Source organism: Arachis hypogaea, chromosome 15, assembly GCF_003086295.3.
Source record: "Arachis hypogaea cultivar Tifrunner chromosome 15, arahy.Tifrunner.gnm2.J5K5, whole genome shotgun sequence".
Classification (NCBI taxonomy): Eukaryota; Viridiplantae; Streptophyta; class Magnoliopsida; order Fabales; family Fabaceae; genus Arachis; species Arachis hypogaea.
In genome coordinates, this window is record NC_092050.1 from 30,529,508 (window position 1) to 30,601,596 (window position 72,089).

The 72,089-nt window shown below is 34.1% G+C and overlaps 2 protein-coding genes and 1 long non-coding RNA gene across 3 annotated transcripts; 1 reads left to right on the forward strand and 2 right to left on the reverse strand.

Moving 5' to 3' along the window:
• Positions 1-17,547: 17,547 nt before the first annotated feature.
• LOC140179490 (uncharacterized) lies at positions 17,548-18,110 on the reverse strand. Its single transcript, XR_011872972.1, has 3 exons — positions 18,065-18,110; positions 17,897-17,976; positions 17,548-17,617 (listed from the first exon to the last, which is right to left on the reverse strand). It is a non-coding gene; the product is annotated as an uncharacterized lncRNA (long non-coding RNA).
• A 21,614-nt stretch (positions 18,111-39,724) lies between these two features.
• LOC112750106 (germin-like protein subfamily 1 member 1) lies at positions 39,725-41,176 on the forward strand. The gene has a single exon (XM_025798661.3). The coding sequence runs from the start codon at positions 39,898-39,900 to the stop codon at positions 40,570-40,572; it is 675 nt and encodes a 224-aa protein (XP_025654446.1). The 5' UTR covers positions 39,725-39,897; the 3' UTR covers positions 40,573-41,176.
• A 1,535-nt stretch (positions 41,177-42,711) lies between these two features.
• LOC112750107 (probable galacturonosyltransferase-like 8) lies at positions 42,712-44,968 on the reverse strand. The gene has a single exon (XM_025798662.3). The coding sequence runs from the start codon at positions 44,329-44,331 to the stop codon at positions 43,165-43,167; it is 1,167 nt and encodes a 388-aa protein (XP_025654447.1). The 5' UTR covers positions 44,332-44,968; the 3' UTR covers positions 42,712-43,164.
• Between the last annotated feature and the right edge of the window lie 27,121 nt (positions 44,969-72,089).

A 72,089-nucleotide genomic window follows, 5' to 3' on the forward strand; every position in this document is an offset into this window, starting at 1 on the left:
TTAATTATTCAAATTTTTGTCATTATAAGAAGAGAGTATTATTATCCAACTATGACCACCAAAAATTGTTATATTGTTTTATTCGAAATTTATTTTATTTTATTTTATTTTATATGTCGGAGATTTTATGTGTATATTGATTATTATGTTGAATTTGTATTTGAATTATGTTTTAATTTGATATATTTTAGTTGAACTGTATTGAATTTTATTATGATTGTGTTAATTTTTTAATTTTTTTAAAGTTTAATATCTATAAATACCCACAGGTTGTCGTCTTTCCTGCAGAGGAAAATAAATAGAGACCCGTATCGAAAATGGAACGAAAATAGGGATGTTTTACTAAACAGAGACGGGAGGTAGGGAAAGGTCCCTACTCCATGAAGCCCCATTGCCATTTTTAAATACGAGTGTCTTAATTCGAGTGATATATTTGAAAAAAATATTGTAAGGATCTATTATTCTTTTTACATGTTTCGAAATTAGAATCAATGAGGATTGAGATTGATGAATGTGATGATGAAAAAATTTCATACAAGAGAAAAGTTTTTAAAATACAAGTTCCTACTTTTAAAAGAAGAAATGATGTTAAAGCTTATTTGAAATAAAAAAAAAGGTATAGTTGATTTTTGCATATTTTAATTTTTTTTAAAGCAAAAAAATGTCATATTGACAGAGGCCAAATTTTCAAACGATGCACGTATTTAGTGGAATAAGTTAGATAGATTCAGAAGAAGGTATAGAAAAAGTTCAATTTGCACTTGAAAGAAGATGAAAAAAAAATCATGAGAAACTAGTTTCTCATATCACACAAGGAGTTTTTTGAAAATTTTTGTAAGTTGAAACAAATATCAAAATTTGTAAAGAAGTATCACAAGGAGTTATTAAATTTGATGAGTAAGGTTAATTGAAAAAAAGTTCTAAGAATTCTTATGGAGCAATTTTTGGTTGGATTAAACTAAGAAATTGTAACGAGGTTGAACTTTATCATTATGCAACAATGGAGGATCTAGTCAATTTGGCCATTAACATGAAAAAGTAGCAACAATTTATTACAATTTGACTCTCTTCAAACTCTAATTCTGTAAAAATTTTTAAAAGAATAAAAGTTTGAGAATAAGACAAAATTCAAAGTTTAAGATTTCAAAAAGAATCATATAGAACAATATAAAAAGAAGAGTTCTTATAATTTCATCTTTAATTCTCTTTCATAGCTATAGTAATAGAAGAATTTGTTGAGTATGTTATAAATAGAGATGTATACTTAAAAGAATTAAATGTGTAAAAATTCTTAAAGGAATCCTTGAGAAGCGAGCAATTTGAAAAATAAGAGAGAAAAAGAGAAGAATTTGAGAAGATAAAAAAAATAAGAAAAAGAGTGAGGGTTTAAGTGAAAAAATCAATATTTGAGTGAAAGAGAGAATTTAGAGAGAAAGAAAGAGAACATTGAGAAAAAAAATCAATGAGTAAAAAAGAAATTGAGAGTAATAAACACACTTGTAAAAGAGATCTAGAAATACAGTGCTAATTTTAGATAAAAGCCTTTAATTTCTCATATTAAAACTAACTATGAGCTACCTAATATTTTTATGACACTTTTTCAAGGCTTCGCATGTTTTGTGTTAATTTTTGAAGTCATTAATGTGGATGAAAAAAAAAAACAAAAAACAACCAATTCTATATTTTAATGAGTAGATACATGGATTAAATTTTAAGTACTCAACATATAATAAAGTGTTGTATATTTTTGCATTTAATAATTGAAGGGATCTTGAACAAGAGACATGCAGAGTGAATTGAATTACTTGATTATTCTCCATATATAATTTGAACAAGATAATAAGAATGCGGTTATTCGTGAGTTGCTCAAAAAGGTATGATTTAGTACTTGTTTAGGTGCCATTGAGTTGATAGAAAAAGGTATTTTTTATTGAAAATATTTTTTTTATATTTTTAGTATGTTTGATAAATTTTTAGTAGTAAAACTAAAAGCACTAAAAAATAAAAAAAAAAATATTTTTTTGAGAAGCTACAATTTACATCCTTTTTAAAAGATTTTTTTCTTAAAAAAAATATTTATCACATAATAAATAAACAATGCAAAAAAATACTTTTATATTATTATACCCAAACATAATTAATAGATAAAAAAATCTTTTTACATGAGATATCCAAACATAAAATTATTTTTACTTTTTTATAAGATCCTTTAAAAAAAGATAACTAAAAAAAATATTTTTTTAGAAACTCACCAAAACAAGTCGTTAATCACTACTCTTACTCCTAATTTATTAGTATTTTGTTATATGAAAAATTTTTATACAACTAATTCTTTTTTGTATATGTTACTTGTTAGAATATTGATTTAACCTTTTAAAGTGTCATAGTAGAGTAAAAAGAATTTTAAATTTGTTATTTATATATTTTTGTTGGTCTTATAAATGTAAGAGTATTGAATGAATTTATTCTGATTGCATTATATGTAAACAAGTTAAATATCAAGTTTTGTCAAATATATTGTGCTTTTTTTTTTTTGTATTCCTATCTATACATGGATTGATATTTTTATAAATTTTCTACTTAATTTGTTTAGTGTTAGAAAACGTAATTATAGTATTATTCTTGTCATGGACAAGATTAATATAATCGTATTTTTAATTATTGCATATCATAATATTAAGAATTTTGCACACATTGCTAAATTATTCTTCAAAGAGGTTGATTATGTGATTACTTATACTAGTTATTTGGATAATTATATCTTGCATGTTAAGAGTGTTTTGGATAATTATTTATAAGATATTGAATTTTCTTATAATTTTACAATTTATAATTCTATTAGTTGTTATTCTTGTGAATCTTTGAATGATTTTAAATAGTTAACTAATTTGGATTTAATGCTTTTATTTTTAAGTGATGTTATTTTAAATGGTAAAAATAAGACTGAAAAAAATAAATTTAAACATATGAAGGCTTATAACACAATTAACAAGAAGAACCTAACTACTATTTAGTAGGTAAAGAAGAGCTATCAAAATATGGTCTTTGAATTAAGAGATTAAATTTGAATTTATTAAAAAAAAAAGAAGCTTCTCATTTTTAGAAAAAAAATACTTGTTACTAGAGAAGATACTTCATTCCAGGTGTTGTTGGGGATTATCAAAATCAATTCCAATGAGAATAATTTTCTTAATAAGTATTATAGTCCACCTATATTTAGTGAATCTAATTTTTTTACATTTGATATATATGCAAAATCGAGGACAATTCTTTTTGAAGATTGGAAGATTTGTTCTCATAAGTAAGGGTCTAGCAATTAATTGGAGGCACTTAATAAATGATTTTACTAACTCATTTTGTGTGTGAACATGAGCTACTGGATATTCAACATTTATTCCATTAGCCATACAATAAGCATCAAAAGCTTGGGAAGTAAATTCATTTGGGCAAGTAAATTTCTGGTTTACAGTGGCATGTGATTCAATTACACTAATATTGGTATAATATAACCCAGATGAAAGTGAGGGCAACTTTTCTAATATAACCTTTTTATTTGAATCATGTGTTGTGATACATAAGTACTCATGACTTCCCTCATTCATAGCCTCAATATGATATCCATTTCGGCGAATATCTTTAAAGCTCAACAAGTTTTTTAGAGACTTGGTAGAAAATAGTGCATTATTTATTATGAATTTTGTTCCTCCGAGAAACAAATTTATAGCTCTTCTGGAGTCTTAAATCACATTGCCTGAGCCAATAATAGTATTAACATATTCTTCTTTTGGCACAAAATGGGTAAAATATATATCACTTTTGAGAATGGTGTGCGAACTTGCACTATCCGCAAGGCATACATCTTCATTATATATCTTTGCCATTTTCTTCAAAGACAAATAATAATAATAATAATAATAAAATGAGTAGTATGCACAGTTAAATTGAATACTTGATTGGAATTATTTTTCTAAGAAACACGGTATATAAAAATAATGTCATATACTAAATTTTTATTTTAAAACTTGACACATTTAATGATTTCAAAATTTATAAACATTAATATTTTATTATTTATATACATCATATTTGAAACTTAAATATATAGAAAATAAAACTTAATAATAAGTTCTTTACATTATTTATTTACATGGATACTTAACAATCCCATATATTAAACTATTCCATCATTGATCAAATGACCAATATTTTCTTTAGGATCCTCAATAAAATCAGATACATTATAATGAGTGGTGGAATTTTCAGCATCGTTTGAAACAAAATTTGTTTTCTTTCCTTTGTCGTCCTTTTTCAAAGATACTTGATAAAGATCGACTAGGTACCTTGGTGTACGACAGGTACACGACTAATGGCCCTTTCCACCACAACGGAAACACTTATCATCTGTTGATTTATTTTGCCAAATATTTCTTTCTTTATCCCACTTCTGGTGAGATCCTCTCTTTTGAACATAATTTCTTTTACTTCCATAATTTTTCTTGTTGCCAAAACCTTGTCATTTACCTCTTCTGGAGTAACGATTTGCCGCATTTACTTCAAGAAATGGGGCGGCGCTAGTTGGGCGCGCTTCGTTATTCTTTAAGAGCAACTCATTGTTGCGTTCAGTAACAAGAAGGCAAGAAATTAACTCAGAATATTTTTTAAATCCTTTTTCTCGATACTGCTGCTGCAGGAGCACATTCGAGACATGGAAAATCGAGAAAGTTTTCTCTAATATATCATTATAAGATATATTTTTCCCACGTAATTTCATTCGTGAGGTGATTCGAAATATTACCAAATTATATTCATTTATGGATTTAAAATCCTGTAGACGCAAGTGCGTCCATTCATATCGGGTTTGAGGAAGTATCACCGTCTTTTGATGATTATACCTTTCTTCAACGTCTTTCCAAAGATCTGCAGGATCTTTTAATGTGAGATATTCATTTTTTAATCTTTCGTCAAGATGACAACGAAGAAAAATCATGGCTTTGTCTTTATCCTTCTGCGATGCATTATTTTCAGTCTTAATGGTATCTTCAAGATCCATTGAATCAAAATAGATTTCAGCATCTAATATCCATGATAAATAATTATTTCCAGATATATCAAGAGCATTGAATTTAAGATGAGAGAGTTTCGACATAATGAAAATTTGTTATCTGAGTCTTCCTAAAAATTTGATCAGAGTCTCGTGCTGATAACGCGTTGTAAAATAAATAAATAAGGAAGATATAAATATAAGATAGAGAAATATAAAATCCTAGTGTTAATGTTCACCAATATATATATATATATATATATATATATATAAAAGTAGCATTGTATGTAAAGAGAGAGAATGTTGTTATTGATGTTATTGTTTATACCCTCTATTTATACATGAATAGGGTTCATATTTTCAATATTTATTAAATATAAATTCTTTTTTGGTAACATGAATATTCTTTTATGGAAAAACTGAGCCACTCATGATATTAATGGGCATCCACATCCTTCGTGCTTACCACAACATTATCTTTCATAGATACATCATTAGTTTAAGTTTTTTATAGTTAGTTTCATCAGTATCCAAATTTTTTATGGTCAAAAAATGATTATTTATTTTATCTTTTATTTAATTTTAGATTTTTTTATAGTTTTATTTTAAGAAAATTTGATTTATTTTTAAGCTGATTAATTAAAGGGTTTATTTAAACAAGTTTATAAAACGAGTTTTAATGAATATACGTTTTTTTTATGTATTTAATAAAAAAATAGGTTATTTGTTTTGTTTATTACATTAAAAAATAAAAAAAAACAGTCTAAGAAATTTTTTAGTATTAATTCTTTTTATTTTTATTCATTTAATTTAAGTTGTCAATAATAAATTTTAAAAGTCCAATAAAAAACTTTTTTAAAAGTCCAATAAAAAACTTTCTAATGATATAAATTATTAAGAATATTTTTTTTTAAGATCTAATAGAAACTACTATAATGGTATCATTAGAATAGGGATATTGAATTACAAAGGAAACTCAAATCTATGTAGAAAAAAAAATATTTTTTTTAGATAAGTGAGATTAGCTGGATCATATTATGAATCTTCAACTAGAAGATGTGCATTGCATGTAGATTACTTGCTCCGTTTCTAATTAATTCTTTTTTCAGGTGTATTTTTTAAATGAATTGTTATTTTGAATTCCAATAACTTATTAATTAATTTATAATTATTATATCCTTTAGACATTTATTAGAAAGAGAATATTTATAGTCATACAAAGACAAATGTGTAACACTGTAATGACTAATAAAAGTTATTTTTGCTTTTTTCCTTTAAATTTGTAGATTTTAAATAAAATTTAATTATTTATATTTTAACTTTTCATTTTAATAAAAATTAATTTTTAATAGAGAATTAATATTTAAAATAATTTCTAAAATATTATGTATTTGTCAATTTAGTAATCAAAATATCAAATATCTCAAAATAATTCTTAAAAAGTACAGTAATAAATCATATTGATTATTACTGATTAGATGAAGTTAAAATTTCAAGAAATGAATTAATTTAAAATTGAAATTTGTATTAAAGTTTGTAACGACCCAATTTTCAGTAAGTCATGATCATACCAGAAATCAAGTGTCACCAACTTGTTCACATGAAATCTTTACTATGTATTATTAAGCCTGTAATTGGGTTAGCGTACTATCGAGTTTTGAAAAAACTTTTATAAGAAAACTTGCAAGGACAACTAATTAAACATACACAAGCCGGCATTATATACAATCACAACACATAGCATAAGCCACGCATAAGCATACAGGTACTGTCGTGTGTGTGTATATATATATATATATATATATATATATATATATATATATATATATATATATATATATATATATATATATATATATAACCCTTCAGAAATACTATTATGTACAACTCAACACTCCGGGCCCTGGTCCATATAGAAAACCCCTAAACTGGCACTTGAACTAGCCTAGTCCACTATGTACACCCTATTCTCTTAGTGAGTCTGACCAAAAGTGAGAGATTAACACAAAGGCTAGACTAACACAAAAAAAACTATCAAAAGGCACAACCGCAGCTCCCAGGACTCAGCTGTCATCGTCAGAGGAGATCACAACCACATCAGAAAACTCCTCAGGATCCTCGTCCTCGTCATCAGAAATCTCTATAATCTCAGGAGGGACACTGGCACTCGTGCTACATGTCTGACCAGCACTCGCCGGTCCATTAATAGAGGCGGTGAGCGGCTCCTCAGAAGATGGCTTGGATGAAGATACTGAGATCTGCTCCACGGGAATGTCGTCCTCCGGTACAGGCTTTGGAAAAAGCTCCTCCATGGACTCAGGCTCAGGGTCTGCCTGATCCGCAGGCTGATCGGGATGCTGGTGAGGCACCGGCCCATCATGAAACGGGTGAATGGAGCATCCGGGTGGAGTCACTGCAGTGGGAACTCATAGAGCATGTCGGGGTTAAACTGTGGAGTGTCAATCGGGTGATGGAAAGGATGATCACGCAGAATGTACATACGAGTCCTAATCTCTGCAGCTACTACATAAAACCTATGCTGTACAATATTCTCGTATATATAGAGAGGGTCCATCTCGTAAAATATAACTCCGGTCTCCATCTGAAGGGGAGGAAGAGAATGGGTAAGAACTGGGGGTTCTTAGAAGGGTCGAAGGTGGTTAGTTTAGTCAGAATTTCCACAGTTCAAGTAATTCACAACGAAATATACAAGTGTCACAAAGAAATATCTAGTCACCACAATTTAGAATAACATTAAGGAATGTATAAACACAAGAAGACAATCACAAACAATTTCACAATGTCAAGTAAAATGCAAATGCGCAACAAGAATGATGCATGTCTATTCCTAACGCAGGCCATGAGCTCATGTGTCGGTTGCCTACCCGCTCCCGACATTACCCGGGCACGAGTCCCAGATATGATTTTCCAGATGCATCAGTGTGCTTATAAGTCGTACGGCTAGGCCGCATACAGTGTGACTTTTCAAATCAATAAGCGTACATCTGGAAAACAGTTCTCAGTGTGTGGGCGTCCCCACTTTACATTTGGCACTAAGGCCTAAACAAGGATACATCTGCTCTCCTGTGGCAGTAATTTTGAATAAAAACTCAAAATAGCATTTTCCTTTCAAAACTTAGTTTATAATAATAAACATAACCTTAGTCTTTTTATAAAAATATAATGCATCCTTTAAAATAAAATTTCCAAACTAATATCTTGTCCTTCAACGAGACCGAAAACCTGTTTTATTTTTTATCAAAATATTAACTTAAAAATTTATTCATTCTCGAGCTGACTAAAACCAACTTTATCAAAATATCAATATATCAACAAAATTCAACATGAAATGCAATCAAATTTCAATAACACTCAATCCAAATATCAATTTACTTATCAAATATCATTTAGTCGGTGAAAATTTATCAAAATCCTACCTTCATACGTAATCGAAATACTCGAAACTCTAGAGAAACTTTCTGACCGTGCTGCTGAAGGGAAAAACGTCCGGAATCCTCCGTGCCTCCTAGAACTCCAGTTGGCCAAGCTCAAGGGGTAGGGGAGCTACGTCACCGTCGATTTTCACCGGACAAAAGTAACGCCAACACGTAGAGGAGGAAGATACAAACACTTTTACCGGATTAAATTTTTTATTGGAATTACAGATCGCAAGAAATCGAGGCCGGAAGGTTAGAGGATTTTACGGTTCTCTCATAAAGCTTCGATCTCTCTCTCTGTTCTTTCTTTTTCCTTAGGCTTAGTGAATGAAAATGAAAAGTTAAGCAAGAAAAGTAATTGATGATGATTAAGGCTTAATGAGTTGTCAAGTTCTTATCTTACATTCCTATATTAAAGCCACGTTTCCCCTTTTCTTTGCCTTTCATTCCATGTACATATATATATAAAAGATTGAAATATGCTTATAAGCCGATATGCTTATAAGCCTAGCCTATATATATATATATATATATATATATATATATATATATATATATATATATATATATATATATATATATATATATATATATAAAAGAAACATTAATAAGAATTATATATATGTACATAGTTAAGCATGCAAGCCACGTTTTGGCTTTCTTTATCTTAATTCCTTTAAGGCTTCGGCCAAAGGGAAATAAATATATAAATATTATAAATATATAAATATGATAATATAGTAAAGATAATAATAATAGTAATAATAATAATAATAATAATTTTCTTTAAATAAAATAATAAATCACAAATAACTTATTATTTAATTTTTCAAAAATTTGGGGTCTTACATCCTACCCCATTTATAAAAATTTTCGTCCTCGAAAATTGCTATAAACGAAAATTTTCATCCTAAAAGAAAATTTTACCCTCAAAATTTTCTTTACCTGTAAGCAGGTGCGAGTAAACGGTTCTTATCTTACTTTCTAGTCCTCAGGTATGTTGTGTGTCCTCATCTCGTCTCAACTTACGTATAGCAGTTAAAGAAATACAAGAATGTGACGCACCAGAAACATAAAGTGCAGTTAAGGAGCGAGTCTTAACACAATACTGATCATGGGTCAGGGAGTCCGAGTACGAGCATCTTCAGTCATCATTGTAAATACTCTTCCTGGCTGCTGAGATTTAGTTGAATCTTGAGCAATCTTCTTCTCACAATTCCTCGCTATGTGTCCAGGCATACCACAAAAATAACAAACGCTCGAACCCAATCGACATGGATTCCTACCATGGTCCTTCCCACACTGATTACAAACAAGGTTTGTTAGTGCTGGCTGTGGTCGCTTTCCAGTATCTCGTCCTTGCCTATCGATATTGTCACGAGCAGGAAGATTACTAACTTGCTGATTCCATAAGAAAGTGTCCTATTCATTTTAAAGTTCCTTCCCTGAGGGGCTATATACCGATTAAAATTTTTCGGAGGTAATTCTTGACGACTCATCTTTGCTGCCGCCACCTTCTTGGTACAGTCTTCCACCAACTGACTCTTATTGACAAGCTCTGTAAAATTTTGTATTTGCAGTGGTACCAACGAGTGCATTAGTTCTTCGCGGAGTCCTCCTTCGTACTTTAAACATTTCCATTCCTCAAAATCATCTGGGTTTCCCTGACAGATCTTAGAGAATCGGCACAAATCCTCAAATTTTTGAGTATATTCTGCTACTGACATACTCTCCTGCGTCAACTGCATCAGTTCCATTTCTTTAGCATCACGAATAGTTCTAGGGAAGTACTTTTTGTAAAATTCCTCCTTAAAAGTATCCTAATCAATCTCTTCCACCACCTGCCTTAACAAGCGTTGCACTCCCTGCCACCAGTGTTCAGCTTCTCCCTCCAGCATATAGGTCGCAAATTCCACGTACTGTCTTTCTGGTACATGTTGCGCTCGCAATGACTTCTCGATACCACGGAACCAATTGTCAGCTTCAGTTGCAACAAGCGTCCCCTTAAACTTGGGCGGATTTACCTTTAGAAAGGTTGCCAGTGTCATAGGGTTATCGGGGTTTCCGGCACCTTCATTATCATTACCGTCTCCACCACGCTCACCATTGCGTCCTCCGTTACGATCTCCGTTTCTCTCCCCTAAACGGTCAATTGCTCGCGTAGTAGCAGTTGCCGTTTCACGCACAGCCTCAGCCATGGTGTTCATTGCAGCTATAAAAGCATCTGCACCCCTCGTCGGTTCTTCTGCATGGTTTGCACCACGCCTACCACGTCCTCGTCCCAGTGCAGCCATCAAGATTCTGTGCACACCCAACATGTAATATTAAGGTGATCAGTATTAACATTTCAGGCGAAGTGTGAATAGTCTCTAAAATGGAAACACAGTGACAATCATGCAATTCATATCACAACGATATCCTATATGCATGAGACACAACTCAGAGAATGCAATGAAGCATGATTCAGTCCATATCCCCAGGCTTTAATAGGAACGAACTGCTCTGATACCAAGTTGTAACGACCCAATTCCCAGTAAGTCATGATCATACCATAAATCAAGTGTCACCAACTTGTTCACATGAAACCTTTACTATGTATTATTAAGCCTGTAATCGGGTTAGCGTACTATCGAGTTTTGGAAAAACTTTTATAAGAAAACTTGAAAGGACAACTAATTAAACATACACAAGCCGGCATTATATACAATCACAGCACATAGCATAGGCCACGCATAAGCATACAGGTACTGTCGTACATATATATATATATCCTGAGTTAGCATACAACCCTTCAGAAATACTACTATGTACAACCCAACACTCCGGGCCCTGGTCCATATAGAAAATCCCTAAACTGGCACCCGAACTAGCCTAGTCCACTATGTACACCCTATTCTCTCAGTGAGTCTGACCAAAAGTGAGAGATTAACACAAAGGCTAGGCTAACACAAAAAAAACTATCAAAAGGCACAACTGCAGCTCCCAAGACTCAGCTGTCATCGTCAGAGGAGATCACAACCACATCAGAACACTCATCAGGATCCTCGTCCTCGTCATCAGAAATCTCTATAATCTCGGGAGGGGCACTAGCACTCGTGCTACTGGTCTGACCAGCACTCGCCGGTCCACTAATAGAGGCGGTGAGTGGCTCCTCAGAAGATGGCTCGGATGAAGATACTGAGATCTGCTCCACGGGGATGTCCTCCTCCGGTACAGGCTCTGGAAAATGCTCCTCCATGGCTCAGGCTCAGGGTCTGCCTGATCCGCAGGCTGATCGGGATGCTGGTGAGGCACCGGCCCATCATGAAATGGGTGAAATGGAGCATCCGGGTGGAGCCACTGCAGTGGGAACTCATAGGGCATGTCGGGGTTAAACTGTGGAGTGTCAATCGGGTGATGGAAAGGATGATCACGCAGAATGTACATACGAGTCCTAATCTCCGCAGCTACTACATAAAACCTATGCTGTACAATATCCTCGTATATATAGGGAGGGTCCATCTCGTAAAATATAACTCCGGTCTCCATCTGAAGGGGAAGAAGAGAAGGGGTAAGAACTGGGGGGTTCTTAGTAGGGTCGAGGGTGGTTAGTTTAGTCAGGATTTCCACAGTTCAAGTAATTCACAACGAAATATACAAGTGTCACAAAGAAATATCTAGTCCCCACAATTCAGAATAACATTAAGGAATGTATAAACACAAGAAGACAATCACAAACAATTTCACAATGTCAAGTAAAATACAAATGCGCAACAAGAATGATGCATGTCTATTCCTAACGCAGGCCATGAGCTCATGTGTCGGTTGCCTACCCGCTCCCGACATTACCCGGGCACGAGTCCCAGATATGGTTTTCCAGATGCATCAGTGTGCTTATAAGTTGTACGGCTAGGCCGCATACAGTGTGACTTTCCAAATCAATAAGCGTACATCTAGAAAACAGTTCTCAGTGTGTGGGCGTCCCCACTTTACATTTGGCACTAAGGCCCAAACAAGGTCACATCTGCTCTCCTGTGGCAGTAATTTTGAATAAAAACTCAAAATAGCATTTTCCTTTCAAAACTTAGTTTATAATAATAAACATAACCTCAATCTTTTTATAAAAATATAATGACATCCTTTAAAATAAAATTTCCAAACTAATATCTTATCCTTCAACGAGACCGAAAACCTGTTTTATTTTTTATCAAAATATTAACTTAAAAATTTATTCATTCTCGAGCTGACTAAAACCAACTTCATCAAAATATCAATATATCAACAAAATTCAACATGAAATGCAATCAAATTTCAATAACACTCAATCCAAACATCAATTTACTTATCAAATATCATTTAGTCGGTGAAAATTTATCAAAACCCTACCTTCGTACGTAATCGAAATACTCGAAACTCTAGAGAAACTTTCTGACCGTGCTGCTGAAGGAAAAAACGTCTGGAATCCTCCGTGCCTCCTAGAACTCCAGTTGGCCAAGCTCAAGGGGTAGGGGAGCTACGTCACCGTCGATTTCCACCGGACAAAAGTAACGCCAACACGTAGAAGAGAAAGATACGAACACTTTTACCAGATTAGATTTTTTATTGGAGTTACGGATCGCAAGAAATCGAGGACGGAAGGTTAAAGGGTTTTACGATTCTCTCATAAAGCTTTGATCTATCTCTGTTCTTTCTTTTTCCTTAGGCTTAGTGAATGAAAATGAAAAGTTAAGCAAGGAAAGTAATCGATGATGATTAAGGCTTAATGAGTTGTCAAGTTCTTATCTTACATTCCTATATTAAAGCCACGTTTCCCCTTTTCTTTGCCTTTCATTCCATATATATATATATATATATATATATATATATGAAATGCATACAAAAGATATATGTATAAAAGAAACATTAGTAATAATTATATATATGTACATAGTTAAGCATGCAAGCCACGTTTTGGCTTTCTTTATCTTAATTCCCTTAAGGCTTCGGCCAAAGGAAAATAAATATATAAATATTATAAATATATAAATATGATAATAATAATAATAATAATAATAATAATAATAATAATAATAATAATAATAATAATAATAATAATAATAATAATAATAATAATAATAATAATAATAATTTTTTTTAAATAAAATAATAAATCACAAATAACTCATTATTTAATTTTTCAAAAATTTGGGATCTTACAAAGATAATTGATGAAATGAAATTAATATTATATTAGAAATACAATATTATTTTAATAAAAAATCAATAAAATTTTGTCACTTATATAATTATATTGATAAAATAATTAAAAATAATATAAAATTTTAAATAAACTTAAGATTAAATATTGGAGAAGTAAATTTTATTTTTAATTTTAAATAATTATTTATGACATATAGTCTCATAAATATTTTTATAGAACCCAAAACGAAATTGAAATTAGAAGGGTTAAATACTTTTTTCATCCCTAAGATTTGAGGGAAAAATCAAAATCGTCCCCGTCTATTTTTGCTTATTAAAATCATTTCCAACATTACAAAATGTTATAAAATCGTCCATTTCTACTTCAATTATATTTTTTGAACAAGTTATCCTTAACTATTAATAAAAATAATATTAAAAAAAAAACAAAACTCCACCCCACCCCACCCACCCCACCCACCCCACTCCCCAGTATCTCTTCGTCTCTTCCCTTTTTGCCTCCTCCCCCCCCCCCCCCCAAAAAATTCCCTTCCTCCTACTCTCTGAGTCCACCCACCCACTCCAAATTCCATCCCACCATCATCATCAGTTCCAAAAACAAATTAAACCCCATCCCACTATCATCAGCAATTCCCAATAAACATCCCTCATTAACATCTTCTCATCTCTCTCACCCACGTAGCTGCGCTGTCGCCTCCCAATTGGTGGCGAAGAGTTTTCATCCGCGACAAGCCGCCACCTATCAACTCGCTGGCAACGACGACCACATCTACCATGAAGAGAGCCCCATCATTACCCCGCACAACCCCCACCCCTTGCCGTCTGTTCCCCCGACGAAGCGACTATCCGCGTCTCCTCACCACAAAAGACGACGTTAACAATTACGCGAAGGTAGCCTGTCTCTTCATGACGGTGGGTCATGAAGACTGTGGCTTTGATTTCGTTAGGTTGAAGACGGTAAGACTTTAGACTCATGGGGTTAAGGTTGTTATGGCTACTGATCTCTTGGCACCCACTGTGTTGAAGCCTCCTGGTGAGTTGGGGGCAGATATTGTTGTTGACTTGGCTAAAAAATTTGGTGTTTCGATGGGCTTTGTTCATTGTGTTCTTTTTTTTTTAACTATTAATTGAAATGAATAATAAATAAATTAATTATTGTGATTGTTGTTGTTAACAGAAAAAAATTGTTGTTGAATAAATTAATACTAAAAAAAGTTAAAAAATAATATTTAATTTAAAAAATATAACAATAAATAATTTTTAAAAAATAAAAAATTACTATAAAAGATAAGTTAGGTAAAATTTAGGCACTATAGAATTGGCCTTCACTTTTTATGCTAAAAGAGAAACAAGCAGTTAGAGAAAAGAGATCAAGCAGTTAGAGAAAAGAGATCGAGAGTCTCTACATGCATATCGAGAGAAGAGAGCTAAGAGAGTTCCTCTCCAGAAGAATTTTGAGTGGCCAATAATAATTTGTCACGTGATAAGTTAATTTTAAAATAAATAATTATATTAAATCATAATTAATTAAATAAAAATATAATAAAAAAATGAAAAAATTCTCAGAAATACTTAGTAAAATACTTTGAACATTGTTTATATTATTATATTAAATCATAATTAATTGAATTTATTTACATAAAAAAATAAATTTAATTTTTATAAATTATAAAATAATTTATTTTTTTATATTAAATAAATTTACAAACTAGTTTAATCTTAAATTATATATTATGTATTATTGTTATTTATGAAGTTATTAATTTTATTTTTTAATATTAATATTTTTTAATAATAAATTATTTTTAAATTTATAAATTTTAATAATATTATTATATATAAAAGATATTAACTACATTAATTTTAATTATTTTATTATTTAATTAAATAGAACCACAACTAGGACTAAACTTAGTTTTTTTAATAAAAAAGAGAGAAATATTTTAAATTTTTATTTAATGTTTATAACGCAAAAATTAATATAGAACATTTTTTTATAATAAGTGGATCATAAATAAAAATTAAGTAATTTTCTACCGAAGATAATCTTAGGCCATGTGAGCCATATATTGAATTGGTTCAACTAAAATACGCTATGTGATATGATTCATATATTTTCTATCCCAAATTTGTATCTTTTAAAATAAAAGAATTAATAAAATGAAGTATTAATTATCATTCACTACAAGAGAATCGGGAATTTGCGGCGGTTTATTTATGGATTTGTAGTGGTTTAAAACCGCCGCAAAATGACATACCAGTGCTTCGTCAAACATCGTGTATTAGGGGGTGGAGATTTGATTTTGCGACAATTCTAATGAACCGCTGGCACAACCGCCACAAATCAAGCTGACGATTTTGCGTCGGTTACAAAACCGCCGCTATTTTGGTCTGTGAATTTAAAAAAAAACCGCCGCAATTTCATACACAAGCTTAAAAGAAAAACTGACTAACTACAATAGTTTATACCATTTTTCTTTACTATAACCTATTTTCTTTACATTATATTTATTAAACTTGAGATATTAACATAAAAAAACACTAAATAAACAATATTAAACTCGTAAATAATTCCAAAATATTAACAAATATCATATGGTGCTCAATGCTGGCCCACTATTACCAGCACTGCTAACAAATATCAGACGATGCTTGTTTACAACCTAGACGTAAATGATTCAGAATATTCACAACTTAGAGGATGAAAAATATCAGCAGAAAGATACAAAAGGCACATTTAAAATCCTCATTAAAAGAACTCTTCAAGGGCATGGATGCCACTGGTGTCTATGTCAGTAACGGCTGCACAAAGAACACAAATTATAAGTTAGTTAATGCTTATAGAAAACTAACAAACCAGAACAGTATGTTCTTGTTTGATATAAAAATCAGACAAAAACCAAGGTAGACAATAGGGACACTCACGTGACATTTCAACAAAATCAAATTTATCAATCTTCCAAATCAAAATAGTTGCCTGATAGTCCACAAGGTTGATGACAGCAGAAATGATGATTGAAGAAAGAATGGCATTTGGAGTGTAACGGAAAAGGGGAGTGATGAATTCCAGGGTTAAGAACACAACTACAGACATCACAATATTAGATACTATAGTTTGACAACCAGCCATGAAATTCACTACTGACCTAGAGAAAGAACCTGAAAGCAACAAAAAGATAGATTAGAATCTTGCACTTCAATGATGAACCACAAAACAATACCATAAGATGATTATAATCCTTATTCTCTTTTATACTCCTTATTCTCTTTTATTTTGGCACTAGTAAGATGATATCATTCCTTTACTAATAAGGTTGTACAACAGTTCCTCTTCAACTATAAGTTACCATATGGCCAAATGACTACAAAATGACTACAAAAATGTAGGTATTCATACTCCATATAATTCAAAGTTTCAACCCTATTTTGATTTTTAAAAAAAATGACTACAAAATGTAGGTACAGGAAGACAACTGATTACTATATCATTCACCATTTCCTCTGGTGCTTTCATTGCCCCCTCATTCATTTCGGGTTTCTCTCCACCTTCTCAATCAAGACCTAATATGAGCCTCTAGCTCCACCTATTTAATGATCGATTAGGTTTTCTACAATGTAAAAGAGATGCATTTGATTCAGTTGCAAGACAAATGTCCAGTGCAGATTTGACGTGAGAAGTAACAGGTGAATTTTTATGACAAGTAGCCTAAAAATCAATCCTAATACAAGAGAGAATAGATGTATGAAGTCCTTTAATACTATTTGAAGGAACTGCAGCATGCACTAAACGAAATAAATTACATGCACAAGTCTTCAGTAATAATATCAAAACATGCAATGTCATTTCATAAGGGATGTTCTGTCCTAAAATTATTAGATCAGATTTCCTGTACCTTTGCATGCTCCAAGTCTTCCAAAAGTAAAACTCTAGCTCTTTCCCCATGACAAATCCATCTCAATTCTGGAATATCATAAACAACCTAATAAGAAAAAATAAATTTTCCATAGCTCATATCCATAGAAGACAAAATTTTTGTGATAAAAAAGAAAAGTTGTATCTGTGACCATTGAAACATTAGTTTTTAATAAACTATTCTTTTCAGATTACAAGAAAGGATACAAGACTTGCTCATCAAATCTCATTATAATTATAGTTGTATTGTTTCAAAACTAAAAAATGTTGAAAGATAAGCAATACAAAAATATGGTGAGTAGCAGCAAGAAATTTTTGTTGTATTACAATGTCCCAAGGGCGTAAAGCTTTGGTAGGGTCTGTATTCCTCTGTGATAGGGCTTTGCATGCCACAAAATCTCCCAAACCTGTACCAATGATTAGTGGATTCATATCAGCTAGATTTATGGCACGATAACCTTATGCAGGTGAAAAAGAATCAATAGTGAATCATACCAATGGGTATAATAGCAGCATCTGAACCACCACAAAGCATCACATCCTGTAGGAATATTTTCATATTAAATTTATCAATACATTTTGATGCAATGACTGTATCGTTACACTAAATTGTCTCTGAAAAAGAAAGTTAAATAAATAAATAAAAGGTATAATATTGGATACGAAAAATTCACCATCCTGAGAGTAATATTAAAGCATGAATACTTACAGCTTCACATCTTATGATGTGGTTTTCTGCATTCAATATACAAATGTGAAGATAACATAGTCAAAATAAAAGCTTGGTACGAAACAAAACACCAATTTATGGTGTCTATGTAACAACAGACTAGATCCATCGCAAGTATGGCAGATCCAATATTTGTTGGTACACAAAAAGGATTCATCTTCTTCAAGAAATTAAAGTACTAAACAGGAATCAAACTTTCACAACTGCACTTATAAAATCTAAAATCTCAGAAATTAAAGTACTAAACAGGATTCATCTAATTGAAAATCCAAAATCTCTTTTCTGTGCTTTATCTTTGGCAAAATTTTATGAAAAACAATTTGCAAATCAAGGTTCAGGTTCATCAGGGACTTCAACAACAAACTGCTCAACAACAACCACTTTTGATTTTCATGTTAAGCCACAGCAATAACAAGAAGACTCAACAGAATCTACAGAGCAAGCAGAATTTCAAATCTCAGATCTAGAAATCCAATCAAAATTTCAAAGTCCAATTCCAGCATCATCAATCCCAATCTATGATATTATAACACAAGCAATTCAACAAGTAGAATATTTAGAAGCACATATAAAATTATCTATCGCGATGGCGTTGGACAGTGATGATGTTTATGGCACCACTCGAGACAACAGCGATGGGGAACTCACGGCCAGAAGTGGCTCCGAGGACGACACCGTCGCGAAGGAGAAGGTGGAGGACGAGGATCTATTGGATCGGGAACCGACACCAAAGCTGCGTTGCTGGTTCACAGACGCGGCGGTCGTAGGCAGAGCAGCTGCAAGAAAGAACGCGACGAACGACGATGTGGTAGCAAGCAGCGTGGGGGACGACGCTGCCGTGAAGGGGAGGCAGAGAGCGTTTGCGACCCTTGTTGATGGAGCAATGGTGGCGAACGCAGATCTTCGGGCAAGAGTGGCAATGATACGGAGGCCACCACCAAAGCCACCGCATCTGAACTCACAAGCGGCGGTCATGGGTGGAATGGCCGCGAGCGGCAGTTGGTTCTTGGCTGTTAGGAGGGTCTCTCTTTGGCCTGAGGAGAAATTGAACGCAACTCCTTGTTGGATGATAGGAGACAAACGACAAAACACGAAGGGTGGCGGTGGGTTGAATTCAAGGGTTCAGAAATTGGGAAAAAATTGAATCAGAATGTTAATTTGGGAAAGAAAAATTTGGGCAAAATCAATCGATCAATGTTGTTCAAACCAAAATTCAAAAGCCATAGAGATGAAATTGATGCAAAATTAATTTATCAACAGCCACTAAAATTAAATTGGGATAAGGGAGAAGAACGTACGAGATTGAGGGGAGAGGCGCCGATCTGCAACTCACAACAAGGCAAGGGGGAAGGCTGCCGACGACGACACCGGGACGGATGGCTGGGGAGGACGTCGACGATTGCGTCGTTGCTCTGCTGGGCTTCGCGTGCAAAAGGTGAAGCTTAATAGTGCCTGTTAATTTTTGTTTGGGTATTTTAGCGAACGAAACCCCTCCCCCCACCCCCACACAAGGTTATTTGCTGCGCCTGGGACCCAAAACTGCCTCAAGTCAAATCAATTTACAGCGGAGCTTATTTACGCAATAAGAACCGCACCAATTCAATCAATTTGCGGCAATTTGTGGCTGCTAAGTCCCGTTGTTCTTGTAGTGATTAATTTTATAATTTCTATAAAATATACACTATATGATCTGAATTAATACTTTTTGAAATTTTAGCATATTAAAACTCCTTTTAAAAAAATTAAAAAAAGTTAGTATGTATATTTTTTATTTAAAATATTTTTAGGTTAAGATTATTATTTTTAGTTTTGATTTATTATATTTTTAGATAAATATTACTTATATTAAACTATTATATTCTTGTAGTTTTGTTGTTTGGGCCTTTGGCCTTTCTGTTTATCAAAAAAAAATACTATTATAACATTATAATTGAAACAAAACTAAAAAGCCAAAAATACATTTTTAATATTAATTTTAAGAAACTAAAACACTCTTTTTTTTTCAAAGATAAATGTTATTTTATTAATATAAAATAAAAGTATTTCCATAAGGAAATACAAAAGAATTGGGTATTTTCATTTATCACCAACTGTGACTGAAAGACTAAGAGCTTAGAAAAGAGTAAAGTAAGAGTAAAGAAAATTAGCAGCATCTATCAGGTATGGCTCACGAGTTCACGCACTAAATTGCTGGCTTATTTCACTATTTTTGGTGCCGGGCTTATTACCTTTTAAAAAATACACTGATTCTTCGCTTTCCAAGTGCTCCAACATAGCGCTGCTATGAGGAGGGTCTTTTGTCTACCGTCGAATTGAGCTGCTGCCCAGAATAAGACTCGTTGCCACCAATTGAAAAAGGTCTCTTCTTCTCTCATCCATAGGTTAGGGGTTATTAAGCTTATACTCCATATTATTGAAGACAGGGGACATTGGAACAAAGCATGAGAAATTGATTCAGCCTTCAACATGCATCTTGGACAAGTGGCAGGAGTGGATGCGAACCGGCTGTGAACTTGTTGCAACACCGGAAGCTTTTCATGAAGACTTTTCCATAGAAAAATCTTAATTTTATGAGGTAATTTCAATTCCCAAATGTTATTCCAGACTCTGTTGTTCTGTATGTTCTGGGGTCTCAATGAAGTAGGAGAATGAAAGAATCTATAAGCAATTTTGTATCCTAACCCAACTTCATATATACTAGATTTTGTCCAGCACCAATTAACTTCATCCTCCTCCTCTGTTGGTTTGATTGAAAAAATTTTATTGCATATATCAACTAAAAAAATTGACTCAATCAGATTTCTATTCCAGCTTCTATCAGGATTTAGTAACGCACTAACGTAATACACTTGCAGATTTGGCGGGATTGTGAGTGCATTTTGAGGGACATTAAGGGGCACTGGTGGTGGGAGCCAGGGGTCATGGAAGATACGAACATTAGTACCAGAGCCTATTTTCCATAACAAGCCTTTCTCGATCACCTTGCGTCCTTCAAGAACACTTCCCCAGCCCCACGATGGTACGCTTCCTATCTCTGCATGTAGGAAATTTGTATATCTGAAATATTTAGCTTTGATCATTCTTGATAGAGTAGAATTAGGGTATTTCATTAGACGCTAACATTGCTTGCCCAATAAAGCCAAATTTTGTGCCCTTAGGTCCTTGATCCCCAGCCCTCCATCTTTCTTCGGTCTCGTCATTGTGTCCCATTTAATCCAAACTATTTTTCGTTCTGTGCCTTTTTGACCCACCAAAATTGCGAGAGCATGCTATGAATCTCAATCAACAGCGTGTCCGGGAGCTTGAAACAAGATAGTGTATAAATAGGAATCGCCTCCCCACCGCCCTCAATAGCGTGTGCCTGCCACCTGATGACAATAGACTTCTTTTCCAACCCATAATCCTCTTCTGAACTTTATCCTTGATAGCTCAAAAAGTTGCTTTCTTTGATTTTTGAACTATAGAGGGCAGTCCCAGGTATTTGTCTTGTGCTCCGATATGTTCAATATTTAGTGTCTGAGCAACTGCTAGTCTTGTGTTCTGAGGAGTGTTGTGACTGAAAAAGATAGCCGACTTATTCAAATTGACTTTTTGCCCACTGAAACCCCCATAGATCTCTAGAAATTCTAGAATACTTTGGCTTGTATTAGGTGCGCTCTTGCAAAAAAGGATTGAATCATCAGCAAACAAAAGGTGATTAACTGTTTAGCATCTCCGATTAACTTGAACTCCTTGAATTAATCTATTTTTCTCTGCCTTGTGTAGCAAGAAGGAAAGCCCTTCTGCACAAAAAAGAAAGAGATATGGAGATAGGAGGTCACCCTGTCGGATGCCCCTATTTGGCCTAAAATAGCCAAAAGGTTGACCTTCCACAACGATAGAGTAAGAAACAGTCGGTATCAATTCCTTAGTCCAGTTAATCCATTTAGCATCAAAGCCTAGCTTATCCATAATATACCATAAGAAATGCCATTCAACCCTATCATAAGCCTTGCTCATGTCTAGTTTAATAGCCATCTCATACTCTGCCCCACTTCTCTTATTTTTCAAATAGTGCATACATTCGTGGGCAATTAGAATATTATCTGAAATGAGTCTACCTTTGAGAAACGCACTCTGATTTGGACTTATAATTTTATTCATAATACCTTGTAATTGGTGCACCATAACTTTAGAAATAATTTTATACATAAATGAAGACAAACTGATCGGTCGTACCTGAGTCATGTCACTGGCATCTGGCACCTTTGGAATCAAACAAATTTGAGTATGATTGAAACTTTTTAGAATTCTGCCACTGTGAAAGAAACTTCTCACTGCCTTAAAAACGTCACCTCCAACTATATCCCAGAAAAAGTGAAAAAACTTAGCTGTAAACCCGTCATCACCAGGAGCACTCTGAGTATGAACACTAAATGTAGCTCTTTTGACCTCGTCCATAGTTACTGGCCTTTGGAGCCTACGGTTCATGGAAGCTGTAACCTTAGGCTCCAAATCCTTTAAGTATGGATTCGGATCAGCCGAACAAGAAGAAGTAAAAATATCGCAAAAGTAGTCTTCAACTACCTTTGCAATATCCTCCGGTTTCGATGCAATCTCATTGTCCCTCCCCACTAATCTCCAAATTCTGTTCCTTCGCATCCTTGATTGAAATTTCTGGTGAAAGAATCTAGTGTTTTGATCTCCTTCTTTTAGCCACTTGACTCTAGATTTTTCTCGCCAATAGCTCTCTTCTTTCAAATATGACAGCTCCAACTTCTCCTCCAAACTGGTAAGCTCTTCTCCCCCATTGATTCCAGCCACCCGCAACTTCTCTAGTTTAGCTTGAAGGTCCTCAATTTCTTTTCGGGAGTTTGCTTTGTGAGTTTTCTGCCATTGAACTAGTCTATGTCTACAAACTTTCAACTTTTGGGCCAAGGAGAACATAGCCGAGCCTACAACTTCCATTCTCCATACTTCACTGACAATTCTCTTGACATCCTCTTCTCCACACCAACGTTCCTGGTATTTAAATCACCTTTTACTATGCCAGGATTGAGGTTCAGTTTCCATCAAAATTGGAGCATGATCCGAGCCTGACTCTGTGAGCCTGTGCACCACTGCATTCGGAAACTTCAACTTCCATTCCATCCCAACTAAATAGCAGTCAAGCCTCTCCTTCACCAAATCCTCTCCTTGTCTTCGACTTGTCCACGTGAAAGGGCGCCCCACTATTCCAATATCCACTAATTCGTTACTGTCAATAAAATTAGTGAATGTTGCAATGGTGGTTGCTGATTTTTGGCCTCCACCATCCTTTTTCGCTTGGCTTGTTATAGCATTAAAATTGCCTGCTATTACCACTTTTTCTTCCAGGTGTTGGCTCATTGCTGTAAGCTTCTCAAACTGTAAGGATCGAATTTGTTCCGAACAACTCAAATGGACACCAATGAACGCCCATATCTCACTACTTCTGACTTCCTTAATTTTGGCTGCCACAAAGAATTCTCCACTACTAATAATTTGAACACTGATGCTGTCCTTCCAAGCTAGCACAAGTCCTCCTGCCACTCCTGCCGAGTTAACAATATGCCAATTTTTGTAGCCGCATACCTGAAGTTTTGCTTCCACCTGTCGAGATTGGTTCTTTGTTTCACTTAGAAACACAATCTCGAGGGAGTGGGATTTACAAATCCCTTTTAAGGTGTGAATTGTCAGGGGTCTCCCCAAACTCCGACAATTCTAAACTATAGTTCTCATGGCGCCTTGGGTGCCATTTGTAGGCTGGCACCCTCCACCATCTGTTCAACTGTATTTTCATCCTCTGTTCTTGCTTTCTTTGTAGATCCTTTAGCTATACCACGCATCAACCTTCTTTTGAGTTCACTTTTAGTATCTGACTCTGCAACACCTTGTCTTACTAACCTTTTCTACTTCCTACCTTTCTCTGTGGTGAGACACTGTCCAATAGCGAATTGCATAAGCTGCCCTTCATCCTCCTTGGTATTAGACTGACCAGCTATGATAACCTCTATGCATTCTGTTCTAGAATTGGCTGATCCCTATTACCAGTGTCTTGTGGTTTCAAACTTTGTTTCCTTTCTTGCATTGACATCCCTGCAAATTCTTCTAATAAGCAGTTTAAGACCGGTTTTTTCTTACATTGAGTGGCCTTATTCTGATTTTGGGTTGAGTTGTTGAATGTTCTTTCTCCTTCAGAGTAGATTCGCGTTCCCACTTGGCTGGCTTTAACCTATTCGCCAATGTCATCCTCTTTTACCAAATCACTCTCTGTGTCCTTCAGCAGATCATGGTAGTTTTTCACCCCGTGCCCCAATTTTGCGCAATAGGTACAGAATTTTTTCCAAGTCTCTCATAGCGCAGTGTCAGTTCTACCTCCTTTTTATTAGGTCCTGCCACTATTAACTGATCTCTCACTTGCCTGGCAGCATCAATATTGATTTTGGCCTTCACAATCCTAGTTTCTCTGCCTCACATCTGAAATTTACCTACCTCCAACACTGTGCCTAGTTTTCCTCCCAATTTACGTCCAACTTCGAGGGTTTTAAACGATTCTGCCAAACCCCAAAATTGAACCCAAACTGAAAAATTAGAAATAATTTCTTCATCAAAGTTCTGATCTTCCTTCCATCTCTTGACATGGAGCACATAGTCTTTGAATAGCCATGGAGAACCACGTTCAACACGCAAGACATCCACTTCTTTATTAAAGAAGAATTGGAAGAAATTATCCCCTTTGTCACTCACGCTAAATCCTTTCGGGTTTCCCCATATAGCCTTTAAAGCATTCCTCATGGTTCCAGTTGAGAAGGTTTTGAAAGCAAAGAGTCTGTCATAGAGACTATTGGAGCAAGCGTTAATACCTTCTGATATGTCTGCCTCTTCCAGTAGGATCACATTCTTGCCTCCTTTCCAGTTGTCTTCCTCAGTCCGATCTTCATCCCTCGTTGTCTTAGCCATGCAGATTACGTAGACTTGTATTGAGATTTAATTGACGTTGACAATGTAGTCTTGACGGCAATAGGAACTCCGTTAAGAAATCCTAACGGAGCACTAAAAAACCCTAACAGAGCAATTTAAAAGAGTACGTACTCCTCGTACTCCACATAAACTAAAACACCCTTTAAGATTAAAGTTATTTAATTTGAATTAGAAAGTTGATTTAATTTAAAAAAAAGAGTAAAATTTATTTTAGTTTAATTATAAAAAGACAAAAATATAATATTTTAAGACTAGAGTTGTTTAATTGTTTTAAAGACTAAAAAATTTATATTTGATTTAAAAAGATAAAATTATTTCTTTTAATATTAATTTTAAAATTCTAAAATATTTATTTGAATATTAATAAAATTGCAAAAATATTTTTTTAGTATTAATGTTGTTTAAATGCATTAAAATCTAGAAATTTAAATTTAATACTAAAATTTTAAAATATCTTATTTAAGATTAATCTTGAAAAGACAAAATATTTTTTAGGATTGATGTTATTTAATGGATATAAAATGTTAGAAATTTATGTTTGATTTTAAAAGACTAAAATACACATTTAGGTCATTTTAAAATGATAAAAATACTTGCTATATAATTAAGTTTGTTTTATTGAATTTGAAAGAAGAAATTGAATTTGATTTTAATAAATAGAAATACATTATGTAGGATTAAGTTTGTTTAAATGAATTAAAAAACATGATTTTAAATTTCAATTTAAAATACTCAAATACTCTTGTAGTTTATTTTAGGGCAAATCACCCAAATAAAATATTTGGCTTCCAAAATTACGAAAATACAATTTTTGTAATTTGGATACGAAAATACAACTTTCTACGAAATTATGTAAACCGCTGAAGGGGTTTCGCAATTTCTAAATGCACATAAACCGTTAGAGGTTCCACAGTTTAGGTTCATGTTGCATTTGGCCAAAACCTGTGGCAGGGGCTTCACGAGTTCTGTTGGAATTGAAAATAAGCATAAACCGTGAAAGTGGAAGGGGTCTAGCAGTTTATGGTTGCACTATACATACTAACTTAGAGTGAGTAGTATGATGATTGAGAGTCATTTTCACATATTTACAAATAGAAGGGGATGAGAATTTAAATATAAATTAGAAAGATATAATTAAATATAAAAAAAAAAAAGTACTAAAGAAGAAAATTTTAATTTATAGATTGAAATTTAGTATTTTTTTCGTTATAATGTTTTAGTACTCTTATTGTATTTAATTATATCTTTCTAAAAAATTAACAATAATAAATAAAATATATACTAATTTAAGAACACATAGTAAAAAATATACAAAATCAAATAAAAAATAAGATTCTATAAAAAATATGTATTAATAAAAATAATTAAAAAATTTAAATGAACAATGAATAATAAAAATTTTATTAAAAAAATACAATAATATACATCAATGAACATAAAAAATCTCTAAACAAAAATATCCATATTATTAACCAGAAAAATAAATAAAAGATAGATAAAAAATCAAAACTTAACAAAGAGTACTAACAATAATATTATAAAAATATTTATTTGTAAACCATATCCATAAAAAAAAGTTCAAGAACTTTTATGATTATTTTTTTTGTATCTCTTATTGTAAATGAGATTAAATGACAAAATTGGTAAGAAAAAAAAATAAATTCTTCAATTTTGTTATTTAATCTCATTTATAACAAGAGATACAAAAAAATAATCATAAAAATTTTTGAATTTTTTTTATGGCTTAGTTTACAAATAAATATTTTTTTAATATTATTATTAGTACTCTTTATTAAGTTTTGATTTTTTATCTATCTTTTATTTATTTTTCTGGTTAATAGTATAGATATTTTTGTTTAGAAATTTTTTTTATGTTCATTGATGTATATTATTGTATTTTTTTAATAGAATTTTTATTATTCGTTATTCATATAAATTTTTTAATTATTTTTATTAATACCTTTTTTATAGAATCTTATTTTTTATTTGATTTTGTATATTTTTTTATTATGTGTTCTTAAATTAGTATATATTATATTTACTATTGTTAATTTTTATAATATATATTCCATTAGAAAAATATAATTAAATATAAAAAAAGTACTAAAAATTATAACAAAAATTACTAAATTTTAACACATAAATTTAAATTATCTTTCTGAGTACTCTTTTTTGTATTTAATTATATCTTTCTAATTTGTATTTAAATTCTCTTCCTCTTCCATTTGTAAATTTGTAAAAATTGAATCTCAACCATCACACTACTTACTCTAAGACCCTTCCACGGTTTATGTTTATTTTCGATTCCAACAGAAACCGTGGAACTTCTGCTACGGTTTCTGGCCAAATACAACATAAACGTAAACCGTGGAATCCCTCCAACGATTTATGTGTATTTAAAAATCGTGGAACTCCTTCAACGGTTTATATAATTTTGTAAAAAATTGTATTTTTTTATCAAAACTGCAAAAATTGTATTTCCATAATTTTGGAACCCAAATATTTTATTTGAGTGATTTGTCCTTTATTTTATAAAAATAAGAATGTCTCTATTAATATTAGCAATCGATTTACAAACTCAAACAACCAATTAAACAGCAAAGTATATAATGATTAATAATAAATTTTAATGTCTAAAATTTAGGGTTATTCAAATAGAACAAATTTGTAGGAATGAGTCTAAAAATTTCAAGTGTGGAAAAAAGTATATAAGACATAAAAGTAACAAAAAAAATTTCATATAAATATATTGCTAACATTAGGAAGATAATAAAATAATTTTTTTATTTAACTTAACATATATAATTATACAATTGTTATATTTAAAATTATCTAGATATTCTAGTAATAATTGAAAACACAAAATAAACTAACCATAGAATAAATTTTAATTATTTCCTAAACATTTTTATAAATTAAAGCATACATAATTCACTACAACAATATGGATTATTTTTTAGGGTTATATGTGTAAAAAAAGAATTAAAATTCGTCAAAAAAATAAATTTTGACACTATTTTAACTATGAAAATATGTTAAATAAAAATTTTGTCAAAAATAGTATTTTTAACATACAAGTAATTGTGAAAAAAGTTTAAATCTTATTTTTGATAAATATTGGCTGTAAAAAATAATTTGTTAGAAAAATTTGAGAATATATTTTCTATGATACTTATTAACCGTAAAAAATACTATTTATTTTGACACTTATTGACCATAAAAAATTTTCAACAAAGAATGAGATGAGATCTTGAAATCGAAGAATAAACTGAGATTTTGAAGATAAAGAATGAGCAGTATGATCCCAAACAGAGAGCAAAGCGATGCCAAAATTGACAGAGCCCAAAGAAGAAGAGGAACAGTGGAGTAAATTGAAAACAAATGAGTGTCAAAATTAAGGAGTAATTTTCTACAGTCAAATTATTCATCAAAAAAACATAGAAAACATTTGTGATATTTGTCAAAAATATATATTAATTTTTACACTTAATTATGACTGTTAAAAAAGACAATGTTAAAATATCTCTCTTTTTTTATAGTGATTAAATAATATAATTTTTATGAAACATATATATAAAACAGGTATTTTAGAAAAAAATATACATAAAATCTTTCATATTCTCAATATATATTTTATAGATTATCTAATTAATTATTCAATTACTAAATAGAAGAAAGACCAAAATTGTTTTCAAATAATAATAATAAAATTAGTTAAATAAAAATATAGATATATAAAAATACAAAATACTTTATTATTTTAACCAATTTTCAATAATTTTTAATCAAATTTATATTTGAGAATTAATTATCAAAATACATATGTAATATAAAATTTGTCAATTTATTAGTAAATATTAAAATTAAATAAAAATAACCTCAAAAATATAAACTTCAACTAAATAAATCACTTATTGAATAATATCATAATTTTTTATTTTTTATTAAATAGATTTGATATATATATATATATATATATATATATATATATATATATATATATATATTTATCTTATACTAGATAGAATTTAATAAGAAGAGATTTTTATTATTATGTAAAATTAACTTTTATCGAATCCATTCTCATGAATGAGAGAGAGAGAGAAAAGTTTTGGTATTAGAGAGAAAATGTTGGAGGTGAAGAGGTTTTGGTACAAGAGAGTGAATTTTGTCAAATTTTTTAAATAAATTTAGTATAGAGATAAAGTAGTTTGTGTAATTTTTTTATAAAATTTTATGAAGTTTTAAAATTCCAAACAATAAAAGAGTATCGTAAATTGTAACAATCATCTTTTATTATCTTAATTTAAGAATAATTATTTTTTATTTTATCACTCTATCAACTTTTTAAATGCAAAAAAATCTTGATCCTTCTATCACATATGGGATATGTTCATACCCTGACCCAACACTAAGGCCCAGGCCCAAATAAGCTGAAAAGATCTAATCTAAAGATTGGCCTTCGCTACTCACCGACCTCCTTGGAAGAGGTCGGATTCAACAGACACTCCACTCTAAGGAAGTCGGGGTCGAAGGTTAGCTGACATATAACCTTTATTCAAATAAGCAACTGCCCCTAAAATCTCTCAACCCACTTCCAGGAGCCATATCTCAACTTTCTTAAGATAAAGGGACGGTTATTCACCTTAAAAGGTGGAACTACTCCAATGGTGGTTATTGGTTCCCCACTATAAATACACTAACACCCTTCAGGTATCTCTAAGTTCCAATACTCTCTAAACCTGTTAAAACCCTTTGCTAACTTAGGCATCGGAGTGTCTTTGCAAGTACCACCCCCATTCTTCCACATACATAAGTCAGACAGTAGCTCCCAGACGTGAATCCAGTCGGAGGTCCTTTCCTCCAAACGTTTGGGCCAATCTTATCAGTCCGGTCCATTAATCTCTGGTTACCCACCGTAACATTGGTGCCGTTGCCAGAGACCTAGAGATCAACTAATGATGGCGGATGAATTCAACGAGGATGGAAACACAGCGTCCGATTCTGAGCAAGAGAATCAGGACGCTGGTATAATGACAGCGCGATAGTCACCCACCAAGGGGTGACCAATCAGAACAAAGAAGGCACCTCGGGAATAAAAGACCAAAAGGGAAATTTCTTTGAGGGGCGCGAATCAGGAAAGGAGGGGCAGCCCCATGCAGCTGACTTCATGGGACTGTTCCATGGCCACCAAGGGCACCTGGAGCAGTTGGAGCAAGAGCTGGAATGACAATGAGAAGCAGAGAGAAATCTGAGGAACAAGATAAAGCGACGAAAGGAGCTTGAAGAAAAGCTCCTAAAACTAGAGTCCGCTCTCAAAGGTTGAAACTCTCACAGTGACCGAGAAGACTCTCCCTTGGGAGGAGAAGATCCATTCAATGAGGACATAATGAGGGAAAAAGTGCCCAGAAACTTTAAAAGCCCTGATATGGATCTCTGTGACGGAACTACGGATCAAAAGCATCATTTAAGCAATTTTAAAAGTCAGATGTACCTGGCCGACGCTTCTGATGCTACTCGCTGCAAGGCTTTCCCGACAACCTTGGCTAAAGCAGCGATGAAGTGGTTCGACAGTCTCCCCCGAGGTCCGTCAGTAGTTTCGACGACCTCTCGCGAAAGTTCCTCATGCGATTCTCAATCCAAAAGGATAAGGTAAAGCATGCACCGAGCCTCTTGGGAGTAAAACAAGAGGTCGGAGAACCTTTAAGGGATTACATAGAAAGGTTCAACAAAGCGTGCTTGGAGATTCAGGATCTGCCCACGGAGGCAGTAATTATGGGTCTGGTAAACGGACTCCGAGAAGGCCCCTTCTCCCAGTCCATCTCAAAAAGGCACCCTACCTCCCTGAGTGATGTACAGGAGAGAGTTGAGAAGTACATCAACATGGAGAAAAATGCCAGGCTTCGAGAGACAAGCTGGCGACCTGGGTACTCTCACTCATCAAAAGAAAGAGAGAAATAACCCAAGAAGAAAGAGGAAGTGGGCCCTGAAAGGCCTAGGAGATATCATTCCTATACTCCTCTACGAATTTTCCTGGTCGATGTATACAGAGAAATGTGTCATACTGAAAGACTACCTCCCCCTAGGCCTATCAAAAACAAAAGGGGGGAGTCGTAGCGACTACTGTGAGTACCATAAGCTATATGGTCACTCAACAAATGATTGTTACGACCTTAAAAATGTGATAGAAAAGCTGGCCAGAGAAGGTTGACTGGATAGATATCTCATAGAAAAGTCGGACCATCATGCCAAGAGAAAGTGAGACGACGAGGACCGAAGAGACCCGCCACCACAGACCCCAGAAAGATATATACACATGATCTCAGGAGGGTTTTCTAGAGGTGGCCTCACAAAGTAATCTCGAAAAAGGTATCTGAAGGAAGTCTACTAAGTCGGAGGCGAAGTCCCCGACTTCCCAACCATCTCTTTCACTAAAGAAGATGGGCAAGGCATAGTTCCCGGACATGATGATCCAGTAGTGATCACTATGATCCTGGCCAATGCCCATCTCCACAGAACCTTGGTAGATCAGGAAAGCTCAGCCGACATCCTATTCAAGCCGGCATTTGGTAAGCTGGGGCTGGATGAAAAGGAGTTAAGAGCTTACTCCGATACCCTATATGGGTTGGGGGATACACCAATAAAGCCACTAGGATTCATACCCCTCCACACAACTTTTGGAAAAGGGGTGAAATCCAAAACTCTGAGTATCGACTTCATAGTCGTCGATGTGGGTTCAGCCTACAATGCCCTAATAGGCAGAACTACCCTAAATCGGCTAGGAGCAATAGTGTCCACCCCCCACCTTTGCATGAAATTCCCAACACCAGAGGGAATAGCAACGATTAGGGGAGACCAGAAATTGGCAAGAAAATGCTACAAAGAAAGCCTAAACTTGAGAGAAAAAGGTTAGGAGGTACACACCATTGAGCTCGGAGGGATCAGAGCTAAAGAAGAGTTGCGACCACAACCCGGGGGAAAAATTGAGGAGGTACAGTTTGGAAAAGAGGGAGGAAAAAATACCAACATAGGAGCCAGCCTGAAAGAAGATTTGAAGCAGAAGCTTATAAGGCTCCTACAAGAGAATTTCGACATCTTCGCCTGGAAAGCCTCCGACATGCCAGGTATAGATCCCGAGCTCATGTCACACAAACTGTCAGTATACCCCGGATCGTGACCTGTTCAGCAAAGAAGGCAAAAGCTCGGACCTGAACGAGCTCAAGTGGTGGAAGAGCAAGTAAGAGCCCTCCTAGAAGCCGGCTTCATCAAGGAGGTTAAATATCCATCTTGGTTCGCAAATGTAGTGCTGGTCAAAAAGAAAAACGGCAAATGGAGGATGTGCGTCGACTACACTGACCTGAACAAGGTGTGGCCTAAAGACCTATATCCACTTCCTAACATTGATATCTTAGTAGACTCTAGTTCGGGGTATCAATACTTGTCGTTCATGGACGCGTACTTGGGATACAATCAAATCCCGATGTACGAGCCAGATCAAGAAAATACATCTTTCATCATGCCAAAAGCAAACTGTTGCTATGTGGTAATGCCTTTCGGGTTGAAAAATGCAAGGGCCACATACCAAAGGCTGATGAATAAGGTGTTCGCCCCTCACCTTGGGAGTTTAATGGAAGTCTATGTAGACGACATGCAAGTAAAAACCAAGGTTGAGGCCGACCTCTTGACCGACCTCTCGCAAGTCTTCAACACCATTAGGATGCATAGGATGAGATTGAATCCCACAAAATGCGCCTTCGCGGTGGAGGCAGGAAAATTTCTAGGATTTATGCTTACACAAAGGGGGATTGAAGCCAATCCTGACAAGTGCAAAGCAGTCTTAGAAATGAAAAGCCCGACTTGCCTAAGGGAGGTCCAGCAGTTGAATGGCCGACTCGCAGCTCTCTCCAGGTTCTTGGCAAGATCAGCATTAAGATCCCTACCACTCTTCTCTCTACTAAGAAAAAGATGTCAGTTCGAATGAACTCCTGAGTGCGAAGAAGCGTTCCAGGAATTCAAAAGGTTTTTAAGCCAACTTCCCATTCTAACCCGACCTAAAGTTAGGGAAGAACTCGTCCTGTATTTGTCTGTAGCCGACAAAGCTGTAGCATCAGCTCTAATACAGGAAGACGAGGTCGGACAGCATCCTGTATACTTCACCAGCAAAGTTCTACAAGGCTCTGAATTAAGGTATCAAAAACTTGAAAAGTTTGCATATGCCTTAATAGTAGCCTCTCGAAGGTTACGGTCTTACTTTCAAGTACACATGATAAGAGTTCGAACGAACCAGCCCATGAAGCAAATCCTTCAGAAAGTGAACATTGCGGGCATAATGGTTCAATGGGCCATAGAGCTATCCGAGTTCGACCTCAAGTACGAAACTCGGACAGCAATCAAAGCCCAATGCCTCACCAACTTCGTGGTAGAACATGCAGGGGATCAAGAGGAAGCTTCCACTACATGAGAGCTATACGTGGATGGTTCCTCCAACAAAGTCGGAAGTGGTGCAGGCATAATACTAGTCAACCAAGAGGGAATACAAGTAGAAGTCTCCCTCAAATTTGAATTTTCAGCTTCTAATAATCAGGCAGAATACGAAGCATTGATTGCAGGATTAAAGCTGGCAGAAGAAGTCGGTGCAACCAAAGTAGTCGTATTCAACGACTCTCAGGTGGTGACCTCCTAAATAAATGGAGAGTATCAGGCTAAAGACCCCAACATGAAGAGGTACTTAGACAAAACCTTGGAGCATCTTAGGCGTTTTGCAGAGACCGAGGTCAAACACATAACTCGGGATCTCAACAGTAGAGCGGATGCACTCTCCAAACTAGCAAGTACCAAGCCAGGAGGAAATAATAGAAGCCTGATCCAAGAAACTCTCCAAGAACCCTCAGTTACAAAAACAGAGGCCAGACAAGATGTCCTTGAAGTATCCGGATTGGACCTTGGATAGATGAGCCCACTAATCGAATATATGAAATTCGACATCCTACCCAAAGACAAAAAAGATGCCAAGAAAATACTGAGGGAAGCACAAAACTTCACTTTGGTAAAAAAAAATATCCTTTATAAAAGAGGAATATCTACACCATTGTTAAAGTGCGTCCCGACTTCCAGGACAATGGAAGTCTTAGAGGAGGTTCATAATGGTATCTGCGGAAATCATCTTGGAGCAAGGTCGTTGGCTAGAAAAGTCATCCGAGCCGGGTTCTACTGGCCGACCTTGCAGAAATATGCCACCGAGTTCGTAAAGAGGTGTCAGCCATGCCAAGTGCATGCAAACTTCTACGTCGCTCCCCCTGAGGAGCTCATTAGTATAACTTCTCCATGGCCTTTTGCAAAGTGGGGGTTGGACCTATTAGGACCCTTTCCCTAAGCACCTGGACAAGTAAAGTACCTAATAGTGGGAGTAGACTACTTCACGAAATTGATTGAAGCAGAACCATTGGCAACCATCACCGCCCAGAGAAATCGAAACTTCCTCTACAAGAACATTATCACAAGGTATGGAGTCCCCCACTCCATCACCTCTGATAATGGCACTCACTTCACCAACTCTACCTTCAAAAACCTAGTAGCCAGTATGAAAATCAAGCATCAGTTCACCTCGGTATAGCACCCACAAGCAAATGGGCAAGCCGAGGCAGCTAACAAAATTATACTGGTAGAACTAAAGAAAAGGTTGCAAGATGCAAAGGGAGCATGGGCTGAGGAACTCCCTCTAGTACTATGGGCCTATCGGACTACACCTCAGTCTGCTACAGGAGAAACATCCTTTCGACTTGCTTATGGCATAGAAGCCATGATACCAGCGGAGATTAACGAGCAAAATCCAAGGGTGAGCTTCTACGACGAGGACCTGAGCGCTGCCGAACTACCTAGGTCGTGGCATACTTGTAATATGAAAATGTACTATAGTTAAAAGCGAACTCCACTCCTTGATGTACTCTTTTTCCCGAATTCATGGTTTTTTTTCCTAAAAAGAAGAGTTTTCCTGAAGGGGGTTTTATCGAGGCATCAAAGTGGAGACTAAGGGGCAACAATTTTCAACCCCTTAGTAGCAAAAAGTACATTCATCAATAAATAAATATCTTTTTCTACATCTCTTTGTAAATTCTATTAAGTTACTATTATTTTTCCTACGAAACGTGCTGACTTAAGCTTGACAAAACGTAAAAGTCCCATGCCCGACTTACGTGGTCGGCAGGATAAAATGACGAAGTAGAAGTCGGTATAAAGAGGTTATAAAAGCAGATCATGATAACTCGGAAGTGTTACGACTAACAAGTCAGAAAAATCGAGAAAACTTGAAGTGCATCACGAAAATAACCTAAGTTATGAACAATTCAGATAGAAAAATTTGAATTCATAAGCAATACGAAAAGAGAAAAAAGGAAAATCATCAAAAATCAAAAGCAGAAGCTGGCTCAAGTCTTTGGAAAACCTAAGACAATGTAGACGAAGCACAGCCTGCCCAGATAAAAGGTTTTTCCAAAAACAAAAAGATCAAAAGGGTTTTTTATAAAAAACCTAACAGGGAAAAATTGCGGAAAGCATGTACACGGCAATTAAACTTAAAGCCCCTTATCCAAAAAGGGGAACAGGAATTAAAGCATTTTTTGTTAATGGCCATAAAAGGCCAATAAAAGTCAGGAGCAATCACCACAGAAATAATAACTTGTTCAAAGGGGCCCACAAGCCAGGCCCCAAATAGCTCAAATTAAGTAAAAGAAGGAAAATGAAGGGTCATCAGAAGGAAGAGAGGTCGGATCAGCAGCAGGGGAGGACGGAGCAGTCTCTTCAGCGGCAGGAGTCGGAACACCTGAAGACGTCGGCTGAGATCCCTCTCGTTGATCCTCACGAGGAGGAGATTCTTCATGTCATTGCATACGGGTCTTCAGCTCAGAATCCGTCTCAGGTCGGGGAGGAGAAACGATAGCCCCATTCACAACAATCTTATCAAGATCAAGAAGAGAAAGGTCCAGGCCAGGAGCAATAACTCCGACCTGTTCCTTAAAGATCCTCCAGGCCTCCTCCGAGCTCTCCGCTACGTAGTCCTCCAAATCCTGATAAGTCTCCTGACCTTTCTCCAACTCCCGCTGAAGGTCAATGTTGTCAGTAAAGATCCTGATGTAATTCTGCTCTGCCTTTTTCTTCAGGCCCTCCGCCATGGCACACTGGGCCATCAACTTCTTCTCCCTCTCCTGAAGTTGGGACCTATCCTCCTTCAAGCTAGCAACTTCCTCCAAAAGCCTCTTCTCTTCCTCTTGATAAAGAAAAATCCTCCCCACCAGCTTTTCAACTTTTTTGGTAGAACCTAAAGAGCTAAGGGGAGTATTCTCAAAAATATCAAGAAGTTTTGTGCATACCCCAGTAGCCCGAACACTCCCCTGAACCAGGATATTAAGATGGTTTCGAATGAAAGCATCATCCATATTAATATGAGTATAGGAAAAGATGTGATTCCGAACGAATTGGGGACCATCAAAATCCCTGGAAGAAGCACCTGACCCTGAAGTCTTGCAATTTTTCCTCTCAGGTTCAGGGGAAGCTCGGGCAGGAAGGGTAAAAGAAGGAAGAGAAGAGGCAGAAGTAGAAGTTACCATAATTGGGCGAGAAGAGGTCTCCAAATCATGAGGGGGAGGAGGAGGAGGAGGGGAAAGAGTGCCGGCAGCCCTCGCGGCATCAACCCGTGCCCGCAACCTTCTTTTAGCATCCTGAACCTTCTGGTAAGAAGCACTGGAACCTTTCTTCACTATCTCTGAAAAGAAGAAAACAAAAGAGTTAGACTACCACAAGTCAGAAACAACTAATCGGAAGACTACAAGTCGGGAACTATCGAAAGCAACAATAAAGCTACCTAATTGGGTCCGTACAAAATTCGGAGACCCCTGAAGAAACCTTTTTGTATCCAAATAAGGGGCTCTTCCCCAAACTTCTCGGAAGAACCCCACAACAGCTTCCTCAACCTCATCCAAGTCATCCAGGCCGTATTTCTCCACAGGAGAGGTCTCCAACCAGTATAGAGAAAAGCGGGGAGAATAATTTTCATCAAGAAAGAAGGGATGGTGACCCTTCACTGTTAGGACTTTAAAAAAGAAGTTCTTAAAATCGTAAAAAGACTCATCAAAGATGGAAAAAACTTTCCGACCTTGAATGGCCCAGAAAGAGATCCAATGTTGCTTATTATTTTGTCCATTGAAGGGTTTGGTCATATGGAAGAGATAGAAAAAGATCCTCAAAGACGTCGGAAAATCCAGCTCTCGATTAACAAGCTGGTAAATTTTCATAAAACCCCAAGAATTGGGGTGAAGTTGGGTAGGAACAACTCGGCAGTGGTTCAAAACCTCTACCTCAAAGTCAGAAAAAGGCAAAAAAAACCCCAGGCGAGTAAAAAGACTCTCGTACAAAAAAAAAAAAGAAATGAGGATCAGCGTCAGCAGCCTTCCCAAAACAAACCTGATCCTCAGGACCCGGAGTAATCAACTCGTACTTGGGTTCATCCTCATCAAGAACACAAATCCTATGATGGGTGCGGAGGTCGGTGATGTAGTCTGTATCTACTAAGGGTTCCTCCCCAAGAACGGTAATCTACCTATTCAGAAACTTGAGAAGACATCTTTTTCGGTAAAAAAATAGATGAAAAGGCGACGAGACCTACAAAGAAAAATGGGAAAGGGTCATACTTAGGACCTCTAAAAAGACTAAACAACTTCTCTCAAGTGCAAGTAAACAATGACGACTAAACCAACGTATTCACTAAACAGCATACAGAAATCCCTTCTAAACACGCAGAAGGTATCAAGCGTAAATGATAAAAGGAGAAAGATAGAGAACTAACCTTTGTTGATGAACGCGAAGAGGAACAGAGGCAACAACAGTCACAGCAAGGAGGAAGGCTAGAAAAGCTTTCTCTTTGAGAAAATAAGGGTTCGAAGTAAGAAATTTCAGACAACGAAAGAGACAGAAGAAATAGAGGGAAAAGTATTTATAAATACACCAGGGGCAGAACAGTAAAACGAGGCTATCATTTAAGATACGCGCCGTTACCAATGTAGCTGCTCCCCATGTGTAAATACGAAACCCTTAACGGACGCGACGTTTAATTAGACGCGACTGTTAGAAATTTTTAAATCACGTCGGTTTTTAAAATCACGTCGGTTTCTGCATCACGTCGGCTACAAGTCCGTGTTCAAATACTCGAATCCAACTCGTAAAAGAGATCGAACTCGAGTAGGGGCACTGTTCATACTCTGACCCAACACTAAGGCCCAGGCCCAAATCAGCCGAAAAGGCCCAATCCAAAGATTGGCCTTCGCTACTCACCGACCTCCTCGGAAGAGGTTGGATTCAACACACACTCCACTCTAAGGAAGTCGGGGTCGAAGGTTAGCTGGCAGATAACCCTTATTCAAATAAGCAACTGCCCCTAAAATCTCTCAACCCACTTCTAGGAGCCATATCTCAACTTTCCTAAGATAAAGGGAGAGTTATCCACCTTAAAAGGTGGAACTACTCCAACGGTGGTTATTGGTTCACCAATATAAATACACTGACACCCCTCAGGTATCTCTAAGTTTCAATACTCTCTAAACCTGCTAAAACCCTTTGCTAACTTAGGCATCGGAGTGTCTTTGCAGGTACCACCCCCCATTCTTCCACATACACAAGTCGGACGGTAGCTCCCAGACGTGAATCCAATCGGAGGTCCTCTCCTCCAAACGTTTGGGCCAATCTTATCAGTCCAATCCATTAATCTCCGATTACCCACTGTAACAGGATATAATTTGATAAGATTAAACTGACGTTGTATTATTCATAGTTGTTAAAATCGAACCAAACCGATCAGTTTAACCAAAAAATTAATGACCGAATTTTAAATTGGTTCGATCCAGCATTCTAATCGTTTAAAGAAGAAAATAGATTATACCGGACAAAACTAATGTGAATTGGTCAGAATCACAAGTTAACAATTAACAAAAAAAATTCCTCATTAAATTTGAACTTGAATCTTTTTATATGTGCAATACTTAGCTGCTACTAGGCCAAGTTATTTTTTGTTACATTTGTCTTTATTTATATATATATAAATTATATTTTTAAATTTATATATATTAATTATAATTTAAACGGTTTAACTTGTAATCTATCAACTAAATTAATAAATCGATAGCATGATCGGTCACGGACAACTATGGTATTGATTCCTACCCACATCAAACGACAACGTTGAACTACTTGGGTTTGCCCAAGCCCAATTTAATAATGGGGTTTTAAAATGGGCTTGATTTGAGAAATTGTAAAATGCCGAAGCATGAAAAAAAAATAAAAAAGAGAAGTCCCTTTCATTTGAATTTGGAAAGTAAACATCACCCTCTATGTGTGGCTTATTCTAACTTGATCACATTTTCCTTAAGCTTTTGCCTTGCATCGCTCTCTTCCTATGCTCTTAAGCTACTCAATATTCATATCAAAGTTAAATTAATATCACTATCCACCACCAGCTATATATATATAACTTGTGCTTGTTCCACTAAAATCCGTACCATTACACACTAACAAAACACAAAGCAAACATTTACACCTATTGTTTAGGGTTTGACTTGTTTAATTCCCTCGTATGATGATATCTAAAATGAGAACCAATTTTCACTCACTTCCTCTTCTATTGTTTGCCCTTTACCTTCTATGGGGGAAATGTAGATCAGATCCTGATCCACTTCAAGATTATTGTGTTGCCAATAACAAGAACAATTTTTTCATCAATGGGGTTCCTTGTATTAACCCTAAAGAAGTTTCGGCATCCGATTTTGCCACGTCAGCATTATCCAAACCAGGTAACACAAGCAACACATTTGGGTTTGCAGTTACCCCCACCAACACAGTAAACCTTCCCGGGCTCAACACATTGGGCCTTGTGTTGGTCCGGGTCGACATCGAGGCCGACGGGGTAATTCCACCTCACTCGCACCCGCGGGCCTCGGAAGTCACAACTTGCCTAAAGGGCCAGCTTCTAGTGGGATTTATAGACACATCTAGCCGTGTGTTCACTCAAAACCTAAGGCCCGGTGAGTCATTTGTGTTCCCAAAGGGCCTGATTCATTTCCTTTACAATAGAGATTCTAAGGAACCGGTTCTTGCTTTGTCTGGTCTCAATAGCCAGAACCCTGGTGCACAAGTTGCATCCGTTGCAACATTTGCTAGCAAGCCTCCAATTCTTAATGCAATTCTTGCCAAGGCATTTCAGATTAGTGCACAAGAAGTAGAAATAATACGTCAGAAACTTGAAGGGTGATTCATTGTGAGTGTTCATGATGTTTGCTGCAGGAGAATTCAATCATGCTTACCAATATTATTTCCTATTTTGTTATTGCTAAATCTCAACGTGTTAAATAAATTTTTTGTTCCAGTAAAACCGGTAATTTGTGGTTTTAGTCTCTTTGTAATTTTTTTTTTATTTTGATCCTAATATTTTTAAAGGTGAGTAACCAGTTTTACAGCCTTTTTCTCACTTTTGAAAATATTTGGAACGAAGAAATAAGAAAATCTAATAGAGACAAAACTATTAATCATCAATATTATTACATGGATAAAATTTTATTTGAAATAAGATTAAATCAACGTTTGCAACCATACGGTAGATGGGATCCTAGGGAGAAGGTGGGATGATGATGTTAGATTTGCATATTTAAAACGAAGAGGAAAAGAGACATACAAACTGTCATGTTACATTACTCAAAGTAAAATCAGGTGGTTGATCAGAGTCTTGTGTTTAATATTATTATTGAGTGGAGTGAATTAGTGTGTTTGTCCATTTCTTCCCAGTCTTTTTATTGGGTTGTTGCCATTTTTAATTTGGTATCCAAATATGCTACAATTGTGTTTGCTATTTATTTTTAGCATACTTGCCTTCAAAAAATTATTTTTATGCTACTTTTATGATAATAGCCAATAGGTAATTAAGTTAAATAATAATAATAATAATAATAATAATAATGTATATGCATGAGGGCTTTAGCCGTTACAAATTAAAAAAAATAATATATGTGCATGCAAATTAATCTTGTTTAATAGAAAACTTAATCAGCAGGAACTTTCGTGTTAGGATGATACAAAATTGAATAATAATTTGTATGATAGTATCTTTTGTCTTGTGGTAAATTTAACCCTCTCTATATTATGTGGACATAGTGGTTCAAAAAATAAAATAAGATAGGAAATAATGCAATGGCAGCATGTTTGGTACTGGGAATCTCAAATAGTATTTATTCTATAAATTCTAATTCCATAAGCAAGAATGCGAAAATTCAATTGAAAACTGACATGAAAACGGTAGCATTTCATGTGGTCAACTTTGGTAAGCCAGAACAAGAAGCCATGACTTCTCATTGGAACAGCTGGCAGCGGCACACGAATATATATATATATATATATATAGGAAGAAGTGAAAAAAAGGAAAATTTTTAAAATTAAGAATCAGAATTGCATAATCCATATGCTAAGCTAAAGCATTAATTAGAAAAAACTATTACTATTATTGTTCCAAACTTGCCATCCTTATACGAATTGCATAAAGATAAATATTAAATAGAATTTTCTTGATGAGCATGCTTCAAGAGAGGACGCGTGTTGGAGAAAATTGCTTTAAGTCAAGATATGAAATTCGCAATGATTTAACATTTTTTGCTAAGTATACCTTTCTGTTAACACGAGACTTATGCATATATCAGACATGTTTCGTTATTAGGTGTGACAAATGAAAATTAAACAGCACGGAGGTGTTTTCAGAGTTTCCTAGAGGCAGAGGGAACTATTGTGATTTGTGATTGAGAGCACCAATAAACATTTTATGACTGATAGGTAGAGATGGCTACATTACATATTTTTCTTTTCTTTTTTCACTTTATTGTTTTGCCTTGGCTTTAAATCATAGTGAATCCGTGATCACTTCAATCATTAACCTGATAACTAGCAATGTGTCATCACTCATCACAGTTCACAAATCACAATCACCTTTTTTTTTTGTCATTTCCCCCCTTTTTTTTTCTTCTTCCTCTATAAACCCAGGCACAAACATGCATAAGAGGAAATCATTTTGATAATATAAATAAATCACATTCTGGGTCCCATTCGGATAATTTATATAGTTAATTAATTAAATTATGAGTTAAAATTAATTATAACGTCTAGTATTACTTTATCAGATTAACACAAATTCTGATTTTCATGGTTATATTTATTGAGTTAAGCATAGATAGATAGATAGATAGATAGATAGATAGATAAGAGAAAAAGTCCACTTTTGGGTGATCAAATAATATAATATCATATCATGTATAAACCAAAACAGGGAGCTTTCATAATTAAATTCATAATGGTTGTAGGTGGAAAAAGCAAACAAAAACATGAAAGAAATTGGAATCCAAAATCCAAATAAAAACAATGAAGAACAACTGTCTATTATTCTGCAATTTGATTTTAGGCACATAGAATTCAATTCAATAATGGTCCCTTAGACAAAAGAAACTGATCCCACCCACCAAAATTTGTTCCAAGAAGGAACCCCCTCCCATCACAAACTGAAAAAGAATCGAACCTGTTTTCATTATGTAACAAAAAAATAACCACAAGAATTAAAAATACAACAAAATTGAAAAACAAAAAAAAAATTCTACAGAAAGAATTAACAGTAATAATCTTTTCTTCTCTTCTTTTCACTTGTGTTCTCCCCAAAGTCCCAAACCCCATCATCATCACCATCAACATCAACATCAACATCCATGTTTTCATCTTCTAAACCAATCTGTACAATAGTAATTTCTTTCTACCCAAAGAATAGAATAATCTCTGAACAAGAAACAAAATGCATCAAAGAAAAAGAATGATATCATAACAAATCATGAGAATAACCAACCAATATAGAAGAAGAGAAGCTCCAAGGCTGTTCTCTTGTTATTCCACCTCTGCCACCGCCATTAACAAGTTGCGGCTTGAACAGATCGTACGGCTCCCAAAGACGATCCAACGGACACGGTTTCTTCTCATCAAGCCTCACCCATGGCTTCCCTTTCCCACTCCAATGCAACAAACTCACCGGACCAGGATGCAGAGACCTACAAACTCCATTGACATTGTCACCACCAAGCCCGTGCTGGTTCCAACGATGATCAATGGCTTCAACATTCCCCGCAAATACAAGTAGAAACGGCGGCAACGATCCAAGCTCGTAAATCCTCTTTTTCCTCTGCAACTCCATCCAGTTCTCGATCCTCTTCCTGTAGTTCCCTTCCCTCCACCGCACCAAATCCATCACCATAACTCCGGTGTTGAAATAGCACGGTTTTCTGTGACCGAACACTCGAGATAGCAACGGATCCAACCAGAACTCGTCGGTGAAGTACTTGGTGAAATTCGCGTGGCAATATTCCGGCGCTCCGATCACTCGATTCTCCGTTAGAGTTACGTTCCAGAGCTTGTGGATGTCGTCGACGACGACGATATCGGAGTCAAGGTAAATGACTCTGGAGATTGAAGAGTCGAGCATGTCCCCGAGATAGTTTCTTGCGTAGTTGAGAGGGTTTTCTAGGGCTTGACGGATTGAAGAGGAGATTAGGTTGATGACGGTGTCTTCTCTGAAGATGTAGACCTTGAAGTTCAACGAAGGGAACGTCGATCGAACCAGCCGAGTTAGGATTCGTGGACTCGCTGAGTCGAACTCGGCTGCGATGAAGTGGAAGAAGATGTTTTCCGGACACGACGAGTGCCGGAGGACTGAGTGTACGGCAGCGATGGAACCCCGCAGGTAGCCGGAGTCCAGTGTCATGGCGATGTGGACTAAGGAGGGGTCATCGGAGGTCGTGGTGGCTGTGGTGGCGAGGCATCCGGCGCCGTTGCGGTAGTCAGGAGCTTCGGAGAAGCGAAGAAGGCTGTGGAGGGCGGCGGTGGTGGTGGCGGCAGTGGCGGTCGGAAAGGAACGGATCCCGAGTGTGAATGGTGGTAATAAGATGCAGACAATGAGGGGCAAAACGACGGCGCTTAACCGTAGCGGAATCATGTCGTTTAAAAGTTTAAAACACCGTCGTTTTGGGGGGTTCTTGTGTGGAAGGGAAAAAAGAAAAAGAATATAAATGGGTTGGTGTTTTAAGACGACATTATTGCAGAGCGAGCGAAGAAAGGGGGAGTGTGTTCAAGTTTATGAGTGAAATGTTGCATTTCTTTCTTGTGTTGGTTCTTTAGTTTCTTGTTCTTGGGTTTGATGGTTTTTTGGATTCTCTGGAACCATGAGAGAGAGAGAGAGAAAGAAAGAAGGAGGTGGATGTGGAGATGGAGGTGGGGCAATGGCAGCTGGACCTTCTGAGAGAGAAATTTTGGTGTGTTGCTACTTATATCAGCTTTTCCCTCATTCATCACTCTGTATCTGTCTCTGACTCTTTTCTTTCTTTTTTCTTTTTTCTTTTTTTGTTATTCCCCTTTTTGTATTTCTTTCCTTTTCTCTCTATTTATTTATTTTTTCCTTTTTTAAATTTAACTTCATTATTATTACACAACGGAAATCAAATGGGAATATATCTGCTAAAGCAGCTGTTAAGACAGGATTTTATGCATGATTTGATGAAGTATTTGAATAAAAAATTAAAAAAGTTTTCAACTATTAATTTCACGTAAATTTAATTATACTTAAATTTTTAACTAAAAAATTATGTCTTTGTTGTAGTTTTAAAAAAATTAGGGGCAATATTTGAATGTTTGTTTGTAATTATTAAAATTAAAAAAATTGATATAATTGTTCATAATATTAAATATTTTATTTATATTTATTTTTAATATTACATTTAAAGTTATTAAAATAAGACTTATTATTAGGAGTCTTAATTCATTTTTATGATACTTAAACAAATAAAAAATTTAAATATATATGTTATTTTTTAAAAATATCAAAAAAATTAAAAAATTCAAAATAATTATCTCCTAATTTTTAAATATTTTTTGAATCATTTTCATATTTTCAAAAAAATATATATTTAACTTTTTATCAATTTACGTATTACAAAAATAATTAAAAAGATAAATTAGAATTCTCAGTCGTCACTTTATTAAAATTATTTTAAATATTAAAAGACTTTACTTAATCCAATTTTTGTAGTTTCTAGTGATGGAAAATAATTTTATATTAATTTACCAAATATAATTTCATACCTTTTAAATATCCATTTTCAAAAAAAAAAACTTTAATAAATCATTTTTGGAAAAACCAAAATTTTATCGTTTTTTTGTGTTTAAAGTTTAAACGCGTTTTGTTTTTTGAGTTGAATACGTAATTTGTGCGCGGTTATGGTTGGATTAATTAGCGCCACCACGAGGGCCTTAACTACATTTTGTTCTCATGAAGGTTTACATTTAAGTTTTTAATAAAATTGTACATTTTGGTGAACATATTATTAATACATTTGTATGCAGGAACGGACATACGGGACCAGGCCAGGCTTTGGACCAATCTTTTTAAAAAAAGATTAATAGTAATAAATTATTAAATACGATTTAATTTTTTTAAAAATTTATTTAGTATTTAATTTAATATAAATAAAAATTTAATCTAATTTAAATATTAATAATTTTTAATATCTAAAAAATAAGTAATAATATTAAAAAAAATCTAAAAATATATTATTATTAATATTTTTTAATTAAATAAAATTTTTTAAACTTCATAAAATAATTTTTTTTTGTGAGTATCCTTTTTTATTTATTTGGTATTAATTCATTTTGTTTTAACTATTATAATTGAGAGATCTTTTTCAACTATAAATATTGTGAAGAATAACTCAGAAATAAAATAAAAGATAAATTTTGTTCATACCCTGGCCCAATAAATAGAGCCCAAGATCCAAGCAAAGAAGCCCAACCCAAAGGGTTGGCTCTCCCCCAGTACCAGTCTTCATCCCAAGAAGTCGGTGCTGAACACGACCTACTCCAAAGAAATCGGATACGAGGGTTAGCTGGCAGATAACACTCATTCGAATGAGTAACTACCCCTAGAAACTCTCTAACCACTTCATAGAGCCATATCTTAACCTCCCTAAGATATGGGAACGGTTATCCACCTAAAAATGTGGCACTACTTCAGCGGTGGTTATTGGTTCACCACTATAAGTACACTGACACCATTCAGGTATCTCTAAGTTCCAATACTCTCTAACCTGCTCACACTCTTGCTAACTTAGGCATCGGAGTGTCTTTGCAGGTACCATCTCCCATTCTTTTACACATACAAGTCGGACGGAGGAATACCGAGCAACAGATCCACTCGAAAGTCACCTCCTTCATACGTTTGGGCCAACCAACGCCATCCAGCCCATTAATCTCCAGTTACTCACCGTAACAAATTTCTTATTAATTGTCTTTTTAATTATATTAAAAAAAATTATTGAAAAATTTAATACAGATTCTATTATCAATAAATTTTATGATACAAAAAATTAACGACTTCGTTAATAAAAAATACATACATATTTTTTGTATTTTAAAATATATTTTCTATCAGTATATTTTTATAATACATTTTACATTATATAATTTTTTAATATTATATATATTATTAATCTCATAATAATATTTCTGGATTTGTGGCTGTGCCTATGAATTGAATTATGATACGTAGAGAAAAAATGAAAAGGGGTGGGAAATTTGGTTGTTGTTAGGGAGGGGCTAGAAGTTTCCATAGAAGAGGATACAAGTATAGGGCACGAGGGACAGGTGTATACGCAATCACTAGTTACGTAAGGCCATGTTTGTGTATTTGAATTTCAATAATGGAATGCCAAATACGTGCAACTATTCTATTCTGCTGCTTGCAATGCACTAGTCTATAAAAACCCCTCGTACCAAAAAAGGTTCAGTTTTGACAAATCGAAAGTCCTTTCATGTTAATATTGTCGGAATCAAAATTAGGTTTCCCTTAAGAATATTCTTTACAAATTTAGACTCAAAATAGGGTTTTATTTTTAGAAATAAGAAAAAATATAATTTCTTTTCAGTTTTAGTGGCCTAAAAAATATTCTCAATATGTTTAACAAAATCCTAACAATTAGGGTGATGCTTCTGCTCTACAATTATATAAAAAAAATTATTGGTATTTTGTCTTTAGCATCTTTTGATTATTTTTGTTAAAATTAATCTCAATATATTAGAAAATATTCTCAATATGTTAATAAAATTCTATAAATTAACCATTAGTCATTTTTGTCAAAATTACTCATTTTTAAAAATTTATTTTATTTTTAATATTTATAAAATTATTTTTATCAATTTTAAAATTTTTCGAATATCAATTTGTTAGTTTAAAGCATCTCTAATGAAATATTTTTAGAGTATCACTTTTGATATTTTTAAAAAATGAATTGATTTAGAATTAAAATCTGTATTAGAATTGATTGATAAAATGAAATCGATATCATCTTAGTAATATAATATCATCTTAATGAAAAACCAATAAAATTTTGCTACTTATATAATTATATTAATAAAATAATTAAAAATATATTAAATATTAAAAAAATAAATTTTATTTTTAATTTTAAATTATTATTTATAATAAATAATTTCATAAAAATTTAAAATATAATTAAAATTAAAACTAGCATAAAAGATGCTTTTAATTTTTTTTTTTTTAGTCATATTTCAACTTTTATTTTAGGATTTGGATTTTTTAAAGTTTGAATTTCACTTTAGAGAGTAAAGTGTGATTTCTTACTATTAATTTCATAGGTGGGATTAATAATAAATATAAAAATATGAAAGGGAAACTATTTAAAAGTAGAAAATCACATTTTACTCTCTAAAGTAAAATTCAAATTTTAGAGGATCCAAATCCTTTATTTTATGGGGTTCGAATTCCAAGTGTCCTTGATAGGAGAGTCAATTGCAATGTTACATCTCCACGGATAAAGGACCCAAATTGGATTATAGGAAATGGTGTAGAATTTGTAGATGATAAAGAGATTGTTTAAGTGTCGTTAAATTATTAAAAAAATTCTTTAACAAAATTTTTTTTATTTTTTAATGTGTCTAACAAATTTTTATTAATAAAAATAAAAATATTAAATAAATAAACAATATTTTTTTAAAAGTTATAATATATATTTTTAAAATAATCTTTTTTACTAACAAATTTTTTTACATAATAATTAAATAAAAAATATTATTATATTATTATATTTAAATATAATTAATAAATAAAATATATTATATAAAATATTAAAATATAAAATTATTTATATTTTTTAAAAAAATTTGTTAAAAAAACATAACACAAAAAAATATTTTCTTACTCGAACAAACCAAAAACTTTTTTTATAAGGATTTTTTTATATAAAATAACAAAATTATTCCAACTTTAATTTTCGATTTTTTTTTTTTTGCGACGGGCCAAGTTTGCCGAGGGTGTGAAGTTTATCATCTCCCTCGGCAAAATTTAAGCACCTTCCTCAATAAAATTCCAACAAGATCAATTGGGAACCAAAATCATTACTGGTAACTCATCTTTCTTCTTTTATCTTGATCTTCTGCTTACTATATATAATGTGTGAAATTTCATTGTTATTCATTCATTATGATAGTGAAATAGTATATGATGAAGAGGGATATACCATATTTAGTTCTGCTAAATCAATATTTACATATATGCCACCTGAAGTGGAAAGCCTAACAACGTTGAAAAATTTGATATTACATGCCATTGATCAACAACACACGAAAAGAGCGAAAAAAATCTACTACAAATATCCGTCCGAAGTAGATAACACTTTATTTTACAAAAGGTATATTATAGATTACAATTGTTATTATTTTGTTATTTTTTTAATTTGATGACAGTTATAAGATTTTATGTTTTTGTAAATTAGGTATCGATTATGTGATGACGAGGACATACATTTTATTAAGGTCTAGTACAATTGTTGGACAAATGTCCATCTGTGAAAATTATTTATTTTTGTAGTTGATTTGGGTGGAAGAACTTCTACAGATACTGTTGATGATACCCCTTTAAGTGGGGCAGTTAGGAAAAATATTAGAAGGTCGATGGTCGACCTAAATATACCACCTAAAGATAGTTAAGAGGGGTCAAATGTCGAAAATTTAAATGATGGTATGATGTAAGTTTGATGTTGAAAGTCATGAAGGTTTTGCTATTAGAGACTCGACAATGAATCCCTATCAAGTGAACCCTGATGACGGTGAAGATTCTGACGCTGAACTAATTAAAATTCTCAATGAGGAGGAGGAAGAGATGAACTACTACAGTGATACACAAATCACATTAACACAACCTGTTATTTCCTGACCATATGATCGGTCGGATCACTTTTTCTCATTGAATCTCGAGGCAATGACTTCAGATTATTTATTTAGTCAAGGAGCTCCCGAGGATAATCCCACCAATGAGTTTGAGATTGGACAACAGTATGAAAATAAGGAGAAAGTTATTATGGCAGTTAAGATGCATATCATTCGAAGGGGTGTGAAGTATAAGATACTAGAGAGTGACCAGTTGAAGTATATTATACAGTGTTTTCAATTTGAGACTGGTTGTCAATGGAATATACGCATAGTTTATCGTCAAAACTCAAAAGCAACAAAAAAAAATGGGAGGTGAGGAGATATAGTGGTCCTTATACTTGCATGCCAACATCAATGGACCAAGACCATGGAAGGTTAGACTCAAAGGTGATTGCTCAGCACATATTTACAATAGTCAAAGCAAATCCAACCATCAGTTTAAGGATTCTGTAAATCGTTGTGGAACTATATGCTGGATGAGTGGGTCAGCATATGGCATCCAATCAACCTGTTCACATATACCAATAAATATGATATACACAAAAAAATTATTTAATATTCAATTACAAGTCTTAAATGTGTATGACTTATGTTATGGATGACGATCCTATTGAGAAAATATTTTCATTGTCTAAGCCTGGTGTTATATCTGTCATTAGGTGGCTCCAACTCCACCCACCTATAACATCAACGGATATTTAGAAACCACAAAATTATTTTGTTAACTTAAGAAATAATATAAAAAAATTAATAAAAATACCTCTCAATCATGGGAAATCAACACTGGTCAAATCCATCCGATCAACACAAAGGTATATAATGATATGTCCAAGAGATAAGCAAACCTCCATATCCACCCAGGTTTCACTGATGGTAATCCGTAGAACGACACATCTGGCGGTAAAGTCACACCAAAACAGTTGACCCATGACAACGTCCCACATCGATCAAGGTCATCTAATAGAGGCAACCGCCTCATGTGCACTTGAGAGTCTGAGACATCCGAAAACAGAATGCTTCCTGATGATCTGTATGATGTATTCTCTGATGTAACGCAGTAGGCACTCTTCCGTCGGGTGTTCTTCCAACTGCTCACAAAACATTATTCTAAAACCAGGTAAGATTGACAGTCCAGTTGTTTTGTGATTGTCTATCATGGAGGCTCGGAACAACACCTAGTAACTCTTAACAGAGGTCCTCAATAGATCGTCCATCATAGAATTGCTTCCACCCACCGATGCAATCATTGACTAGATCTCCATCAATATTGAGTCCTAACTGATATGCCACGTCATGCAGGGTGATTGTCATCTCCCCACATGACAAGTGAAAAGTTTGAGACTCAAGTCGCCATCTCTCGATCAAAGCAGAGACTAATGTCAGTCATAGTCTCACTCTAACATATATGTCACATGGTCAAATCTTGCTCGTCTAAGGTGTGACCTAATCTACTCAGGTGGTCACGGTAGTAAATTCCTTTTTCACACAAGACTCAAGACGCCTATAAAAAAAATCAATCAGTAAAATAAAATAGAGTTCACAAATAATAAGACAAATTTTGAACATATAAAAGAGATAAGTTATAAAGTATACCACTTGACCTAATCTGCCAGCAATATGGTTGATTTAATCTTGTCTATAAAGGGTATCCTCGTATCCTAACATGTTTTGCGCCATAAAACTATAATATGATAGAATAAATTAGGTTCAGATTGTCAATTGAATCAAAACGAAATTGATTATTGTTTTGAATCCAATCAAGTGGTTGAGATGTGGTTCAATTTAGAAGAAAAAATGTAGCATTAGAAGAAATATTTTTCTATATTTGTAACAAATTTAGGTATAACACGAAGATATTTGGGTGTAACACGAAGATATTTAGGTGTACTTTTATTCTGATAAGTTCTGCATAATTCAAAACTTTCCTCTTCCTCCTTCTCATCTTCTGCTGCTTTTTTTCTTATTCATCTTTTTCTTTTTGTTTTACCTTCTCAAGTTTCTTCATGTTTTACTCTCTTAACAAGAATAAAAACAAAAAAATCAAACAAAAAAGAAGAAGAAACACATAATGTTGCAAAATTACTTGGAAGAGGATGAACTTACATTCATTTAATTAAAAGAAAGAAAGAAATAAGAAAAAAAAGAAGAAGAAAAAAATACAGCATAAGAGGAAATATTTTTCTGTATTTGCAGTAAATTTGGGTGTAACACGAAGATATATGGGTGTATTTTAAGATTTTTTTGTGTATTTTTATTCTGATAAGTTCTGCATAATTCAAAACTCTTCTTCTTCCTCCTCATCGTCTTCTGCTGCTGCTTCTTTTTTTTTCATCATCATCACCATCTTCTTTTTTTTCTTATTCATCTTTTCCTTTTTGTTTTACCTTCTCAAGCTTCTTCTTGTTTAACTCTCTTAACGAGAATAAAAAATATCAAACAAAGAAGAAGAAGAAACACATAATGTTACAAAATTACTTGGAAGAGGATGAACTTACATTCATTTAACTAAAAGAAAAAAAATAAGGAAAAAAATGCAGCATTAGAGGAAAATATTTTTCTGTATTTGTAGCAAATTTGGGTGTAACATGAAGATATTTGGGTGTATTTTTATTCTGATAAGTTCTGCATAATTCAAAACTCTTCCTCTTCCTCCTTCTCATCTTTTGCTGCTTCTTTTTTTTCATCTTCTTATTTCATATTCTCATAATTCTTTTTGGGAGGAAAAAATCAAATAAAAAAGAAAAAATACATAATGTTGCAAAATTAATAGAAAGAGAATGAGGGAAAAATGCAACAACAACAACAGTAGTAAAAAAATGACGATGAAGATGAAACATGTGAAGAAAAAGGAGAAGAAACACAAAGAAGAAGGAGAATAAGAAGGAAGAGGAGGAGGAGGAGGAGGAATGCAAAGCGCGCTACGGAAACCATTAAGTATCGCGCGTGTTGACATGCTCGTATGGGTGAGTGTCTTTTTTCTTGGGTTTGGCCCAACTTGTATGACTTGTCAACCAAAATGACTTGTATGTGTAGCACTTCTCTAAAAATAATACTATACTGCCTTTAATATGATAAAAAATTTAAATATATTATTAAATTTTTAAAATTAATTTTCTTACTATACCTTAATTATACTTTTAAAAAGTAAATCTACTAATAAAATAGGAATAACAATGGGTCTTTATGCTTGCCCCTCTCCGTTTAGTAAAATTCTCTCCATTTCCATTCTACTCTGTCATGGATTTTCGTTTATTTCTTTCTGTGGGAGAGGCAGATATCCGCAGATATCTATAAATATTATTAAGTTTTAATTTTTTTTTTAAAAATTAACACATAAAATCTTATACAATTTAACTAAATATATTAAATCAAACACAATTCAAACACAAATTTAACATAATAACATATACATAAAATTTCTAACATATGAATTAAAATAAAATAAATTAAAATTACTTACACAACTTATATATAAGGGTATTTAAGTAACTTTTCTTTCGCAAAAATTTTACAAGTTTCTGTGGGACAAGTACCTCAATCTCCGCCTCTATCTCCATTTATTCGCGGGGACAAATTCCCATCTCCGTAGGAATTTTATATGTCCTTGTTAGCCACTCCATCATAGATAATCCCTATGATAGCGTTTATTTTGAGATATTGAGACTGAGACTGGGAGACTGACACTGGAACTAAAATTTCAGTCTAAGAACACAAAAGTTCAATCCCTTCATTACCTCCAAAAAGTAGGGACACAGGGGACTAAAACTTTCAGAGATGGGAACTGAAATTTAAATAATAATTTCTGCCCAAAATACCCTCATTCCAAATTAATATTTGTGTTAAGTACTTTTTTCATCCCTAAGATCTAAGGTCAAAATCAAAATCATTCCCAACCTTTTTTCGTATTAAAATCATTCTCAACATTACAAAACGTTATAAAATTGTCCTTTTGTCTATAAATGATATTTTTCGGACAATTTTGCCCTTAAACAAAAATAAAAAACCCTTTTTACCCTCACCACTAACTTCTGCATAATCATCATCATCGTTACGCATCTCTCTACCTCTCCCTCTCCCTTTCCTCATCGCCATCACTACTACCACCATATCCATTACACTTTCTTTCTCTCTATTACATGTTCATCATCCTAAATCACTATCACCCACCCACAAACTAAATTCAACAACAGCAACAACCAAATTTAGCAACAATAAATTCAATAATAAATTTAGCAACAACAACAACAAAATGAATCAATAGCAACAGCAAAATCCACAAAATAAATCAACAAAAATTTTAGATTTAATAACAATTCAGCAATCATCAACCGCAACTTCAGATCCAAAATCAGCAACAACAGAAACTAAAAAAATGATATTTATGTTCTTCAAAAATTAAGAAAAAAATAAAAAAAAGAAAGAACGAAAAGAGGAAGAAGGAAGTGACGGTGCGGGAACCTCAGTGCGCCGGTTCTACCCTCGTTTTTCCTCCTTTTCTTTTCTTCTTCCTCTTCCTTCCAACTGCCACCCACCGTCGCCTCCGTCGAAAGTCAATAGCCACTACAAGTGCCGCCTCTCCCTTCCCAGAACACGTCACAGCGCTACCATGTCAGGGGATTCGAAGCTGAAGACGACAAACTCGAAGACGCTTCTATCGATTCCACCACTCTCCGCTCTTCACCTTTCCAACCTCTCACAACTGACCTCACTCCTGCTACCCCATAGATCCCCAACCCGATCCCAAACTCGCACCCTCCGATCTCTCGAAACTGCCGCCCACCACCTTCGATTTCTGGACGAGGATGAATTCGAAGGCCTCCCTATCGAACACCCCTCTTCCGATCTCAATGCTTCCCACTCCAATTCCACTTCCCCTCTCACCCCTTTAAATGCTCTCTGCCTCTTTTGTTTTTTATTTTTATTTTGTAATTTTTTTTAGTTAGAAGTAATTTGGTGAGAGAGAGTAGAAGTCTGGGGGAAAGAAAGAGAGAAAGAGACTCAGTGATGATAATGATTTTATAACGTTTTGTAATAATGAGAATGATTTTAATACGAAAAAAGGTTGGGGACGATTTTGATTTTGACCCAAGACCTTAAGGACGAAAAAAGTACTTAACCCTTAATATTTATAAGTTTATTTTATCTGCTCATCTTCTTAGACGCAGGAAGTGTTTGTTGACCCCCAGTTGCTGCCGTCGCCAGGACTACCATCTCTTCGTTGCCGTCGTAGCCACCGTGACCTAAGTGAGTCGTTATCGCACCTTCATCTTCGTAATACCATTATCAAGGACCTCGTTAACGCCAAACACGTGAATGAGATCTCCATCGTCGACAACGCCACCACCGCCATCGTCGTCCAGCATACCACTTGGTCCTTCCACGAAGGAACCTTCCAGAAGGGTGACGTTGTCTTCATGCTTCATTACACTTATGGCGCCATAAGAAATCCATGGAGGCCTATGTTACCCATGCCGGAGGCTACGTCATTGAGGTATGCCTCCCTTTTTCCGCCGCTTCCAACAAAAAAATGGTTACAGAGTTTAAAAAAGCATTAGAGAGAGAAAAGAGTGAGGAAAATAGGATTAGAATCACGTTACTTCGATCCCGTGTGTGATGATTTCAGTGAAGGAATTGGTTCATATTTGTGGGGTGGAAGGGGTTGAAAAAATTTTTGTTGATGCTGCACATTCAATTGGGTGTGTTGATATTGAGAGTACTTAGATTGAAAATAAAGGTATTTTAGTAATTTCAAATATTTTACTTTTTATTTTTATCTCATATCAAACAGAATATTGAGATATAATTCAGTTTTGTACACTATACACTAAACACAATATTAAATTTATTTCAATCTCTATCTTTTTACTCTCAATTTCTTAATTTTAGTTTCTCTTTTAAACTTTACCTACTAGTACAACTTTTTTTTTTTAACTATCCCTAAACAAAACCGAAAAAGGGATCAAGTTGTCTTTTTAAAATTCCAGCAGTTAATGAATCATATATTAATATGGTCCATTGGACCTTGATAGCGGCATTAATGCATCCTGAATGGTGCTGAATGTGAACATCACGAACTTCGAACTCAAACCTCTGTGTCAGTGATTGATAATAATGTCGCCAAAATAATTTCCATAATGTATTTAAAACATTGAAATTCGTTTTTCTTTTAGGACTTTGTTAACGTATTAAAGTTATTTATTTTAAGAAGTTTTCTTAAAATTTTTATAAATTTAACTAATTTGTACTTAAAAAAATATTTTAAAAATATAATAAATTTTTTTAATATATTCAATGTATTTAAAAAAAGTTAATTTTTATAATATTTTTTATAAAATATTTTTTTATAATATATTTAATTTATATCTTTAAGACACAAATTAACAAAATCTAATTTTTATATATATTTTATACAATAAATATTTGAAATTTTGACATTTTGAATTATTTAATATTAATGTTTTATATTCGACAAATTTTTAAGTAAATTTCTTTTTTTTTTCGGTAGTAGTCCATATTTAGATATTTAATGTACAAACTACAAACTTGAGTTAGTTTAAGAACTCGTCGTGTTAGTTCATTTTACAACTATTAAAGTGTATGTAATATTATGCAACTTTTGTTTAGTGGGTGTGTTTATTAAATTTTGAGATATGGTGACACACTTATATTTATATTTATGTTTTTTGTTTAGTTTTTAAAAAGAGATATTGTAATATATATTAGTACATAAATACATAAAATTTGTATATTATTATTTTATTAAGACATTAAAACACAAAGATTAAGACATAAGTTTTTCTATTTCTATCTTTAATGGCGGTGATGGTGGTGATTTTTTTTTGGATAAAAATAATATTAATATTTGTAATTTATGTTTTATTTTATGCATAATTATCAAATAAAGTAAAAATTTTGTGTCTCCTTATATATATGTTTTCAATATTTATGTATTTGTATCTATGTCTTTATCCATATATGAACCAAACACAACATTAGAGATAGTAATGAATATTTATAGAGGAGAAAATCTTTTTTTTTTTCAATGAAAATAAGCTCAACACACTAACGTGGAGCAACAAAAGAAATACATAACCAATTCATAAAAGCCATAAAATCCCTACTACTCCCAGCAACGCCATCAACCACCAAATGAATCACTCTTGGTCCATTCGTTGTAGCTCAGAACGGTCTTCTTGATGACAAACTCCACACTTGTTTCTTGATTATTAAAGATTCTAGCATTGCGTTCCACCCAAATGTTCCAAATCACTGCAAAGAACCCCGGCAACCATTTCTTCTGATCTTGTTTCCGCTTATACCTACTAGTCCACCGCTCAAATAACTCCCTTATTGTACCAGGAATAGGCCACACCTCCCCAAACGACCTCAACCAACTGTACCACACCTGCCACGTTAGCTCACATAGGAGAAACAGATGCTCCACCGACTCTATCTCCTTCTTGCAAAGAGCACAGATATTATCACTGGGCCTAATGACTCCTAGTCTACTCAATCTCTCTTTAGTATTCACTCTGCCAATAAGCACAAACCACCCAAAAAGCTCAATTCTCGGCGGTACCACTCCTTTCCATACTGCACTTGTGAAGCTGTAACTCGTAATCTCATCCGACAGAGATTCCAATTGTAGGAAGTGCACAACAGACTTGGTCGAAAACACCCCTTTACTATCAAACTTCCAAACCAAATTATCATCTCTACCAGCTGACAACTTCACAGGCCTTAACTGCTCATGAAGTTGGTTGACCAGTTCCAGCTCCCATTGGAACAGCTCTCTTCGCCACTGGAAGTTCGATATCCACTCAAGTCCATCCCAAAATCCACAGTCCCCAATCATGAATCCTTGCTGATCTGAAATAGAGAATAATCTTGGAAATACCACCTGCAAGGGGCCACCTTGCAGCCAGTTATCTTCCCAAAACCGGGTACTCCTCCCATTTCCTACCTCCATCGTCAGGCCCGTAAGAATTTTGTCTCTTATCCTTGGCTCTTTTATATTCAACTGACATATGTCCTTCCAAGGTCCTCCTTTAACCGATAGTTGCTGATTTACTAGCATGACATCAAGCTTTAGGTTGTTGCACGAGCATACAATCTTCTTCCATAAGGGGCACTCCTCTTTAAAAAATCGCCACCACCATTTAAATAAGAGCGCTGTGTTCTGAAGCACCGCATCCCCAACCCCCAAACCCCCACCTTTTTCTCGCTTTTCATTCTTGTTTAAAAAATTATTCCTGTCTTTGTTTTATTTTTGTTACGGATCTTCATTTATTTTTTTCATAATAAAGGTAAATATTTTCTGTAAATATTAAATTTTAAAAATAAAAAAATAAAATTATAATAAAATTTTATATACAATTCAACTAAAATATATTAAATTAAAGATAATTTAAATACATTTAATATAATAAAATAAATTCAAAATTTCACACATACAAATTAAAATAAAATAAAATAAAAAATTTTTTAATATAATAACATAACAAATTTTTATTGACGATCATAGTTCGATGATAATATTTTCTTTTTATAATAATATAAATTTAAATAATAATTGGTACAAATTTAAATATTATATACATTATTAATTTGTTTTTAAATAAAAAATTAAACATATAAAAATTTAGGATTTTACGTTAATTTGTGTGTATATATAATTTAGTAATTTTATACTAACGAAAATTTAACAAATCTCTATAAAATAGATATTTTAATCCTTGCTCCTATTTTTATTTATTCGTAGAAATAGATCTCCGTTTCCGTAAGAATTTTGGGATTTCTATTTTTCTCCCTATTGCTGATTTTTTCACGGGTCCCGCGGATTCGTTTTGTTTTGTTTTTTTTTTTTTTTTTATCTCAAGAAGGAAAAAAACACTTGGCAATTAATTAATATCCGATATATATTAAAATTTGACGATTAAAATAACAAAAAGAAGAAGAAGAAGTTGAAAACAAATTAAAGAGGCCCAACAACCACATAGCACTAATGAAGGTTGAGGTGGCAATGTCAGCATAGAGAAAATGTTATTATTGAATATTGATGATGGTGATGATGAAGATGATGGCTAAGAGACACTTTATACACAGCAATTTCAGTGGCTGCTCGTCCAACACCTATACATTAATACATAACATATCAGTGACAGGTCACACAATAATTTTGCGGATTTCATTTCTATTACTATTTCTCTAACAATACATAACCGTCAAAACTTGGTTAATTATATATATATCGAGTTCTAGCATATGATTTGGAAAAATATGGTGAGTTTTGATTACATTTTCTTGATATGAGTTGCTATTGAAAAAACAAAATCATGAATTGCGATTTTATCAAAAAATTTAAACAAAAATTATGAGTCACAATTTTTGTTTTTAAATTTTAAGATTTATAATTTATGATATCGCGAGTTACGTTTTCTGTTTTTAATTCAAAAATATGTAATTTGTGAAATCAGAGATCACGATTTTTGTTTGTTAACAAATTCACACTAACAATTTCACTGCATTCATATTTGTTGCCATTTACTATTATTGTACCACTTTGTTGCAATTCACCACTAACAACATCATATAAAAAATAATTTTCGTCAACATATTTGAAAGGATTAAATTTAATACTATAACGACAATAATATTAAATACAATTGTAATCTAATATTTTTTTGGGGTCAAAATGACAGGCATTATCTTGAGTTTTATTATGTTACTGAGCTCAAAATATCTTATTACTTAAGTTACTATAGCCTGCCTACATTTTTATATAAAAAAATTATTCATAGATTCTTAAACAAATATCCCTAGCAAGACCCGAACAACTTAACTACTGCAAAGCCCTCACAACAACCAATATATTTTGCAACCAAAAGAGAAATATCTTCTAACACAACACCCCCCCCCAAAAACAAAAACAAAAAAAAATTTCACTTTTCTTCTTTTAGAAATATTAAAAGAATATTTTTTCTCTTCTATTTATAAAATATACATTTTTCTCTCTTATAACTTTTAAAAAAATCTCCTCTTTAATTTATTTTAATTTTTTTATGTTAATTAATATTAATTTTATCTATTTTTAAAAAATTATTTTTACAAAAATACTATTTAGCAAAAATTTTATTTTTTTGTCATTAAATTTTATTTACCAAAATATTTTTTAATAAATTATTTTTTTATTAATTAAATTGTATTTTTATCAAAATATTTTTTTTAAAATTTAATAATTAAATTATTTTTTCTAAGATACTCTTCAATAATTTTTTAATTATTAAATTATAATTTTACTAATTTTTGTTAACAATTATTTTTATATTTTACCATTAATTTTTCAATATCAATATATATTATTTTAACATTAAATAAAAAAATATTACCACTGTTAATATGTACAATAATTAATATATATTGATATAAAAAAATAATTTTATCAAGATTTTTTTTATTTAATGTTAGAATAACATATATTGATATAAAAAAATAATAGTAAATTATAATTATAATTGTTAATGAAAATTTTAATATTAATAATTAAAAAATTATTGAAAGATATCTTAAAAAAAATTTAATTATTATATTTTTTAAAAAATATTTTAGTAAAAATATAATTTAATTAATAAAAAATAATTTATTAAAAGGAATTTCAATAAGTAAAATTTAATGATAATAAAATAAAATTTTTGTTAAAAGATATTTTTGTAAAAAATAAATTTTTTAAAAAAAATAGATAAAATTAATATTAATTAACATAAAAAATTTAAAATAAATTAAAAAAGAAGTTATTTAAAAGTGTTATAAAAAAATGTATATTTTATAAATAAAAAAAAGAAAGTATCATTTTAATATTTTTTCGAAGAAGGGAATGAAATTAAAAAAAAAAAAAAAAAAAGATAGATAGTAGTGAAATTCAAGTGTTTTTTAGATTGATGGCAGATAAGCAGCATGCGAATAATTTGTTTGATAAAATAAATAAATAAATATATATGATTAAAACATTAATGGGAAGCCAGTTGTGATCGAAGAGTTGAAAAAAGGTATGATGGCTTAGCTGGAACAGGCCAATGTTCCCCAAAACTAATTCCGGAGACCATCCCAAGAATCTACATGGCCATGTGATCACGTGCATCAACCAATTACACTTCTCTGTTTTTAGCTTTTCAGTTTTCCCTAATTTTGCGTTTTCAATACCCAATTCTTCACTTTCAAGAATATATGCTAAACTTTTTGGGTATTAGGAATTCGTATTGCTAATTTTTTTTTTGGTGTCTTTTATTATTAATGGAATAATAGTTAAATTAATTTTTGAAAGATAGATTATTTTTTAAAATTATTTCTAAAATATTTTAATAATTAAATTCATCATTTAAAATTAAAAATTAAAAATTAATTATTTTTGTTTTTTTTGTCATTCTATTAATAATTTTTATCAATGATTGAAGATATAAAATATTAATTGACAATATACATGATTCTTAGTCTATCGATTAGATGTTGATCAATTATGTTTATGAAAATTTATTAATTTAGTCACTTTTTTCAATTACATAAATCCTAATCCCAATAACTTAGCGACTAAATTGATAGATTTTTATGAACATATTTGTTCAATGTCCAATTAAACATGTTAGGTGTCATGTATGGTATCAGTTAACATTCAACATCATCACTCGTCCATTAAGCAAGTGTCGGGGTTCGAATCCCGTTTTGTGCATGCAGCAAACCATTGGCCAGCGACAGACCCTTAAATGGAGCTCCGATTTGCGACAAATTAGACTTTAACTTGTCGGGTTGGGGGATACTCTGGACAATAAAAAAAAGAAAATTTTTATGGAGTGACAAAAGGACACAAAAAATTAATTTGTAATTTTTGAAAGACTAACTTAATTGATAAATATTTCAGACACAAATTTAGAGAACAACTCATTTTTCAGCACTAATTTGATCGTTGACCATATTATTAACAAGTGAATAAGGTAATCTCCATGTATTTTACGATCATCTTATGTGCATAAAAAAAGTATTCACTAAATAAATTATTTATTTAAAATATATATTAAAATATGTTAAGTCATTATTTAGGTTGCTGAAGGTGAAAAAGAGACCCGTAGCTATAACCTGAAAAAACAAGGATGTTATCGATGAAACAACAGGGGTAGTATCTTTAAAACCACTCCAACAATCAAGTTAGTGTCTGGGTAATGAGGTAAAAGGTATTAGGGTAATGTTGGTTACCTGTAGAGAGGTCGGTTCCTCCCTATATATACCTCACATTGTTGTGGGCCTTCCCTGGGATAGTGGGTGCTCCACTATCCCTTAAATTCTCGAGTTTTCACAATCATTATGCTCTATAAGTGTCTCGTACATAAGTCGGCAATCATGCCGATTGGCCATCAGGCCAGGTAGCGGCCATGAGGCTGGATGGCAATCGTTGGGCCTAGTCTTATAGAAAATTGCGAATATTGAGGTTACCGCATTTGTTGGTCGTACCGGCCCATCGAGCCCAGTAGACCATATCCCATGGTGCCCTCGATCCTGGGTTCTCCCGTTAGAGATCCCTTGACCTTGCAACCATGATTGATGTTATTCCAACTTACGCTTTTCAAAAATGCTGCTTTGATTCATGAGCACGTTTCTAGTGGGTTTTCAATGTGCGTGAAAAAGTCGCTTATATCCTCGTCTTTTTGCGCTTCTTCTAAGAGAGAGTTACTTCAACATATTCTCTTCCTATTCTTCTTTAAAATTTTTTAGAAGATTTGTGATTAATCATAAAAAATTTTGCATTAAGAATTTTATTTTTTCAGACCCTTTGCAATTCTACTTCTTGATCTACTATAGGTGTAGTTGGGTGTGGTGTAGCATTTCTCATCAATCTTCTTCTTTTCCATCATTTTTTTCCATTGTAACTTCAGGTATACAAGGCCTATTTTTTTTATTATATTACGTTTGCATCTTTTTGATTCATTAGAAAAGAATATTTGTTGAGTAAACTACCATTTGTACCCATGAAAATTGAAAATGCTGACATATCTACTAATAGAAGAAGAAAATTACCATTTGTACCATTAAAACATAAACTTTTACTAACAAAGCTATCCAAAATAAAAAAAATTATTTAAAATTTTCAAATTACCCTCTAATATAACCCATCTCTAACTTCTCCTCTTACTCCATAGTGCGGATTTTCTAACCACAAACTTACCGGCAAGTGCACCGGGTCGTACCAAGTAATACCTTACATGAGTAAGGGTCGATCCCATGAGGATTGATGGATTAAGCAACAATAGTGTTTGATAGGCTTAGTTAGACAAACAGAAAATAGTGTTTGGAAGTTCAAAAGCATTAAAAGTAAATTTAGAATATTAAAGATAGGTAGATAAATAAGTTGGGAATAAAATATTGAGAAGGCAGTTAAGGTTTCAGAGTTATCTATTTTTTCGGATTTATTTTTCTTACTAACTATTTTAATTATGTAGGATTTAATTTATGGCAAACTATATGTGACTAGACTCTAATTCCTTAGACCTTTCTAGTCTCCTCTAAAATTCATTAACTGCCAATTTCTTGGTCAATTAATTCCAATTAGAAGCTACATGATCAAATTCCAGTTTATATGCCACAAAAACTCTAATTACCCAAAAATAAAAAGATTATATGTGACGAATCCCATTAAATTCAGATAATTAAAATTTAGGAGAATATGTTTTCAAGCTGTTGTTCAAGTAAAGAGCTTTTCCAAGTTATACAAGAATGCAGTTAGAAAGATGGTCATACTTTCGTTCCACCCAAATTCATAAAATAAAGAACGAAAACAATTCTTAAATTATAAATTCATACATAAATTAAAATAGAAAAAGCAATAAAATCAATCCATACAAATAGACAGAGCTCCTAACCTTAATAGTGGAGGTTTTGTTGCTCATGATAAAGAGAAAATAAGGATTGTAAATTGGAATGGAATAATGTTATGGTAGTCTGGAATTTTCCTGTTGGGATCCCTTTTTATATCTAATCCTAATAATTTAAAAATCTATTATCTAAAACTAAAATAATATTTTTTCCTAAAAATAATATTTAAATTTAAATTTGAATTAATTAACAAGTCTTCAGTTGATGGGTGGGGACTACTTGTTTTGTCCATTCTACAGCTTCTAATCTGTGTTTTCTGGGCTGAAAACTGGGTCAAAACAGCCCTGAAATCGTCCCCAGCGTTTTTCTGCACGTGGCACATGTCACGCGTACGCGTCAGTCACGCGTACGCGTCGATGGTCTTTTCTGCAAGTCACGCGGACGTGTCAGGTACGCGCACGCGTCACCGTGCAAATCTTCAAATCACGCGTACGCGTCAATCACGCGCACGCGTCGCCATGGAAAGCTCCAAATCATGCGTACGCGTCAGTCATGCGTACGCGTCGCTCCTCGCTGCCATCTCCTTTGATTCTTGTACTGCAGAAACTCCATCAAATTCCGCCGAATGTTACCTAAAATAAACAAAATTGCAAAAGACTCAAAGTAACATCCATATTGGCTAAAAGATAATTAATTCTTTATTAAACTCAATAAATTAGATGCAAATTCACTAGGAAAAGATAGGAAAGATGCTCACGCATCACTCCACACCACCACTTTTTCAATCCCAAACCCTACTACCACCGAAACTCTTCCTCACCACCACCTTAAACCCTAACTACCACCATCACTCAAAATGCCTCCCGTGCCTCCGACGAACATTCCAAAAACAACGACACTAACCCGCCACCTCAAGTCTTCCCTCGCTCTGTATCTCCCTACGTTTCTTGTCGGATGATTTCAACCAAAAACAGAACAAGTACAAACTTCAGCCATGTTTGTTGTAACTCCAAGAAAAGAAAGAGATGCAGCTGGATTTAGGGTATAGTCCTTCCATTGAAGGGGTAGCAGATGTGACAGTCATAGGATACATATCCCAATCCGTTTCCACATTTGGGAACAAACCCAATAACTTCGAATATGCATCACACTTCTCTGCTACCTCAACTAACCAAACCTTCCCTCCACTTTCACCTCCACCACCACTGAGTCAAGATTGCAGAGGAAGATAGGGGCGGGTGACGCGTTCTTGAGAAAATTTTAGAAGAAGGCGAAGGGTTAGGAGGCTGAAGATTGAAAGAACGAAGTATTTGAGCTCAACTTTTAGAAACGACGGCATTCCTTGATTAAACTGAAGGTTTTGGTGATTGTAGATTTGCATCAAGTGGAAGGTATCCGGGTGGCACCGTTGGTTCTCCTGGGAGCGTTTTATGGCCGCTATGAGGGAGTTCGACACCGGAGGTCCATCGTCGTTGGCGGTGGAGGAGGTCGATGAGGGTTTGGAGGAGGGGAGGTGGTCAATGGACACGTCGATAGAGAGTTCTAGGGCGCGCAGCTGGAGGCCCGAGGAGATGGTTATAGCTGCGGCTACGGCAGTGATGGCAGTGCGTGATTGGGTGATTGCATCACGGAGGGAGGAGGAAGGGAGGGCCAAGAGAGCGGAGACTGCGTGGAGGGAGGTCGTCTGGAAAGCTTGCGGATTTTGGATGGCGGCAGTGATGGTGGTAGTTGGGGATGAGAGTTGTGGTGAAAAAGAGTTTGGGTAGTGGTGGGATTTGAGATTAGAAAAGTGGTGGTGAAGATAAAGGTAATTTAGGAATTTTAGGTAATTTTTTAGTGTTTGGATAATTTTGTTGTGCGAAACCCATATTTCATGGGTACAAATAGTAGTTTCCTTCTTTTATGAGTAGATATGTCAGGATTTTCAATTTTCGTGGGTAGAAATAGTAGTTTATTCAATGTTTGTTCTTTAGGATGATCTGATATATATTAGGGGGGTTCCATTGCTACTCACTGGGTTGGATACATGATTTTAGGTAGGATTTATAGTAGGGATTTTTCTTATTTTATATCGATTAGGGTCCCATTGAGGCTAACAGTGATGGTGTCCCACTGTAGGTATGGTGAGGCGGTGACCCAATCCCATCCTCCCTTGTAGTCTTGTGTTTTCCACCTTGTGTGTCCCAAATTGGTACATGTGGTGCACGTTTGATGTGATGAAAATGCCCTCTTGACTTACCGAAGAAGATCTTCAAGAGCTTTGTGATGGTGAGGCCATCTGTGGGGTGGTTGATAAACCACTATTTTATGGTTTATCTTGTGCTAATTTGAGTGGTTTTTATCAATTCTTTACTCACTTATTCATATAAATTGCATGGTTTTACAATTCCTTCCTTTTTCTGTGCTATGATTGAAAACATGTTTCCTGAGCCTTTAAACTGTCAATTTTAATTATCCTTTATTACCATTCGATGCCGTGATCTATGTGTTAAGTGTTTTCAGGCTTTATAGGGCAGGAATGGCTTAGAGGATGGAAAGGAAACATGCAAAATTGGAAGAAACACAAGAAAATGAAGTTTTGAGAAGCTGGCAGCGACGCGCACGCATGGGCGACGCGTACGTGTGCCTAGCGCAGAGGACGAGCGACGCGTACGCGTGACTGACGCGTACGCGTGACATGCGCCACGTGCAGAAAGTTGCAGAAAGCGTTGGGGGCGATTTCTGGGCTCCTTATGGCTAGTTCCAAGCCCAAAAAACACAGAATAAGAGCTGCAGAATGGGGGAAACACGGGGGACGATTCAATTTTATCAATACACACAATTTTAGGTTTTAGATGTAGTTTCTAGAGAGAGAGGCTCTCTCCTCTCTTTAGGTTTTAGGATTTCTCTTAGTTTTAGGTTTATTTCTTCCCAATTCCAGGTTCAATGTTCCTTTAATTTAGTTTCTCTTCTACTTTTATTTATTCTAGCATTCTAGTTTATTTATTTTTCCAATTTGGTTTATGAACCTTCCATGTTAGATTTAATTTTTTTATTTAATGCAATTTAAGGTATTTCATTTTTATGATTTTTAAATTAGCTTTTTATATTCTTAGCTTGGATTGATTAATTGGAGACTCTTGAGTTATCAAACTCCTTTGTTGACTGATAATTGGAATTTGCTGGTTGATTTGGATCCCTCTAAAACTAGTCTTTCCTTAGGAGTTAACTAGGACTTGAGGAATCAAATTGATTAGTCCACTTGACTTTCCTTTATTTAGTAAGGGTTAACTAAGTGGGAGCAATGAACAATTCTCATCACAATTGATAAGGATAACTAGGATAGGACATCTAATTCTCATACCTTGCCAAGAGTTTTCTTAATTATTAATTTACTTTTCTGCAATTTACTTTTTTTGTTCCTTATTCGAAAACCCAAAAATAAAAGATAATCTTCCATAGCCAATAATAAATACACCTCCCTGCAATTCCTTGAGAGACGACCCGAGGTTTAAATACTTCGGTTATTAATTTTATTGGGATTGCTTTAGTGACAACCAAAACTTTTGTACGAAAGCATTCTCTGTTGGTTTAGAAACTATACTAGCAACGAGAACTTATTTATGAAATTCTTTACTAGCAGAAATTCGTTCGTCAGTGGTCCCGTAGGACATTACAAACTTCTTCTAACCCATGAACAAGAGCAAATCTTCTATATAAACACGAAAACCCCTCGGGTCCCTGACTGACTATGTGTCTACAAGCCTATATTTTTCGTGTTGGAGGGTTTAATTTCCCTTTACCCCTTTTGTACAATCCCTGTTAAATAGGTGTATGGTTGCTCCATCTCAACTGCACCCAAATAGTTAGGCATCTATTCAGTGCTTCGAATTGGTTTGCGTACTTGGAGCTCCGAACCATAGTAAAAATTTTTCTGTACTTTTTTCTATTTACAAACTCAACTTGGGAAGTAAAGCACAATAAAGGGCATCTCTCATTCCAAGCAGTTAAAAACTAGAAGATCTTTGGGATCTTCGAGGATTCATTCTATGATTTTAAGGAATAATTCGTTCTATCAATGTTACTTAGGAAGGTTTAGGCTAGTAGAATCAGAACATCATCAACCTTTTAATGGCGGTCTTTGGTCCTGACGCCTTGAATCCCCACTTGGTTATGGGTGACCAGTAGGCTGATCATGCTCATGTTAGTTGGTCAATGTTCAGTTATTATTTCTTCAATACTTTTTATACTTTGTTTTAATTATTATTCTTCTCTGTTTATAGTTGGGATATCTGACAGACACACAACCCTTTCTTGCTTGATGAACCACTTTCTTATTGAGGAATAAGAGGAGGTTGTACCTAAGGTTGAAGTGTCTCTTCATGTGGGGATCCTTCACGCAGAAGCTCACTCTGTGAAGAAAATTTCGACTGAGGATGACCATACTATCTCCTCGAGAATCCTTGAGGGCTAGACCTGAAAAAGAGGAAATGGGAAGGTAACTCTAGTGGGAAAAACGCCTTTTCTGCATGGAAAAGCACTTTGACGCTACCACTTTCATCGACACTCACTTGTTGTCGAGCACTGAAGAGTTTTTCGCAGATTGTGATCTCTCTACTCAGGCCAAGTGGGAATATTTAAGTTTTCTCTGGTCAGCCGCTATAGCAAGAAAGATAGAGCCAGTCTTGGCTAAATGTCATACCCTGAATGGCAAGCTTAGATAAGCCCACACTGATATTTCTTTGCTAATATTCTAGGAGGTAGCTGCCAAGAATGAGCACCTTGCTGCTGAGAAGAAAATCAAAGACGCAAGTGACGCGATACAACGCCTGTCAGACTGGAGACCGAGCTTCAAGTGCAAGTTTCCACAATGCAATGCCATGCAACCGAGGTGAAAGAAAAGCTGCATGACTCTGAGAAGAAGTTGGCGGAGACCTTGAAGTCGGCGGAAGTAGCTCGTACTCAGGCTGCCAACTTGAAGAAGAGGAATAAGGAGTTGGTATGGGATGCTCGTGATGCCATTTTTGCCATTGAGGACGCCCTTAAGGCCCAGGTGCACCTAGTAGCTCCTAACTTAGGTAGCTTTGTTCTTAGGTCCTTCAGGACTATTCAGGTTGGCTAGATTGTTGATATGGTCATAAAGATAACTAGTTTGTACTTTTTATGAAATTTTGTAAACTTCTTTTGTTCTCTGTAATCATTAGGTCAGTTAGTCACTTTGTAGGCTCCTTTTGTTGCCCAATAGGCCGATGTAAAACATGGTTTAATTGATCTTTCTATTGTGCCCTTTGGACTAGATATAAATTACTTGGGTTATTTGACTTTTAATGTGTCATTTATTGTAGATATCCGTGTTGTTTTGTATGTTTATTTTTTGCTTCTGGTCTAATTAGTTCATGAAAAGCCACACATGTGTAAAGCATGACTAAATTAAGTGTGCAAATTAAACACTGATTTGAATATAACAATTTAAAGCTTGGGGCCTCGTAAAAACCTTCCTTCGCTTTAACAGGCTCCCGAGGAGAGGAAAAGGTACCCTTTTTCATTCACTACATCTTACATAAAAGAAAACACACAGAAAGCATACAGAAAATATTAAAAGGAAGATGATAATTGGTCTATGCCTAAGAGTTAAACCTTTTCAGATTGACCACATTCTATGTCCTTGGCAACTCTGTGCCATCCAAACTTTTACACTTGTACGCTTGATAACTTCGTATTTTATGATAATTTTTGGATTGAAAAGAGTGGAATTCATCAACTTAACTTGCACTTATTTCTTAAAAATACATGCTTTTGTAACTTTTCTCCTAATTCTGCTCAATTGATTGAAACATGCTCTTTATGCCTTTAGAGTTATCAAACTAATTTCACCTTTATTCCATTTGATATCTTGAAATGTTTGTTTAAGTTTTTTAATGTTTAGGAGGCAAGGATGACTTAGAAAGATGGAAGAAAATCATGCAAATTCATGAAGAAATGAACAATTGGCAAAGCTGCAGAGATGCGTACGCATCATGCACGCAAACGCATAAGGTGCATACACTGATACGCACCATACGTGCGTATGCATCATATCCAGCGCGTGCCTTATTTGAAATGATGCGTGACTCGTGATTTGGGAGCCATTTTGACTCATTTCGAACCATTTTGAGCCATATTTGAAGCAAGTCTTGAGGGCGATAGACACACAACATCATACACGCATATTTTTTTTCCTTTTTTTAGGGTAAAGACCTTGAATTCTAGAGAGAAAGCCCAATTTCTCTCTAGAATTTAAGGGTTTCTTATGAATTTCTCTCTTACTTTTAGGTTTTAGTTTGTTTAATTATAGTTTTTTAGTTTATAATTTCTTGTTTTGTTACTCTAGTTTCTTAAAATTTCTTGTTACTTTCTTGGGTTAGAAATTTGAGTGAACTTGAGTCATTAATATCCAAATTAATTGATAATTTAGAGATGTTGATTAATCTTATTTTCACTAACGCTAACTTTTTACTAATTCAATTTGTAAGTTGGTTAGAACTTGTGGATTAGGATTAATTAAACCTAATTAACTTTGCTCAATTTGTAGAGATTGACGAATTGAGTTTGCTCTTTGTAATTATCATATTGTGGTTAGTAACAAGGATAGTGATACTTGACTCTCAATCCTAGCCAAGATCTTTTAGCACTTGAATTTTCTCCCTTTTATTAGTTCATTGTTTTAATCATTTCAAATTTAGTTTAGTTGCTTCCTAGTATAGTTATCATTTTAATTGTTGCTCTTTTATTCCATACTTGCTTAGTTAGTCATTTAGTTGCTCATTGATTTTATTTCCTTGCAATTTAGTTATTAATTTCTCTTTTAGTTTTTAGTCAATTTACATTTCTGTAATTACGCTAAAACCCATCGATTTCCATAGCCAATCATTGTACACCTTATTGCAAGTCTAAGAGAAACGGCTCGGGACTAAAACTCCCAGTTATTGTTTGGAACTTTGTGAGAAATTTTATTAAATTTTAAAGAGTGTTGAATTCCGTTTTAGAGTTACAATAAATTTTGAGCTTTAAACTTGTGAACATTCTAAACCAGTATTTAACACTTGTTAATACTCTATTTCCAACATGACCTTTGCCCAATAAGAGCCTTTCTAGTTTGGGGAGTGCTTCCCCTTCCCAGGATTTGATAGGCCGATATCGTTTCATTGGATATCTAAGGCCCCTATTCAAAGCTCTTCTTCCTCATTGACCGATTGTATCTTAAGGCAACTTTCTGCTTTAGGGATTATTTTAATAAGTGAGCCACAGCTCGTACCTCGTCTACCAAGTCCTTTTCAGCCAATTCATACATGTTGCCGAGTAGCATTATAGGGTTAGACTCTCTTACTTCCACAAGAAGGACAACTTCCACTCCGTATGCAAGTCAGAAGGATGTATCTCCAGTAGCGGATTGTGGGGTTGTTCTATACAACCAAAGTACTGAGGCGAACTCATCTGCCCAAGACCCTTTACTTTGATTCAAACACTTTTTCAATCCCTTCAGGATGACTTTGTTTGTGGCCTCAACCTGACCATTGGCATACAGGTGGCTTTGCTCCTCTCAGGTTGCGCCCTTCTTGGTTTTTCTCAAACTATTCTCTGTTCGTCCTTGTTGGCTCTCTGATGAACTTAGTGAACTCTGAAAACTTTTTCATGTAGATTGCCTGTTCAAATGCATCATTGAGGTTAAAGCAATCTTGAGTTATGTATCCAAACCTCTTAGCATAGTCGCAATACATGCTTTTTGTTTCCTCTAGTTCTATCCTTTAGTTATCTGGATTTTGGGAAGACTTGTTTATCCATGATCTGTTGATACACTTTCCCACCTGCAGGAACTTGAAAGGTTTTCTTGCATGTTTCTTCTGGTCTTCCTTGCTGGAAGGAGGGTTCGTCAACTGGCGGGAAGGTTGATTGGTGGGATGCCGCTTGTTAGCTGCCACCACCGTACTAACCTCTTCATCATTAATATACTCCATTGCCACATTTTGTATTTCTTGCATCATTCACACGGGTTTCGTGCTTTAATATTTTTAGAGGTCCTCATTTATCAGATTACTGGTCAGGAACAAGCTAACTATCAAGTCCATTAGGTCGTCAATCTCTAAGTACTCGTCGTTGAAATGATCTAGGTACTTTTGGGCATACTCGACACTTGGCTGAGTTACCTCCAAATGGTTTATCGGGTGATTTGCTTTTGCTATTCAAGTGGTAAATGGGTCTAAGATCTTCTGTCATATGTTTGAGAAGGTCAAAATAGATCCCTGGAGGAGGGAGTTAAACCACCGGATCGTCGGTCCAACTAAGGTTATGGAAATGTGCGAGATTAACACCATCCGCTACTCCCTCAAGGTTCATCTTTGCCTCGAAGGCAGTAATGTGCTCCTGTGGATCCTTTGTGCCATCATGCCTCATGTCTATAGGTTTGTTAACATTTTTTTGGCAAACCAATCTTGAGAATCTTGGCATCAAAAAGAGTTGCGTCTATTACCAACGGTTCACGTCATCTCCGTTTCTTTTCATCTCTTGGCCTCTGCCAGCTTTACGGCCTGTCATGTCCCTGGTAAGTGTGATCGTACTGATCGTCCCCTTGTCATCATGCTTCCTTCACGTTCCCGACCTTAT

What these genes read in the sequence shown, in the direction of transcription:
- LOC112750106 (XM_025798661.3), top strand. Translation starts at nt 39,898, where the DNA reads ATGATGATATCTAAAATGAGAACCAATTTTCACTCACTTCCTCTTCTA.
- LOC112750107 (XM_025798662.3), bottom strand. Translation starts at nt 44,331, where the DNA reads ATGATTCCGCTACGGTTAAGCGCCGTCGTTTTGCCCCTCATTGTCTGC.